Source organism: Nicotiana tomentosiformis, chromosome 2 (genome assembly GCF_000390325.3).
Source record: "Nicotiana tomentosiformis chromosome 2, ASM39032v3, whole genome shotgun sequence".
Classification (NCBI taxonomy): Eukaryota; Viridiplantae; Streptophyta; class Magnoliopsida; order Solanales; family Solanaceae; genus Nicotiana; species Nicotiana tomentosiformis.
The window spans coordinates 88,055,364-88,127,452 of record NC_090813.1 but is presented as its reverse complement, the minus strand read 5'-3'; the positions used below and the strand labels follow the sequence as shown (position 1 = coordinate 88,127,452).

Here is a 72,089-nt window from a genome sequence, read left to right as displayed (position 1 = left end):
GCCGAATCGTACCTAAATTACTCGAAATGATACCAAATTTTGCATGCAAGTCTCAAATCATCATACGGAGCTATTCCCAGGCTCAAAATTCCAAACGGACCTCGATAACACCAAAACCTACTCCAAACCAAATTTTAAAAACTTTTAAACCTTCAATAAGCCAACTTTTAATATTAAGCGTCGAAACGCTCCCGGATCTTCCAAAACCCGATCCGAACATACGCCCAAGTCCAAAATTATCATACGAACCTATTGGAACCGTCAAATCCCGTTTATGAGGTAGTTTACTCAAAATGTTGACCAAAGTCGAACTTAGCCTTTTAAAATCCAAACTAAGGAATCAAATGTTCCGATTTCAACCTGAACCCTTCCAAATCCCGAACTAACCATCCCCGCAAGTCATAAGATAGTGAGAGCACATACGGGGAGTCTTATTTAGGGTAACGAGGATCTAGAAAATAAAATAACTGGTCGGGTCGTTACATTTTTAGCATTCCAAATTGTCTATACAAATCTATAATATGAATATAGATTAAATTTTGTGTAAAATATAGTAGCATTTTCTCTATATGACACTTGACTTGACCCCATGCTTCACTATCACTATTTTAATATAATATATGAATTTATATTAAGTGTGGGTAACTTCAAATTTCAAAATAAAAAAGTTTCAAAATAAATAATTTTCAATATTAAAAATTATTATTTCTGTAAAAAAATAGTTAAACATATTTAAAATTTAATAGTTAAATAAAATATAAATTTATTATTTGCACGATACGTAGTGGGATAAATTTTAGATCAAATTAAAAAGTTTTAGAATTATTATTATTATCATTGTTGTTGTTGTTGTTGTCAATTAATGATGATTAGAGAAAAATAAATGAATATAAAATAAGTGATAAACATCCAAATTTTAATTTGAATAGAGTTGAAAGCTAATCTAATCTAAACACATAGATTCAAATTTTGTACCTTTCATTTAAAAATAATAAAAATTATAATTGTTTCTAATTTAAAATTGTAGTAAGATTTTATTAGGTATGAACCTTTAAATATTCAATATTAATTTTTTATTTGAAAGAAACTACTCCTCAATTAGAATTGACATTTTTTAGTTTTTAGTTGTTTTTTTAATTTTAAAATAATTAAACAACTTTATTTTATTTTATTGTTCCCAATACTTCAATTTTCTAAATTTATCAATAATATCTTTGTGTATTATTTATTTTATTTAATTTATTTTTATAAATTAATTCAAAGTTAAAATATCCTAATATTATCTCTATTTTCATATTTGTAAATTTTTCTACTATAATTGTAACGATTCGACCGGTCGTTTTGAGCTCTAGCGTGTCCTTCAGGGTTTGAGGCCTTGAGTAGATTCACTTCATGTATTACAACTTGTACTGTAACGACCCGACCGGTTGTTTTGCTTTCTAGAACCACGTTCCCCTAAATAAGACTTCTCGTACGTGCTTTTACTATTTTATGACTTGCGGGGATGGTTAGTTCGGGATTTGAAGAGTTTGGGTTGAAATCGAAACACTTGGTTCCTTAAGGTTGGCTAAAAAGGCAGTTTGACTTCGGTCAACGTTTTAAGTAAACGACCTCAGAATCGAGATTTGATGGTTCTAATAGGTTCATATGATGATTCCATACTTGGGCGTATGTTCAGATTGGGTTTTGGATGACCCGGGAGCATTTCGGCGCTTAATAGTGAAAATTTGTTTTTGGAAGGTTTTGAAGTTCTTTAAATGTGGTTTGGAGTAGGTTTTTGTGATATCGAGGTCCAATGGGATTCTGAGATCGGGAATAGTTCTGTAATGTCATTTAAGACTTGCACGCAAAATTTGGTGTCATTCCGAGTAGTCTAAGTATGATTCGGCGCGCTCGGAGCAATTTGGAAACTTAGAATTCATATTTTGATTCAATTCGGCTTTGGGGTGTGATTCTTGGTTTTGTTGTCATTTTACGCGTTTCGAGAGTTCGAGCAAGTCCGTATTATGTTTATAGACTTGTTGATGTAGTTGGACAGGGTCCCGAGGGGCTCGGGTGTGTTTCGGACCCCCCAGAGTTAAGTTGAAAACACCAGATTTTCTGTTCTGGTTTCCTTATTTGCGAACGCGGACAGATCCTCGCGTTCGCGGTGAAGGATTTGGGGATTGGAGGTTTTTTCCCTTCGCGTTCGCATACGCAGGGACGCGTTCGCGGAGGCCTGGGCCTTTTGGCCTTTACGTTCGCATTAAGTAGGCCACATTCGCGTAGAAGCCAGGGCCCTTTGGCCTTTGCGTTTGCATTGAGCAGGCCGCGTTTGCGTAGAAGCCTGGGCCGGGGCAACCTAGTTGCCTTATGCGTTCGCGTGTTGGGCCCCGCATTCGCGAGGAGTAGGCGGCCCAGTACATCGCGTTTGTATAGGTCCTCTCGCGTTCACGTAGAGCCTTTTCCTGGGCTCTTTAGTTTAGCCATCGCGATCGAGAAAGCTTGGCCGCGATCACTTATGAGGACCCCTAGGCAGAATCATCTTTTAAAAACGGGACTTAGGCTATTTTAGCTAATTTTCTTTCATTGTTGGGCGATTCTTGGAGCTCTTAGAGAGGGGATTTCATCTAGCACTTTGAGATGAGTAATTTCCACACAATGTGAGTTTAATACATAGTTCATGGGTAGATTATAACATGTAAATTAGTGGAAATCATGGGTTTAGGTGAAAACCTAGATTTTTGAAAAAAATGAGATTTAACAACGGAATTTGTTATGGAATTTAGTAAAAATCATATATTTGAGTTCATGAGGTTATGGGTAACAAGTTTCTTCGAAAATTTCTGGAATCCGGGCACGTGGGCCCGGGGGTGAATTTTGGGAATTCTTCAATTTGGGTTGGGTAATCGCTTTAATAGTTAGAATACGAACTTTTGAGCCTGTATTGATTAGTTTATATACTATTTGATTAGTTTTGGCTTGATTCAGCACCGAATTGAGAGTGTGAGCACATTCTTGGACCGAGAAGTAGGCCTTGAAATGAGGTAAGTCTCTTTTCTAACCTTGTAAGAGGGAATTAACCCCATATGTGAACTTAATCATTTTGTACTTCTATTTGTGGGGGATACGTACGTACGAATTGACGAGAGTCCGTGCGCATCTACTATTCATGCTTATGTCCGGGTAGATTTAGTATTTTGAAAAAGAATTGAGAAATATTATGATAACTTGAGAAAATCTATATTCAACTGCTTTGCAAGTATATTCCGCGAGCGGGGTAAATTTTCACTACTCTCATGGGTCGTTCGCCTCGACAGGTTAATTGATGTATTTATGGTTCGAGCCGTTCGACCCTCGGCAGTGCACAATATATTTATATGTATATTTGGATTGGGTCATAGGTCCTCGGCATAATTCGTGCGTAAAGATATTGGAACCCCTTTATATTTAATATTGTTCCATGGACTTGAAGGGTGAAAGGATTAGACGAGAGAAATGACTTGGTTCTTACTTGAAGTGGAAGGATTATTTACTTATTTTTCCTGCTCTGAGTTCTATTATCATTTTATATATCATGTTTAATTAGAACTTCATACTATTATATGTTTGACCCATAGTAAGTGTCGAAGCTGACCCATTATCACTACTTCTTCGAGGTTAGACTAGATACTTACTGGGTATATGTTGTTTATGTACTCACACTACACTTCTGCACTTGATGTGCAGGATCTGAGGCAGGTGCATCTAGTTATCATCCCGTAGCGCACGCTTGACTTCTGGTCCGAGACCACACGGTGAGCTGCCCTTTCGAGCCGTTCAGCAGCAGCCGGAGTCTCTCTTTTGATTTATTTTCTGTCTATTATATTTCAGACAGTAGAGTAGAGATCTTTTTTTATATTCTACTAGTAGCCCACACACTTGTGACACCAGATCTTGGCATATACTAGTAGACTTATGATTTTTGTTTTATTCCTATGGCCATAAATACATTCAGTTACTTTAGTTTTATTAATTTAAATTTGTTTCTTACTAAACCTAGTAAACTAAGGAAAGTTATTTACTTGGGAAACACTTATTAAAAAGGGAAAATCACTAGATTGTTCATTGTTGGCTAGCCTAGCAATGGTGTTGGACACCATCACGGCCTAAAATGGAATTGTGTGGTGACAACATGATATCAGAGCACTAGATTCACGTAGGTCTCACAAGTTATGGGCAGGCCTAATAGAGTCTTGTGGATCGGTACGGAGACATCTGTACTTATCTTCGAGAGGCTATAGGGTGTTAGGAAACCACTCTTTATTCATCTCCTATCGTGCAGTTGATGGTATACTAAGTTTCTTCTCTTACTCTCTCACGGATGGTAAGAACGCACGCGGCAGATATTCCGGACCCGGGAGGAGCTGCTCCCCCTGTTGCTAGAGGTCGGGGGAGGGCACTGGCCCGAGGTAGGGGATGAGGACATCCCAGAGTTGCCCCAATTGCACCACCAGTCGATCTAGTTGAGGATCTCATTGATGAGGAGCAGGGTGAGGTGCCCGCAATAGAGCCAGCCCCGGTTGATTTCATGTCAGCACCGGGCTTTTAGGAGGTCATGGGCCATATGTTGCGATTCATGGATTCTATGACCCAGGCTGGTTTATTTCCAACAGACCCAGCCACGTATCAGGTGGGAGGGGGAGCACAGACCCCTACTGCTTAGGCTTTTGGGCATGCAACTGCAGTATATCAGACCCCGGGCACACTACTCATGGGCGAAGCCCAGCCAGTTACAGTAGCTATACCTGAGCCCAGACCAGCTGCGACCAGCGAGCTGCAGAAGCTACTGGATAGATGGACCAGGATTCACCCTCCAGTCTTTTGGGGTGAGCAACATGAGGATTCCCACGACTTCATTGATAGGTGCAGGGACAGACTGCACAACTTGAGCATATTGGAGTCTCACGGAGTGGATTTCACTACCTTTCAATAAGAGGGCAGAGCACGTAGGTGGTGGAACTATTATCTCCTTAGCAGACTAGCAGGTTCTCCTCCCATGACTTGGGACCATTTTACACGCCTATTCTTTGACAGGTATTTTCCACCCTCTCAGAGGGAAGATTTGTGGCTTCAGTTTGAGCAGCTCCTGTAGGGTCAGATGTCAGTGACCGGTTATGAGACGAGATTCTCTAAGTTGCCTCGCCATGCACTCATGATACTTCCCATTGAGGCGGAGCGAGTGCGGAGGTTTGTTGCGGGGTTGCACTCTAGTATTCAGGCTAGTATGGCTCGGGAGGTTGAGATGGGGACTTCTTATCAGTTGGTAGTGGAGATTGCTCGGAGGATTGAGGGTTACCATCAGAGGGATAGAGAGCAGATGCAGTGGAACAAGAGGTCCCATTTTTTTTTAGAGAGTTCAGAGGTGTCCCAGCTGGGGGCAGAGGTCATTTTGGGAGGGGTTAGCCCAGCAGGACCCCATATTCAGCACCACCACCTCCTCGGGGTGTTCCAGCGCGACCCTACTTCAATGCTATGTCGGAGAGTTCTTACCGACCGCCAGTTATTCATGGTTCTTCCAGTGGTTACTTCGGTCATCAGGGTTCTTCTAATGCCTATTTCAGTGCCATGCCAGAGAGTTCATACCGCCCACCCGTTCTTCAGGGTTCTCCCGGTGGTTATTCGGGCCATCAGGGTCAGACTTCAGGGCAGCAGTCCACCGCTCTGAGAGGTTGTTATAAGTGCGAGGATCCTAGTCAGCAGCCTATGATTTCAGTACCAGTGGAAGTCAGGTAGGTGGGGGCCAGCCAAGTGGCGCTCCAGCCAGATTCTATGCTTTTCTGGCCAGACCAGATTCAGTGGCCTCAGATGCCATGATCACAAGTATTATTTCTGTCTTCGGTAGGGGAGCTTCAGTACTATTTGATCCAAGGTCTACCTATTTGTATGTGTCATCTCTATTTGCTCATTTTCTAGATATTCCTCATGAGTTCTTGGGTACTCATGTTTATATGTCCACTCCTGTGGGCGATTCTGTTGTTGTGGATTGGATCTATCGGTCATGTGTGGTCACATTCTGTGGATACGAGACTAGATCAGATCTTCTGTTGCTTGATATGACCGACTTTGAGGTCATCATGGGCATGGACTGGCTATCCCCATATCACGTCATCCTTGATTGCCATGTCAAGATTGTTACTTAGCGATGCCAGAGTTTCCTAGACTGGAGTGGAAGGGTTCGTCTATCAGTACATCTAGTCAGGTTACCTCTTATATGAAGGCTCGACACATGGTCGAGAACGGTTGTTTGGCTTATCTAGCCTATGTTCGGGATACTACTACAGAGTCTCCGGCGATTAATTCAGTACCAGTAGTCCAGGAGTTCTCCGATGTGTTTCCTTCTGATCTTCCAGGCAAGCCACCAGATCGTGATATCGACTTCTGTATTGACTTGGCTCCAGGTACCCAGCCTATATCTATCCCTAGTACCGTATGGCTCCGAAAAGGTTGAAGGAGTTGAAGGAGCAGCTTGAGGAGTTGCCAGCAAAGGGGTTCGTCAGGCCAAGTGTATCACCTTGGGGTACCCCAGTGCGATTTGTGAAGAAGAAAGATGGGACTGTGCGGATGTGCATTGATTACCGCTAGTTGAACAAAGTTACCATCAAGAACAAGTACCCGCTGCCGCGTATTGATGATTTGTTTGACCAGTTGCAGGGTGCTAGGGTGTTCTCTAAGATCAATTTCAGTTTGGGGTACCATCAGTTGAAGATTCGGGACTCGGATGTTCCGAAGACTGCTTTCCGTACTAGATATGGCCATTATGAGTTTATGGTGATGTCCTTCGGCTTGACTAATGCCCCAGTGACGTTTATGGACTTGATGAACAGGGTGTTCAGGCCTTATATTGATTCGTTTGTCATTGTCTTCATTGATGATATTTTGATTTACTCACGTAGCATGGAGGAGCACGAGAAAAACTTGAGAGTGGTGCTTCAGACCTTGCGGGAATAGAAGTTATATGCTAAGTTCTCCAAGTATGAGTTTTGGTTAGATTCTATGAAATTCTTGGGGCATGTTGTATCAGGCGAGGGTATTAAGGTGGATCCCAAGAAGATTGAGGCAGTTCAGAGTAGGCCTCATCCTACTTCGGTGACTGAGATCAGGAGCTTCTTGGGGTTAGCAAGTTATTATCGTCGATTCGTGGAGGGCTTCTCATTTATTGCAGCACCTTTGACAAGATTGACCCATAAGGGTGCTCAGTTTCGTTGGTCTGATGATTGTGAGACGAGCTTCCAGAAGCTCAAGATAGGTTTGACAGCATCATCAGTCCTAGTGTTGCCTTCCGGTTCGGGGATGTATACTGTGTATTGCGACGTTTCACACGTTGGCTTGGGTTGTGTATTGATGCAGGAGGGGCGAGTTATTACATATGCTTCACGTCAGCTGAAGCCCCATGAGAAGAATTATACCGTGCACGATTTGGAGTTGGCCGTGATTGTTCATGCTCTTAAGATCTGGAGGCATTATCTTTATGGGGTGTCCTGTGAGGTTTACACTGATCATCGCAACTTGAAGCATTTGTTCAACCAAAGGGATCTCAATTTGAGGCAGCGTAGGTGGCTTGAGTTACTGATTGACTATGACATTACCATTCTTTATCATTCGAGCAAGGAGAATGTGGTCGTGGATGCCTTGAGCAGGAAGGTAGAGAGTATGGGTAGCCTGGCATTCATTTCAGCGGAGGAGAGACCACTAGCCTTGGACATTCAAACTTTGGCTAACAGACTTGTGAGGTTGGATATTTCAGAGCCCAGTCGAGGTCTTGCATGTGTCGTTGCCCGGTCTTCACTATTGGAGTAGATGTAGACTCGACAGTTTGATGATCCACACTTGATGGTTCTTAGAGAGACGGTACTGCAGGGTAGTTCCAAGGAGGTTTCTATCGGCAAGGATGGTGTTCTGCAACTCCAAGGTCGTCTATGTGTTCCAAATGTTGTTGGCTTGAGGGAGGGGATTCGAGAGAAGGCGCACAGTTCTCGATATTCCATTCATCCAGGTGCTACGAAGATGTACCACGACCTGAGGCAGCATTATTGGTGGTGGCAAATGAAGAAAGACATAGTTGAGTATGTAACCAGATGCCTAAATTGCCAGTAGGATAAGTATGAGCACCAGAGACAAGGAGGCCTACTCCAGCAGATGACTATACCTGAATGGAAGTGGGAGCGCATTACTATGGACTTCGTAGTTAGTTGCTGCGAACCTTGCAGAAGTTTGATGCAGTTTGGGTCATTATAGAACGATTGACCAAGTATGCACATTTTAGTCTTGTGATGACTACGTATACTTCAGAGAGATTGGCCCAGATTTATATCCAGGAGATAGTTCGGTTGCATGGTGTGCCTGTTTCCATCATATCAGATAGAGGTCCTCAATTTACTTCGCATTTATGGAGAGCAGTACAAAGTGAGTTGGGGACCCATGTAGAGCTCGGTACAACTTCATCCACAGACTGATGGGCAGTCAGAGCGGACAGTTCAGATCTTGAAGGACATGCTCAGGGCATGTGTGCTTGACATTGGGGGACAGTGGGATTGGTTCTTTCTTTTGGCCGAGTTTGCTTACAACAATAGTTATCAGTCCAGCATTGAGATGGCTCCATTTGAGGCTTTATATGGTCGGCAATGTCGTTCTCCCATCAGGTGGTTTGAGCCCGGCGAGGCTAAGTTATATGGTACTGATTTGGTGAAGGATGCCTTGGAAAAGGTAAAGTTGATTTAGGAGCGACTTCGCATAGCACAGTCCAGACAGAAGAGTTACGCGGATCAGAAGGCATGTGATTTATCATTTATGATGGGCGAGAAGGTTCTCTTGAAAGTCTCGCCGATGAAGGGGAATATGAGAATCGGGAAGAAGGGCAAGTTGAGCCCAAGGTTTATAGGCCCATTTGAGGTGTTGGGACGAGTTGGGGAGGTTGCTTATGAGCTTGCTTTGCCTCCCAGTCTATCGGGAGTTCATCCGATTTTCCATGTGTCTATGCTACCGAGGTATCATGCCTACTTGTCACATGTGTTAGACTTCAGCACGATTCAATTAGATGAGAGCATGGGTTATGAGGAGGAGCCAGTTGCCATTGTGGATAGGCAGGTTTGCCAATTAAGGTCCAAGAAGATTTCTGTAGTGGAGGGGCCAACCAGTCAAGGAGGCGACTTGGGATTCCGAGGAGGACATGCGGAGCAGATATCCACACTTATTCAGCACTCCAAATATGATTCTGAACCCATTCGAGGATGAACGTTTGTTTTAGAGGTGGAGAATGTAACAAACCGACTGGTCGTTTTGCTTTCTAGAACCCCGTTACCCTAAATAAGATTTTTTTCGTATGTGTTGTTACTGTTTTATGACTTGTGGGGATAGTTAGTTCGGGATTTGGAAGAGTTCGGGTTGAATCGGAACACTTGGTTCCTTCAAGTTGGCTAAAAAGGCTAAGTTTGACTTCGGTCAACGTTTTGAGTAAACAGCCTCAGAATTGAGATTTGATGGTTCCAATAGGTTGGTATGATGATTTTGGACTTGGGCGTATGTTCAGATCGGGTTTTGGATGACCCGGGAGCGTTTCGGCGCTTAATAGTGAAAGTTTGTTTTTGGAAGGTTTTGAAGTTCTTTAAATGTGGTTTGGAGTAGGTTTTCATGATATCGAGGTCTGAATGGGATTCCGAAACTAGGAATAGTTCCGTAATGTCATTTAAGACTTGCACGCAAAATTTAGTGTCATTCCGAGTAGTCTAAGTATGATTCGGTGCACTCGGAGCAATTTGGAAACATGGAATTCATATTTTGATTCAATTCGGTTTTGGGGTGTGATTCTTGGTTTTGTTGTCATTTTACGTGTTTTGAGATTTTAAGCAAGTCTGTATTATGTTTATAGACTTTTTGGTGTAGTTGGACGGTAGGTCCCGATAGGCTCGGGTATGTTTCGAACCGCCCGGAGTTAAGTTGAAAACACTAGATTTTCTGTTCTGGTTTCCTTCTTCGCGAATGCGGACAGGTCCTCGCATTCGCGGTGAAGGATTTGGGGACTGGAGGTTTTTTCCCTTCGCGTTCTCATATGCAGGGACGCGTTTGCGGAGGCCTGGGCCCTATGGCCTTTACGTTTGCATTGAGCAGGCCGCGTTCGCGCAGAAGCCTGGGCCCTTTGGCCTTTGCATTCGCGTAGAAGCCTGGGCGTGGCCTGGGCAACCCAGTTTCCTTAAGCGTTTGCATGTTGGGCCTCGCGTTCACGAGGAGTAGGCAGCCCAGTGCATCGCGTTCACATAGGTCCCCTCGCGTTCGCGTAGAGCCTTTTCCTGGGCTCTTCAGTTTATCCATCGCGATCGCGAGAGCTTGACCGTGATCGCTTATGAGGACCCCTGGGCATAATCATTTCTTAAAAACGGGACTTGGGCTATGTTGGCTCATTTTCTTTCATTGTTGGGCGATTCTTGGAGCTCCTAGAGAGGGGATTTCACCTAGCACTTTGAGATGAGTAATTTCCACACAATGTGAGTTTAATACATAGTTCATGGGTAGATTATAACATGTAAATTAGTGAAAATCATGGGTTTAGGTGAAAATCTAGGTTTTTGACAAATATGAGATTTAACCACGGTATTTGTTATGGAATTTAGTAAAAATCATATATTTGAGTTCATGAGGTTATGGGTAACAATTTTCTTTGAATAATTCCGGATTTCGGGCATGTGGGCCCGGGGGTAAATTTTGGGAATTCTTTAATTGGGGTTGGGTAATCGCTTTAATAGTTAGAATACGAACTTTTGAGCATGTATTGATTAGTTTATATACTATTTGATTAGTTTTGGGTTGATTCGGCACCGAATTGAGGGTGTGAGCACATTCTTGGATCGGAAAGTAGGCCTTGAAACGAGGTAAGTCTCTTTTCTAACCTTGTAAGAGGGAATTCACCCCATAGGTGAACTTAATCATTTTGTACTTCTATTTGTGGGGGATATGTACGTATGAATTGACGAGAATCCTACGCAGCTACTATTCATGCTTATGTCCGGGTAGATTTAGGCTTACACCATGTTTTTGTTGATATCGTTGCTTGTCTGTGCTTACTAATTGTTTGGATTAAAGCGGAGGTGGAGGATTTCAATATTTTAAAGGTTCCTAGCTGGATTTTGTATTTTGAAAAAGAATTGAGAAATATTATGAGAACTTGAGAAAATCTATATTCAACCGCTTCGCAAGTATATTCCGCGAGCAGGGTAAATTTCCACTACTCTCATGGGTCGTTCGCCTCGGCAAGTTAATTGATATATTTATGGTTCGGGTCGTTCGACCCTCGGCAGTGCACAGTATATTTATATGTATATTTGGATCGGGTCGTACGTCCTTGACATAATTCGTGCGTAAAGATATTGAAACCCCTTTATATTTAATATTGTTCCATGGACTTGAAAGGTGAAAGGATAAGACGAGAGAAATGACTTGGTTCTTACTTGAAGTAGAAGGATTGTTTACTTATTTTTCCTGATCTGAGTTCTATTATCATTTTATATATCATGTTTAATTATAACTTCATACTATTATATTTTTGACCCATAGTAAGTGTCGAAGTCGACCCCTCGTCACTACTTCTTCGAGGTTAGACTAGATACTTACTGGGTACATGTTGTTTATGTACTCACGCTATGCTTCTGCACTTGATGTGCAGGATCTGAGGCAGGTGCATCTGGTTATTAGTATGGCACGCACGCTTGACTTCTGGTCCGAGACCACACGGTGAGCTTCCCTTCCGAGTCGTTCAGCATTAGCCGGAGTCTCTCTTTTGATTTATTTTCTATCTATTCTATTTCGGACAGTAGAGTAGAGATCTTTTGTATATTCTGCTAGTAGCCCATACACTTGTGACACCAGATCTTGGCACACACTAGTAGACTTGTGATTTTGGATTTATTCCTATGGACATAAATACATTCAGCTGCTTTCGTTTTATTAATTTAAATCTGTTTCTTACTAAACCTAGTAAATTAAGGAGAGTTATTTACTTGAGAAAAACTTATTAAAATGGGAAAATTACTAGATTGTTCACTGTTGGCTTGCCTAGCAATGGTGTTGGGCGCCATCACGGACTAAAATGGAATTGGGTCATGACTTGTACGTGTTGTCGGAATTGAATTTCGGGAAGTTCAGAGTTGATTCGGATGAAAAATTCTAATTTCAAAAGCTTTAAGTTGGAAGGAATTGTCTAAGGTTTGACTTTTGAGTAAAAGACCTCGGAATTAGGATTTAAAGGTTCCAATAGATTTGGATGATTATTTTAGACTTGGGCATATATTCAGGTTGAGTATCGGGTCGCCCAGCAGTATTTCGGCGCTTATTGTGGAGAGTTGGCATTTTGAAAGTTTAGGAATTTCATAAGTTTTGCTTGAAGTGGATTTTGGTGTTATGGATGTTCGTTTGGGATTTCGAGCTTGGAATAGGATCGTATCGTGATTTATGACTTGTATGCAAAGTTTGGCATCATTCTGGAATATTTGATATGATTCAGACGCGTTCGTCGAAGTTTGGAAGTTTGAAAGTATACAGAAGGATTTTGATCGTTGATTTGTAGTTTTGATATTGTTTGGTGTGATTAGAGGCCTCAAGCAAGTTCGTTTCATATTCTGGGACTAGTTGGTATGATTGGACGGGGCCTCAAGTGTTTTGGGATGGTTTAAGACTAAGTTTGGGTGATTTTAAACTGTTGGTGTTAGTGTCTGGTGATGTTTTTCGCAAACGCGAAGGGTCTCACGCGTTCGCGAAGAAGGATTTTTAGGGGTTGCTGGATTTGTTCATCGTGAACGCGACGCAGTGGACGTGAATGCATTGGGGAAGCTGAGGCAACCTATGCGAACGCGATAGGGTGGTCGCGAACGCGTAGAAGGAAAGGGGAGCTGGCTTGGAGCAGTTAAGCCTTCGCGAACGCGGCTTGTGGCCCGTGAACGTGAAGGGCATGGGGGGTCAGAAGTCTTCGCGGACGCGATGAGAAGGTCGCGAATGCGTAGAGGAAAATTTGGAGGCAATGATTTTTGGCCTTCGCAATCGCGATGGTCTTTCCGCGATAGCGAAGAAGAGCAGGCCTGGGTAAAATGATTTAATGCGGGACTTAGCCCATTTCTCTCCCAATTTTCATTTGGTTGGGCGATTTTTGGAGCTTTTAGAGGGAGGATTTTCATCATCCATGTCGAGGAAAGTAATTCCCGCCTATTGTGAGTTAAATACAAGGTTTATATATGGATTTAAGCATGGAAATTAGTGAAAATTTGGGATTTAGGTAGAAAACCTAAAAAATGATATTTTTGAATTTTGACCACGAAATTGGACATGGAATTTGGAATAAATTATATATTTGAGTTCGTATTGTTATGGGTTATGTTTATCTTCAAAAATATTCGGAATCCGGGCACGTGGGCCCAAGGGTTGACTTTATCTATTTTTTGAGTGGAGTTGGGAATTGTTTAAGTTGATTAATTATGGGTATTAGAGTATATTTTGATTGGTCTTCACATTGTTTGACTAGTTTTGGAATGAAGTCCATCGGTTCGAGGTGTCAGAGAGATGTTGGAGCCAGTTATGGAGCTTCGGAGCAAGGTAAGTCTCATGTCTAACCCTGTGAGGGGGAAACTACCCCTAGGTGATTTATTTGTTATGTTCTACTTGTTGTGGGGGCTACGTACGTATGAGATGATGAGAGTCCGTACGTAGCTAGATTCATGTTATGTTCGGGTATACTTAGGTTCACGCTATGCTATTATTGTACTGTTGGAGTTATCTTTGCTCATTTAATTCATTTATCTTACGTTATGACTTGAGACTAGACTTGCGTAGAGTGTTAGACTTGCTATTGTAGATATTTAACACGCTACTTGATTTAGCCGCGGAATAATTGTGCTCCCCTTACGAATTTCTCCAGCATTGTGCATTTTCATCGAAAAGCTTTCTTAAAGTTCATAACTCACACGTTCATTCGTGAATGGGGTCAAGGACCCGTTAAAGGTTCTTATTCTAATGGGATTGGGCCGTTCGCCTCGGCAAGTATAATAGATGCATCTATGGTTCGTGTCGTTCGACCCTTGGCAATGCACATATTATGATGGGATCAGGTCGTTCGCCTCGGCAGGATTATGTATCACACTGTGATGGGAGCGCCATTCGCCTTGGTAGCATAATAGATGTATCTATGGTTCATGTCATTCGACCCTCGGTAGTGCACATATTCTGATGGGATCGGGCTGTATGCCTCGGCATTTTTATAAAATACTCTTATGAAATCATGCGTAATATTTGACAAGAAGCCAATGTATATGTGAGTTTTCCAAATTTGAACTGTGATGACCTATCTGGTGAGGTCCATTATATACATATACTCTGGTTGAGGAGGTAACTGCTAACTGAGAGCTCGAGTTTATTGTTGAGATGAGGATTGTACGGCGTATTTATACTTGTTTATCTCGTTTACTTACTCTGCCTCACATCTGTTTACTTCCTACTGTATTTGATTTGTTGGACCACTAGTAAGTGTCAATGTCGACCCCTCGTCACTACTTCTCCGGGGTTAGGCTAGATACTTACTGGGTACGCGTTGATTTACCTACTCATGTTGCACTTGTTGCACGTATTGTGCAGGTACATATATGTCTGGTGGTCTTTGGGCTCAAAGGCGCAGCTATTGCGGGGACTTTACCATGAGCTGCATTCCATGTTACGATCCGCAGCATACAGCGTCTCCATCAGAGTTATTTATTTTCTCCTGTCTAACTTGTATTCCAGACATATGTCATATTTTATTATATTTCCTAGTTTATGCTCATGCACTTGCGACACCAGGCTTTGTGGGCTTCTACTGGTTGTTTGGTATGGTAGTTCATGAAATTATTATCATTTTATCCTGTAAATTCTATTTTATACTATTTAATTAATGGAAATTACGATTTCGAAAGTAATAAAAATGAGTAATTAAGTTGATCAATCACCGTTGGCTTGCCTGACGGTGACGTTAGGTGCCCTCATGACCTATAGTGGATTTTGGATCGTGACAGCTTGGTCTTAGAGCGTTAGGTTCACTTAAGTCTCATGAGTCATGAGCAAATCTAGTAGAGTCTTGCGGATCGGTACGGATATATCTGTACTTATCTTCAAAAGTCTATAGGGATATAGGAGCACTTCCCTTCTTGATTCCTCATTGTGCTATTTGATTCCTTTGAGGCTTATGCCTTTATTTCCTTCCTACTCAATCTTATGCGACGTGGAGCGCTTGTTATCAATTGGGCATTGAGGAGTTGTAGTGGTACTGCATATGTGGTACATGATGTATTTCCCTGCGTATTCGAGCGAGTTATTATCGTCGTCTTGTGAAAGGGGGTTTTGTCGTTTCATGCCTTGTATCAGTATTGCCTATGGTTTTGAGGCTACGCACAGATTGTTATGATGTTCATGCAATGTTATCGCACAGTGTTGGTGTAATGGTAAGGTGCTTGTCAATGTGTCGAGGCAGTGAATGACTCGAAAGGAGGATTTCTCAGTGCATGGTTTAGGGGTTTGGCATTTGATTCCAGCTGGGGAAAGACAATCGGTCTATGGATGTTCAGGCTTTGGTTGATGGAGTAGTAAGACTTGATATTTTTTAGTGTGGTGGAATTCTCATTTGCGACGTGGTGTTGTCATTCGTGTTTGAATGCATTAAGATTCATCGGTGTTATGGTCTTCTTCGATTTGCCTTTGGGGCAAGGTGTTGTGAAGTGGTGCCTGAGAAGTGGTTATCAGAGATGGCGGTGTGTAGCAGTTTCATAATCGAATCGGTGTTTCTAATGTTGATGGATCGAAAAAGATGATCTTCGAGGAGGTAGAGTTGGTAGAAATTTATCAGTTTAGGTGCTACAGATATGGATTTGATTTAAGGCAGCAATTGGGCAACGAAGGATGAGGAAAGACATGGTGGGGGGGTGTCTTGCAGTGGTTGAATTGCTAGCAGGTCAAGTATGCAAAGCGGAGGTCGATAAGTTGCTTAATGGAGATGGTTTAACTGAAGTGGGAGTGGCAGAATAGCATATAGATTCCGTAGTAGTATAGCCACATGCCTTGAGAAAAGTTTATAACGATCTGGGAATCATGGTGGGAGGTGACTAGGTCCACGGATTTGTATTTGAGGTAGAGACTACTGCACTGAGGAAGATTGAATATGGAAAAGAGGAGTTGCTTGAAATGAAGAGGGGTTTGAAAACATGATTACCGTTTTTTGATACAACGTGACTTCGAGATGGAATATATTGTCGGACTTTCGGTTGATGTCAATGGGGAATGAACAGACTTGTACAGCTGGTGGACGAGTATGGGATTAGGAAGGTTTACTGATTTAGTGGTAGTTGTATCTAGTGCAGCGTCGTTGGAAGATGTCGATAAGGAATTCCACAGGTGGGTGATCTCCTATGAGCGAGTTAGCGGTTGCGTGATTTTGATGAAGTTTCTACGATGAGTTCTACTTACTACCCGACAGAAGGTCGAATATGCGATTGTGGCTGATAATTCGAAATGTTCATGAAAAGTTTAACAAAAGATTTCGAGAAAAGTGGCAGGTTAAAGGTGCAAGATCATGGTAATTGAGAAGGAGAAATCTTTGTGGGTTCTAGGTTTATGTAATTGTTGCTTAAAGCTAAGTGATGGAGCCCCACCGTCTACGATTTGATCGCGTGGTTGTCTGCTTGTGCGGTTTATGGTTATCGGTGCATTGGTAGGTTATTATGACTAAGAAAATAAAACATCAGGGGTAATTCGAGCAAACAACTTGATGAATGTGTGTTATATTTCACCTTATCGATTCAGGTGCAACTTTTGGGAAGACTCAGAGTTTATGCTACTTGTGGATGTGATGTACAAGGAAGAGAATTCAGCCGGTTGCTTCCTTGAGATGGTGTTCATGTGCTAGCAGAGCGTTGGAGTTTGGCCATGCTCGAGACCAGGACAGAGTGGGTGACTCTCAATAGTGGTTCTAATTGGTTCAAGGATGTAAGCGCGGTATCTAAAGATTTTGGGTCCGTTGTGCGATTAAGGATCGAGTTTTTGCAGTGGGTATTAACACGATGTGGTCTCGTGATTCGGGTCACTCGGGAGGAGTGTTGTTAAGTTTTGTTATGTACTTAAATGGAGCTATTATTACTTCTAAGGCAAGTCAAGAGTAGATTAAAGGAAGTGGGGTCGATTAGTAATGGTTTGAATCAGCATGATTATGGCAATGATCAGTTCCTTCGGCGTGCTAAGTTATATAGGTGGTTGGTAGTTGTACATGCGGGCTTGACAGCCACCATAATTTGATTGATTTAGGAGATATTTGATTCTAATGGCCTTGTTATGTGTAAATGGATTCCGGAAGAGTTATGACGGTTTAGACCATGACTCGAGGTTTGTATTTTCTGTAGTTATGAGAATTCAGTTGCGTGTTGCAATGGTTCTTCTGAAATGAGTTGAGTGAAAGGGATTCTAGCCAATGAAGTGTTTATTCTACTAGTAGTTCAGGGGTTATGATGAATTTTTGTACTCTCGCGTAGCAACACGATAGCTGCAGTGAGTGGCATGGGAATTGGAAGTTTAGGATCAAGGTTGCGGTTCGGTGTTGACAAGAATGTCACGAGATCGATGAGCAGGGAAGAATTCTGATGTTCAGAGTAAGTTTCCATTTTCTTTAGTGTCACCTGAGAACGGTGCCCTGCGTAGGAGGCTTTGTGTATTGAATTACGGACTCTTGGTTGGCTTTACAGAATTAGTACGGTTGGTGGTGTGGAGGTGAAGACTTTGCTACCTGGTGCGGAAGGTCGTGGGAACATATCCCACGGGAAAAATATTATAAGTCTGACATATTTGTCACTTGATTATTAAAGATTGAAACCAGGCATGGAGATTATGCTGCTATCGTTAATGTGAGATTTTATGCCTGGAAGGCGCTCTATTCCATTGGTTGTGAACTCTGGGAGTTTGTTCCGGATTGGGATGGCTACTTGTGTGTGTCATGAATAAGGCCATTATGTATCCTTGAAAGGTTGTTGGCCCAGTATGGGATGATTGGAATTAGCTTGGGGTCCGTTAGTGGGTCTAATGTGAATGTGTGCTTTACAGCAGGTCGGATGTGTTTGTTCGGCATAGCATCGCTTGCGGATTAGTCTTCGGGCTTTAGATGTTATTCCTGTCGTCAGCTATTCCATGTAATACTTTATTTTGCCATTTGGGTTATGAGACAACTTGATTATTTGCACATGTGTTGTGATCCCGTGTAGCTTGTGGTATTATATGAGCAGGATGGCTCTAGAGATGCAGGTCATTTATCGCAACTTAGTTGTGCTTGGGTTTTGTAGCATATGGTGCAATCAGTCTCCCCAGGGTTGTATTTTTGCACTTGGCATGCTTGTGGTCGATATTCGGGTATTTCGTAGGTATGAGTATTATGGCTTGATGGGTATTCCCTTATTTACTGTTATGTGTGGATCAGGTGGCAGGCCGTCACGGGTATGTTTTTTGGATCGGGTTGCACGCAGCAACAGTTAGGGGTATTCAAAACCAAACCGAAACAGAAAACCGAACCGAAACAGAAAACCGAACCGAAACCGAAGCTTAATGGCTTATTAATATCGGTTTAACGGTTTAACGGACGGGGAACGGATTGAAATTTTTTTATTAACGGCTTATCGGTTTGGGGGCGGATTATTCAATTTTCTTAATGGATAATCCGTTAACCCGTTAAGGATATATATATATATATATATATATATATATATATATATTAAAGATCAAAAACCCTTCCACTTCTTCCAGTACTCTATCTCTAAGTTCTAACGCCTAATTCCTAAATAATCAGAATCCTTACGTACTATGCATCAGAAGATCCCAGGCTTGGCTTAGCTTAGCTTATTCTCCCACCCTACAACAAGATTGTTTAAGTTGATGTCTATGGTTCACCTCTGCTTTTGTTTTTTAAAACTAATACATGTTGTCTATGTTTAATAGAAGAACAACAGTGTTGTGCCACATCTTTTTTTACTCTACAACACATGACACTACATCATTCTTATATAGGCGTTAAAAGACATATATGTCTGGACTCAATGTATAATTTCCTATTCTGAATTTGTATGTTAGGCGGTCAGCAAACAATTAATACACGCAATATAGATTGAATTAGGCCGATAAACCGCCCAATAACCGCCCGATAAGAGCTAAACCGATACCAATCCGCCCGATATCTTATCGGGTGGCTAGCGGATTAATACATTTAAAAACCGATAACCGTTAAGCCAAACCGTTAAGAGTAATTAACCGCCCAATCCGCCCGATAAGCAGCCCTAGCAACAGTATCATGTGTGAATCGGGTTGCAAGCTGCAACAGTGGGATGTTGAATGTGGTTTCCTATATCTATTCTTGTATATATCTTTTTCTCATTCTCTGATAAGTGTTCATAGCATCTGTTCGACCATTTTATTCGCTACGTGGGCTGGGTAGTTCTTTCCCAGGGTTCGTTCCTCCTTACATATCATATTCAAGTTGTAACTTGTTGGCGCATTGATGGCGTCATATGAGATCTTGGTCAGTGTTTGAGGTGGCTTATTGCCTGAGCAGCTCGTACTGGGTGAGATGAGGTTATTCGACCTGAAATCGGTGCGGTCAGATTTATGTAAGGTATATTGAAGAGAAAATGTCACTATTTAGTTCAGAATGAGGTAATGGTCCTTGTCAGGCGAAGAAACTCCGCGAGTTTTTGATTTGATGGGTGATTATGAGTTCCTGCACATCTCTTTCATTGTTGTAGTATGGTGAGGGTTGAGACCAGGTTTATATGTGTTATGAGGTATGCTACAGGCATCGGGTTAGTTAATTTGCAGCTGTTGTTCTTGGAGGAGGATTATCACGAGCAAATGAGTTATGCAGTATGTTGTGTGATGTCAGCATGGGTGTATGATCATGTCTTGGTACAGTGTGTAGTGATTGATATGGTGTTCGTATGTTAGAATCAGATCTTGTAGAGAAATTCGGAGGTTGGAATTTGGTTTAAAGGCTTATTGACAAAATAAAAGGGAGAATTTTCAGTCTGGCTCGAACTAATGGGATTAGCAGGGTTGCGGTGGCATGGGTAGGTGCACAAGGTGTTAAACAGTGATTTCGGACAACTCCGGAGCAGTTCTTGGCACGTTCGAGGACGAACGTATATTTAAGTGAGGGAGAATGTAACGACCCGACCGGTTGTTTTGAGCCCTAGCATGCCGTTCAGGGGTTTAAGGCCTTAGGTAGATTCACTTCATGTATTAGGACTTGTACGTGTGGTCGGAATTGAATTTCGAGAAGTTCAAAGTTGATTCGGATGGAAAATTCTAATTTCGGAAGCTTTAAGTTGGAAGGAATTGTCTAAGATTTTACTTTTGAGTAAAAGACCTCGGAATCAAGATTTGAAGGTTCCAATAGGTTCATATGACGATTTCAGACTTGGGCGTATGTTCGGGTTGAGTATCGGGTCGCCCGGCAGTATTTTGGTTCTTATTGTGGAGAGTTGGCATTTTGAAAGTTTAAAATTTTCATATGTTTGGTTTGAAGTGGATTTTGGTGTTATCGATGTCTGTTTGGCATTTCGAGCCTTGGAATAAGTTTGTATCATGATTTATGACTTGTACGCAAAGTTTGGCGTCATTCCGGAATATTTTGATTTGATTCGAACGCGTTCGCCGAAGTATGGAAGTTTGAAAGTTTAAAGAAGGATTTTGATCGCCAATTCGTAGTTTTGATGTTGTTTGGTGTGACTTGAGGCCTCGAACAGGTTCGTTTCATGTTTTGGGACTGGTCGGTGTGATTGGATGGGGTCCTGGGGGGCCTCGGGTGTGTTTCGGGATGGTTTCGGACCAAGTTTGGGTGATTTGAAACAGTTGGTGTTGGTGTCTGGTGTTGTTATTCACAAACACGAAGGGTCTCACGCGTTCGCGAAAAAAGGATTTTTGGGGGTTGCTGGATTTGTTCATCGCAAATGCGACGCAGTGGACGCGAACGCGGAGGGGAAGCTGAGGAAACATACGTGAACGCGGCAGGGTGGTCGCGAACGCGTAGAAGGAAAGGGGAGCTGGCCTTGAGCTGTTAAGCCTTTCTGAACGCGGCTCATGGCCCGCAAACGCGAAGGGCAGGGGGTCAGAAGGCTTTGCGAATGCAATGAGGAGGTCGCGAACGTGTGGAGGAAAATTTGGAGGCAGTGATTTTTGGCCTTCACGATCGCGAAGAAGAGCAGGCCTAGGCAAAATGATTTAATGCGGGACTTTACTTATTTCTCTCCCATATTTCATTTGGTTGGGCAATTTTTGGAGCTCTTGGAGGGAGGATTTTCATCATCCATATCGAGGCAAGTAATTCCCGCCTATTGTGAGTTAAATACAAGGTTTATATATGGATTTAAACATGGAAATTAATAGAAATTTGGGATTTTGTTATAAAACCAGGAAATTGGTATTTTTGGATTTTGACCACGAAATTAGACATGGAATTTGGAATAAATTATATATTTGAGTTTGTAACGAGCCGACCGGTCGTTTTGAGCTCTAGCGCGTCGTTCGGCGGTTTGAGGCCTTGAGTAACTGCACTTCAGGTATCATGACATGTACGTGTGGTCGGAATCAAATTTCGGGAGGTTTGGAGTTGATTTGGGAAGAAAATTCTAAATTCGGAAGCTTTAAGTTGGAAGAATTGGCTAAGGTTGGATTTTCAGTAAACGACCTCAGAATCAGGAACTTAAGGTTCCAATAGGTTCGTATGGTGATTTCGGACTTGGGCGTATATTCGAGTCAGGTATCGGGTGGCCCGGGAGTATTTCTGCACCTATTACGGAAGGTTGGCATTTCGAAGGTTTAATAATTTCTTATGTTTGGGTTGGAGTAGATTTTTATGTTATCAATGTACGTTTGGGAGTCCGAGCCTGGGAATAGTTCCGTATGATAATTTTGTTCTTAGGAACATGTCCGGACGTTGATTTGGAAGTCCGTAGCTCGTTTCGGCATGAATTGGAGAAAGTTGAAAATTTGGATGATTTTTAGGAAGTTTGACCGACATTGAACTTTTTGATATTGGGTTCGGATTCTGATTCCGGAAGTGGGAATAAGTCTGTAATGTCAATTATGACTTGTGTGCAAAATTTGAGGTCAACCGGATTTAATTTGATAGGTTTCGGCGTCGAATGTAGAAGTTTGAAGTTCTAAAGTTCATAAAGCTTGAATTGGGGTGTGATTCATGATTTTGATGTTATTTGACATGATTTGAAGGTTTGACTAAGTTCGTGTGGTATTTTGGGATGTGTTGGTATATTTGGTTAAGGTCTTGAGGGCCTCGGGTGGATTTCGGATGGTCAACGGATTGAATTTGGACTTGGAAGAAAGGCTGAAGTAGCTGTCTTCTGGTGTAACCACACCTGCGAGGTTTTGACCGCTGGTGTGGATGTGCAGAAGCGGCCAAGGGGAACGCATATGCGGATTTCGTTGGGAAGTGTTGAGACCGCAGATACAGCCATCTCGCTGCAGAAGCGGGACCGCACCTGCGGAGTTGGCAGCGTAGAAGCGTGGGCGCAAATGCACATGAGGGCCGCAGAAGCGGCCAACATCCTTGGCTTGGTTTCTCGCAGGTGCGAGACTTGGAGCCGCAGAAGCGACCTTCTCACTGCAGAAGCAAAAATTGCGTTGGGCAGTGAGGGTTCTATAAAACGGGGGTTTGGCCCATTTTCATCTCATTTCGTCCAAGGGAGCCGATTTTGGAGCACTTTTGGAGTGCCATCTTCATCAACTATAATTGGGTAAGTGATTTCTTCACATTGTGAGTTAAATACATGGTTTTTATATGGATTTAAGCATGAAAATTAGTAAAAATTGTGAGATTTTGAAGGAAACCTAGAAATTGGTAATTTTGGATTTTTACCACGAAATTGGACATGGAATTGGGAATAAATCATTTATTTGAGTTTATAATCTTGTGGGTAAAGTTTATCTTCGAAAATATTTGGAATCCGGGCACGTGGGCCCAAGGGTGAATTTTATCGACTTTTCGAGCGGAGTTGGAAATTTGTTTAAATTGATTAATTATGGGTATTATGACACATTTTGATTGGTTTGCACATTGTTTGCATAGTTTTGGATCGACAAGCATCGGTTTGAGGTGTTAGAGTGGCGTTGGAGCCGGCTATGAAACTTCGGAGCGAGGTAAGTCTCTTATCTAACCTTGTAAGAGGGAATTTACCCCATAGGTGAATTAAATTAATATATGCTCTAATTGTGGGGGCTACGTACGCACAAGATGACGAGAGTCCATGCGTAGCTACTAATTATACTTATGTCCGGGTAGTTTAGGACCCAAATCATGAATTACTTGTAATGTTTGCATCCTTTGTTAATTGAAGTACCTAAATCATATTGAAAATTGCTATAGGAAATAGTAAAAGACTAAAATTTCACGTACTTGAATTTTTGTGCGAATTACTCGACCGTTAATAGAAATTGTACATTCTTACGTGTTAGCCTCGTGATATCTTCTCATTCAGGAGGTTCATAAAGTGTCCTCTTTTCTTGTGAAGCGGGCCAAATGCCTCGGCAGTATAGATGCATCTATGAATCGTGTCGCACGTCCCTCGGCAGTGTACACGTTATTTCGGATCGGGCCGAACGACCTCGGCAGAATCGTGCGTTATCGCTAGTAGTTCGAATATTCACAAGATAAACCTTCCACTGAAGCCCGACATTTTTTGGTATTTCTTACTTAATTGGTATTGACACTTGGCATTTTTCTAAGATATTAATGTAGAATACAAGAATCGAGAAACTTATGCTTTAAAAGAAATAATTGGAAGATCTTAAACCTTACAAATTTACCCCACTATTGTTATGCACTTCATATTTGCTTACGCTTTTATTATATTGCTTTATTGGACATTTAGTAAGTGTCGATTTCGACCTCTCGTCACTACTTCTTCGAGATTAGACTTGATACTTACTAGGTACGAGTTGATTTACGTACTCATACTACACTTGCTGCACATTTTGTGCAGGTACATATAAGTCTAGTGGTTTTCTGGGCGTAGAGGCGCGACTATTGCAGGGACTTACGGTGAGCTGCATTCCATATTACGAATCCGCAGCATATAGAGTCTTCATCAAAGTTATTTAAATTCTCCTGTCTAATTTGTATTCCAGACATAGGTTGTAATTTATCATATTTCCTAGTTGATGCTCATGCACTTATGACACCGGATTTTGGGGGTTCCTACTGGATGTTTAGTATGGTAGTTCACGTAATTAACATTGTTTCACCCTATAAATTTTATTTCATACTATTTTATTAATGGAAATTATGATTTCAAAAGTAATAGAAATGAGTAATTAATTTAGTAAATTACTGTTGGCTTGCCTGACGGCGACGTTAGGCGCCCTCACAATCTATAGTGAATTTTGGGTCATGATAACATGGTATCAGAGCGTTAGGTTTACCGAGGTCTCACGAGTCATGAGCAAGTCTAGTAGAGTCTTGCAAATCGGTACGGAGACGCCTGTACTTATCTTCGAGAGGCTACAGGACTGTTAGGAGTGCTTCCCTTCTTGATTCCTTTATCGTGCAGTTTGATTCCATTTAGGCTTGTGCCTTTATTTCCTTCCTACTCATTCTTATATGATGTTGAGCGCTCATGTCAATTGAAAATCGAGGAGTTGTAATGGTACTACAGACGCGGTGCAGGATGTTTTTCCATGCGCATTCAAGCAAGTTATTATCGTCTTCTTGCGGAAGGAGGTTCTGTCATTTCAGTTCAGTATCGGTATGGTTTTGAAGCTATGCACAGTGTTGGTGAAATAGTAGGGTGCCTATCTACGTGTTGAACTAGTGAATGACTCGAAAGGAGGATCTCTCGGTTCATGATTTAGAGGTTCAGTATTTAATCCCAGCAAAGAAAAGACAATTGGACTATAAATGTTCAGGTTTGGGTTGATGGGATAACGAGACTTGGTATTTCCGAGTGTGATAGAATTTTCATTGTAATGCGGTGTCGTCGTCCTTGTTCAAACGCATTATGGTTCATCGGTGTCATGATCTTCTTTGATTTTTGCGTTCGGGGCAGGGTGTTGTGAAATGGTGCCTGAGGGGCGGTGGTCAGAAATAGCAGTGTGCAATGGTTCAGGGTCGAATCGGTATTTCTAATGTGGTGGCTCGAGGAATATGGTCTTCCAAGAGGCTTAAAGCTGGTAGCAATTTATTAGCTCAGGTTTATAGAGATGGATTTTGATTTGATACAACACTAGGTAACGAAGAATGAGGAAGGACATGTGGGAGGTATCTTGCGGTAGTTGAATTATTAGCGAGTCAAGTATGAGAAACGGAAGTCGAGAAGTTGTTTAAAGGAGATGGTTTGACCAAAGTGGGAGAGGCAGAGTAGTATATGGATTCTGTGGTAGAATAACCACGTGCCTTGAGAAAGTGTTGAATGGCTTGGGAATCGTGATGAAAGGTGATTTGGTCTACGTATTTTATTTGGAATAATGTTCATTGTATGAAGAGAGATTTAATATGGCATGAAGAAGTTTGCTTGAAATGAGGAGGGGTATGAAGATTTGATTATCGTTTCAGATGCAATATGACATGAGTTGGATGATATTGTTGAACTCTTAGTTGATGTCAATAGGGAATAAACGGACTTGTATAGCTGGTGGACGAGCATAGGCTCAGGAGGTTTACTGAATGCGTGTTAATTGCACCCAGTGCAGCGTCGTTGGAAGATGTCGGCATGGAAGTTCACATGTGGGTTATCTCCTATGAGCAGGATAACGGTTGTGTGATGATGATGAAGCTTCTACGAAGATTTTTACTTGCTACCCGGTAAGAGGTCGAATATGTGATTGTGGCTGATGGTTCAGAATGTTCGGGGAAAGCTTAACAAAGGGATTTCGAGAATTTGGTGGGTTAAAGGTGCGAAATTATGGTAATTGAGAAGGAGGAATCATGGTGGGCTCTACATTACATGATGGTAGCTTAAAGCTAAGCGGGGGAGCCCCACCGTCTACGATTGGATCGCGTGGTTGTCTGCTTGTGCGGCTTCTAGCTATTGGTGCATTAGTGAACTATTTATGACTAAGAAAAGAAAACATCAGGAGTAATTCGAGCAAGGAACTCGATGAATGGGTGCTATACTTCGCCTTATCGATTGAGGTGCATGATTTGGGAAGACTTAGAGTTTATGCTTCTTGTGGGTGTAATGTGCAAGGAAAAGAATCCAGCCGGTTGCTTTTTGAGAGGATATTCATATGCTAGCAGATCAATGGAGTTTGGTTATATTTGAAACTGGGTCAGAGTGGGTAACTCTTAACAATGGTCCAGTGAGTTCAAGAATTTAAGTCTAGTACCTAAGGATTTCGGGTCCGTTGTATGGTTAAGGATCGAGTTTCTGTAGTGGATTATGAACGGGACTTGGAGTGTTCTATGTTATCGTCGGGTATGCGGTGAGGTATTGGAGGAAAGAAAGAAATAGCTTCGGATTTGAGGGAGTTCATGTAGAATGAGTATACCAATTAAAGATGCTAGTGTGCACGTAATGAGGTATGAGATGATTCATGGGTATTGAGACAATGTAATATCGCGATTTGGGTCACTCGGGATGAGTGCAGATTGAGTTCTTTATATTGTGAATGGAGCTATTATATTTCTAAGATAGTTCAAGAGTACATTGAAAGAAGTTGGGTCGGTTAGTAATGGTTGAATCGGCATGGTTGTGGCAATGATCAGATCCTTCGGTGTGTGAAGTTATACATGTAGTTTGTGATTGTACGTGCGGGCTTGACAGTTGTCATGACCTGATTGATTTGGGAGGTAGTTGATTCAAATGACTTTGTTGTGTAAATGGATTCCGGAAGAGTTATGACGGTGCAGATCACGGCTTGAGGTTGTTATTTTTTTTTCTACGATTTGGGAATTTGGTTGTGTGTTGCATTGGCCCTTCTGAAATAAGCTAAGTGAAAGCTTTCTAGCCACTGAAGTGTTTATTCTACTAGTAGTTCAAGGGTTATGGTGAATACGTGTATTATCACGTAGCGGCATGATAAGTGCGGTGAGCGGTATAGAAATTGGAAGTTGAGGTTAAGGTTGTGATTTGGTTTTGATAATAATGCCACAAGCTCGGAAGAGCGGGGGAAGATTTTTGGATGTTCAGTGTATGGTGGCACTATTGCCGGGCAGTCAGGGGATGGTCTATGTTATGGTAGTAGTGTTGGGGTATTGAAATGTGGATGCTTGGCTAGTACTGTAGAAATAGCATGGTCGATGGCCATTAAAGTTCAGATTTGGTTGGTTGATGCAGATGGTTGTGGGAGTATTTATATGTAGGAATCATCCAGAGGCAATAGGGGGCGAAAGGTGCGAGATTAGAGCCATAAAGAAGGAAAAGGTTGAAAACTGGACATTGTAGCGCCACAAACAGCATGGGGCGCTACCTGTGGCGCAATTTCCAGAAAGTTTATTTTCCCAGTGCCAGGGCTAGCGCCCTACGCTACCTAGGGCACTGGTGACGGGAAGTCTCTCCTATTTCGCCCAGGTCAAGGGTATTTCGGCCCAAAACCCCCCATAATGCGGATAAAAGAAATTCTAAATCTAATTTGAAGGGGAACTAACATTTTTGGAGGCAGAGGAGGCACCACTTAGAAGGAAAAATACACACAAGGAACATCTGGGAGCGAGGATATCTCAGTTTACTTCATCTTTTCTTAGTATTTTCAATTATTCAACACTTGTGAATTTGTTTTGATATTATCATGAGTGGCTAAAACCCATAGTTCTGGGGTTGTGATTTAGCCATGAATATTGTTGTTTAAAGTAGATTTAACCTTGATTAAAATTTACCAATATATGGTTGTTTCTTCAATTCTGTGATTAAGTGCTTAATTCTCTGGCCAACAGTTAGGTTCTATTTAGATTAGAGAAGAATTGAAGAGAGCATGATCTTAACTCTGAGGGGGGACGGGGCAGATTTGTGGTTAGGATAGGAATATACCTAGTCACCGTGCTTAATTAAATATCGTAAGCTTAATGTATTTTTAATAGATTGATTCCATAGGAATATAGGTGTTAATCTATTTTGAATAGGCGAGTAGGAATTCGGGAGAATACTACGAGAGCAATTGTTCGATTAATTAGCAATCATGAGTGAATTGTATGAAAGAGAGAGTTAACTAGAGCACAATAGGATTGGTGAATCGACCACAACCCTGGAATATTTGTCTCTATTGAATACACAACAACCATTTTGCTGCTTGATAATTTAGTTACTTGTTTGAATTATTGTTTAGGATAATTACACTTTTGAACTCTAATTGACTTGACTGAATAACAATCTTGGTGAATTTAAGGGGTAGTTAATACAAGTCTTTGTGGGTTCGACACTCAACTTATCATTTTATTACTTGTACGACCACGTATACTTGCGTGTGCATTGGGGAGCGACGAGTTTTTGGCGACGTTGCCGGGGACTTGAATATTGACTACTTTCTAGTTTTTGCTTTAATTGTTTATTTCGTCAAGTCTAACATTTCTTATTGGTTGCTATGCTCTCAGGAACTTTGATTGAATGCGGAGGGTCAGAAGCCAAGATAGACTTCAAGGCTTTGACCCCGAACCTGAGAGAACATTTCACAGGAGGTTGAGGGAAGCAAGGGACACAGATAATCTTCAAGCACTTGTTCAATTTCCTGTGGATATGGCAGAGGAGCAACATATGGTTGTTCAGGAGGTGGCGATGCCCAGCATCGCTAATGTCACCTCCAGCATTGTGAAGCCCAGAATCGCTGGGCACTTTGAGCTGAAATAGAGCATGATCCAGTTACTACATGCGAATGGGCAGTTTATTGGTCTTCCACACGATGATCCACAACAGCACATTCTGAACTTCTTGGAGATTAGTGATACTTATATCACTAACGGAGTCACTCCAGACTATGTGAGGCTCACATTATTCCCGTACTCTCTATTGGACAAAGCAAAGTGATGGCTGAAGGGGAACCAACCAATTCTATAACATCATGGAATGATCTCGCGAGGAAATCTTTGGCAAGGTTCTTTCCTTCAGGAAAAACTATAAAGATCATAAGTGAGATAGTTACCTTCAAACAGAAATCGGGGTAGTCTTTATACTCAGCTTAGGAAAGGTTCAAGGGGTTGTTCAGAGACTGTCCTCATCACAATCAGACAAATGAAGTGTTAGCTCACACTTTCATAGAAGGGCTTCCTGAGACGAAGATTGTAGTGGATGTTGCAGCGGGAGGCCAAGTATTGGAGAAAATCTCAGATGAAATATATGCATTATTGAACAAATTCTCCAAAAGCAATCCTGATTGGCAAGAAGAGATGGGCAGACACACAGTGCAAAAATCTGCAGGGGTTCTCGAGTTAGATATCGTTTCTGCATTATCAGCACAGATTGCCACATTGGCCAACCAAGTCAACAGATGACCTTGGTTATTAACAAGCAGCAAACCCAGCCAATACAACAGGTTCAAATATTTTTTGTAAGTATGTGGAGATGGTCACACGAGCGACTTATGCCTAGTTAATCCAGAGTATGTATGTTTTATGTGTAATGCAAACAGTGGCCAGATAAACCAGTATGAGAACACTTACAATCCTAACTGGAGGAACCACCCAAACTTCTCTTGGGGTGGAAACCAAGGGGCTTAGAATCAGTATAGACCACAAGCTCCTCAACAGCAACGTAGACCACCACATACTGAGCAAACTACAACCCCGACGAGTCATATTGAGGAGATGCTAAAGAAATTGATGGCTGACCACCAGGCCCAAGCAGCAGCAATGAGAAATTTGGAGCGACAAATGGGGCAACTTGCTAGTGCCCAAAATACTCGACCAGTTGGAGCTCTTCCATGTGACACTGAGGCTAATCCTAAGGCATCTATTAATGTTGTGTCATTGAGGAATGGGAGACAGTTAGAAGAAGTGTCGTCGAAAAAGAGAAAGCAAGTGACCTTTCATGAGAAACCAACCACCGTAGAAGCAGAATCAGAAAAGGCAAAGGAGTCAGAGAAGCCAGTTGAAGAGGCGGTTGCCAAGCAACCCCCATCATTAGTTGTGAGGACACAACCCCCCGTTCCCTCAGAGATTGCAGAAAGTGAAGGATAATGCCGCTTATAAAAAGTTTCTTGATATTTTGAAGCAGGTGCAAATCAATATTCCACTGGTAGACATCCTTCAAAAAGTGCCCAAATATGCCAAATACATCAAGGACATAGTGGCGAATAAGAGAAGGTTGACAGAGTTCGATACTGTGGCACTCACTGAAGGATGTAGCTCTAGAATTCAAAGCAAGCTACCTCAGAAATTGAAGGATCCAGGTAGTTTCACTATCCAAATCTCGATTGGTAAGCATGCAGTCGGGCGAGCTTTTGTGATCTTGGGGTAAGCATAAATTTGATCAAAGACAGCGAGTATAACTTTTATATAGTACGTAAAAATAATGTAAAATAAAAATAAATATAAATCCATTTAGCTTTCCTAACAATTTATCATCTGCAAAAGGAAATCAATGAGTCAGTGCAAGGTAACTTGGACATTGCTGGATACTACACTATGCTCAAAAGGCTTTAGAATGAACTTGACAGTCTTGACACTTGCCAATATTGTACCCATGAGTATTTTTGTGGAGGAAAGTCCAAAACATATAAGTCACAACAAGATGCAAGGCTCATTCATTTTCTTATAGGACTGAATAAAGCCTATTCTGGACCTAGGAGTAGCTTGCTTATGCTCTCACCTTTGCCTTCTATCAATCATGCCTACTCTCTCCTTATCAGGGATGAGAAGCAAAGAGAGGTTCACCTCACTCAGCCAACTGGAGAGATGGCTTTCATGTCTACAAAATAACACAATGGAGGGAGTAAGTTTAATACAAAGAATAGGTAGTGTTCAGACAATTTGGGTTGGGTGAGAAGCGCCCAACCACTGTAATTTTACAGTTGGCTGATCGCTCCCTTGCTCATCTTGAAGGAGTGATTGTGTTAGTTCAAGTGGGTTCTTTCATATTCCCTGCAGATTTTATTATCTTGGACTATGAGCCTGATCAGGAAGTCCCATTTATTTTGGGGTGTCCATTCCTAGCCACGGGTCGAGCTATTATTGATGTATGTGAAGGAAATATGACGATGAGAGTGGGCAACCAAGTGGAGGTATTCAATGTGTATAAAGCACTCAGATTTCCAGCCCACTATGAAGAGTTATCCATTATTTCTGTGGTGGAAAGTGATATGACGCCATTGGTGTCTTATATGAGATCCATAGATCCTCTTGAACGAGCCTTGATTGGGATGAAGAAGACAGTGAAGATGAGATGATGGAATAAATTGAGCAAGGATTTAACATGTCTTGCAGTTATGTCCATGGGTTTGGGATATTTGAGGAGTTGGACAGGCCTGTCACTTTGACCCCTCCTAAGCCATATATTGAAGAAGCTCCAAAGCTAGATCTTAAGACCCTTCCATGCATCTGCGCGATGCTTATTTGGGGAACTCTGAGACATTGTCAGTGATTATCTCATCGAGCTTGACCGATGTGCAAGAAGAAAAATTGCTCAGAGTACTTCGCGAGCATAAAAAGGCTATTGGGTGGACACTTACTAACATCAAGTGAATCAGTCCATCATTTTGGAAGATGGACACCGCCCCAGTGTTGAGAAACAAAGGAGATTAAATCCCATTATGAAAGAGGTCGTGAAGAAAAAAGTAATTAAGTGGCTCGATACAGGTATAATCTTTCCTATCTCTAACAGCAACTGGGTAAGACTAGTGCAATGTGTGCCCAAAAATGGGGGATTACTATGGTAGAGAATGAGAAAAATGACCTAATTCCTACTCGCACCGTGACGGGGTGGAGAGTTTGTATTGACTATAGAAGGCTCAACAAAGCAACCCGCAAGGACCACTTTCCACTTCTATTCATTGACCAAATGTTGGACAGATTGGCGGGGGCATGAATATTATTGCTTCCTTGATGGTTATTCGGGGTATAACCAGATCGTCATATGCCCAGAGGACCGGGAGAAGACCACTTTAACTTGTTCTTATGGTACTTTTGTTTTCAAGCGAATTCTGTTTGGTCTTTGTAATGCACCGGCCACTTTTCAGAGGTGCATGATGGCTATTTTCACTGATATGGTGGAAAACATTATGAAAATCTTCATGGATGATTCTTCAGTCTTTGGGTCTTCTTATGATGAATGTTTGAAGAATTTGAGCAAGGTTTTGGCCCATTGTGAAGAAACAAATTTGGTGTTAGATTGAAAAAAGTGTCATTTTATGGTACAAGAAGGCATCGTGTTGGGCCATAGAGTATCAAGGAGTGGCATTGAAGTATATAAGGCGAAGGTGGAGGCGGTTGAAAAATTACTTCCACCCATTTCTATGAAGGGTGTCCAGAGTTTCTTGGGACACGGGGGATTCTATAGACGTTTTATTAAGGACTTTTTTTAAAGATCTGAAAACAGATTTTAAAGTGAGCAAAAAAACTGTCATGCAACGGTTAAACATATTAACCTATCCCAATTGCACCCAGATAAAAAAAATACAGTTCTAGCTTTAAACATAAATTTAGCAACGATTATATATATATATATATATATATATATATATATATATATATATATATATATATATATATGTTTCTGGACCAGAAAACTAGCATATGGCTCTGATACCAATGAAGGAATACGATAAATCAAATACATTAGATAGCGCGTAAATTGTAACACGAGAACTTACTTGTTCGCGTAGCGGAAGCGGAAGGAACGGAGGAACCGCGGCTGGAATTACAGGTCGGTGGTGGTTGTCATGTTGTGACGGAGCAACCTCATATACCACAGCCTAAACCCAAGGTTGGATTAAGAGAGAGAGAGAGAGAGAGAGAGAGAGAGAGAGAGAGAGAGAGAGAGTGGAAAAATATTATAGAGAGTAAATTTTATTGTATATTGTAAGTGTACTTATATAGGGAATACTAGGGTTAACTAATAACCCTATTGTGTGCGCCAAAAATTTCCTACATTTCTAAACAAAGTATGAGTAAGAGCATCAAAGGATATAACATTCAAACCTGAAGGTTGTCCTGATGCAATTTGATCAAGAGTTTCAACTAGCAAATTCCCAATCGACTTTGGAAAAATATTAGATTCTAAATGATATAGTTGATTACAAAGCGGATGATATTAGTTTCAACTAGCAAATTCCCAATCGACTTTGGAAAAGCATTAGATTCTAAATGTTATAGTTGATTACAAACGGATGACATTAGCAAGCTTATCCAATAAAATGTTGAAACCTCTAACTCTTGTTTTTCTTTGTGTTTCTAAATTTATCTTGGCTCATTAAAGTAATCCATCTCCGATCTGAATTTCTTCGGCAAAATAAAATACTAAACAACGACATAAAATACTAAAATAATTTCTTTAAAATTGTCTCAAAGGAAAAGCTTTAAATAGGAGATTGTACACCATATGTCCGATGGCTAGAAGTGATAGAGATAACAGGAAGTAAAGTCTTAGTTCAAGAACACCAACATAGAACATAGTACCAAACAACAGGAAATAAAGTCTAGATGCAATCTATTACAACATCAAAACTAAACATAGTCTTTCAAATCAACAAAATTAATAAAGGAGAATTCTTGGTCTGATGGACAATCTACCTGCCATCCAAAACAAGTCAGATAGTGATATGATGCTTAAGGAACTTTAACGAGAAAAAGGGAAATGAGAGGTGTTCTTACCACTTACTCTAAACTCATCGTGTACGCCCGAAATTGCTTTCCCCATTACCTCTGCCATAGATAACACAGTGAACTGGGGAAAATGCTTATCTGCAATGGGAATAGTATCAGTGACGATGACTTTTTTAAAAACTTCACTTGATAGTGTTTGAATCGCCGGATAGCTGCAACGAGGAAATATTTTAGTCAAAACCAGCAAAATCCCAAATTCCAAACACATGTAAAGCAAACGTATCTAAAAACAGCATGTGGACTACATGCATAGACTTCCTGAGCCCCCTCTCGGCGTAAGAAAGCAACTCCTCTAGCAATAGTCTCTAAACAAAAAGATGTCATTCTTAATCATATTGATAATCAAGACTTGGTGGAAGATGCTAATACAGAAATTGGAGCCAAATAGATGGTGCAGAATACTCGTTCAGTATTTGGCATAAAGGCAGCTCAATAAAATTTGTGATCAAAAGACAAATTTTAATAAAAGTACTTATACTTTTTATGTTAGAATTCATATATGTATGCACACATATATATGCAAAAAAGCTATTGTTATAGTATAATATTCTTAAATGATATAAAGGCTTTAACTTTACATAGAGATAATATTATTTATATTAGTAAACGATAATTTGAATAAATAAAATATTAGGCATGTATTTACAATATATTTCTTTTGATATTGTTGTAAAGATTTATATTTACCAATATGAAAATATAAGTAGTTTAATTTAAAGTTCTAAAGTATTTTACTGTTAAAGAATAAACAATCTCTTTTTCTTTAATTTTTACAAAAAATTTACTCTTTTATTTTTTCTGAGTACCATAATCAATTAACTGTGACTGTTGAAGCAGCTAATAGTGTGAATAAAGACCATCATGCCTTTGAACATGAAGCCTCAGCTCAACTGAATGGTTCACAGCAGAGTAAGGAGGTGACAAAAGGCAACAAACGAGAGTACTCAAATGTCCCAATTTAACTGAATTTGATTCTGAAGATGAAGTGGTTGATAGTTTGGTTCAAGCATTTGGACCAAGTATCAGTGATGATGATGACTTAATGGAGGAGGACCCCTTGGAGTTTGATGATGATCATGTGGTGCCTAAAGAGAAATTTGAGAAGTTGGAAGGAGTAGTTCGGAAAATGAACAGCCAGCTTGGTATTATTAAGGAGGATGGTCTATGGATGCCTGTTGATCCTGAGACTCAGAAAACCCTTGGGTACTGCTTCATCGAGTATAATACTTCTCAGGTATTCCATTTTTTTCTACTGAGCTGAGTAAGGAGAAGACATATGGATACAAGTTAGATAGGTCCCATATATTTGCTGTCAACATGTTTGATGACATTGAGAAATTCCTGAAAGTTCCCGATGAGTGGGCTCCACAAAAATACACTGCATGCCATCTTAAACAGCTATTTCAACTGCACATGAACTGTTTATGCAGCAAGCATGCGAATGTCCACTGACTCAAGAAAATGTTTATAATAGTTTAGGAAATTAAGTTGTGGTTACCACCAAAGCTTACATTGCAGTGGTACCCGTGGGCATTTTTCACAGAATAGAGGTTGGGTTTGATTCTCATGGTCTTTTTTCCTCTGCTCCCCTTCCCTTTTCCCTGGTAAATAGAATTTCCTTTTTCAAAGAAGTTGGCCTAGTTATTATTACTGTATTATTTTTTAGTTACTGGTAGTTATTGTTTGCATAATTGAACCAGATAGTGTCATAATAGGGTGGTCGTCGGGGAGAAAATAGCTGAAGTTTTTTTTTTTCCCTTCCAAAATAGATCCTTTCTGTCGAGGAATGTTGTGATAAAGCTATGGCGGTGTTTTTGGTTTCTGCTTCCAGTGATTTTACTTCAGAAGCTAAATTTCGATTGCACTTCAGCGGTAATAAACCAATTTGTGAAGCATACCTTACAGTCAAGAGTTCTATAACAACCATTTTATAATAACATTCCGCTATTAACAGCTAAGTGTTTTTTTGTTATAATAACCTTTTTATCTGTAACAAATCATTTTAAGAATACACTCTTTATAAAATTATCCCTCCATAACAACTTTGCTCAAATATTAATTGAATTTATTATTTCACTTATGTTAATTGTCATTTATTTTCATAATAAAGAAAGCAATACTTATGCTTTGTTGTCATAAACATATATTTTGAATCTTCAATACAGTACACAAATTTTGAGAAAGAAAATTACATCAATATATACTTGTTAATAATATATTAGCTTTCTTAAGTTTTTATTTAGTAAAATATGCTTATCTTTTGAGGTTTTAAATCTAAGTAATTTTTTTATATATTTTACTATAAGTTTTTAAAAAAATAAAAACTAATTCTTTGGATAATTATTGTTTTTAATAACTAAATAATATTTAAATTTCAAATTCTGTTATAAAGAGATCTGATTATATCAACGGGGCCTCTCTTGCTTCCATTTTTCTACCTAAGTGCAAAATGCTAAGTGTGAAACGTGTGAGCTTCATTCTTACCTTGACCTTTCTAAACATGTTGGACGACACCCCTATAAATCAATTCGAGAATTCTCATTACATCTAATAATACCATTTTTACCTCATTGGCTAAATGCAATAAAGAGATTGATTTTATGGTTAGTCCTTTATTTATTTTGTGAACAAAAATGCTCGTTGGATTATGACAACATAATGCAGCGAAATTGAAGGTGCAAATTAAAATTGGCTATATTGACCAATGTCTGCCATTTGGGTTACTGACGAGAGGTGCCCCCGTGTAAAAACCCTCTAGCAATTTACCAGCATTGAAATGGCAATCTGATACATCATATACAGACATTCGTGAAATGAAGTTTAACCTTGAACAATTTCATTTCACCCAGGAAATTTTACTATTATTTACACAAGAGTGAATGGCTGGGTCTTGGTCTCGCATAGCATTAATATTTACATTTGCATTAGAATACAAAAATGCAAACCCTAAGAGGACTGGATTTTGCAATAATTTACAATATAGCAAAACTGGGGGGGTTTTGGGTGGTGGTGGTTGGTGGTTGGGAGGGGGGGGGGGGGGATCTTCACCGTCATCTCAGGTTGGAGCATCTCTTCAATTCCGGCTTATGAGCAATATCCTTCTTGGAGACGGTCAAAATGCCACCTTGCTCTTCCACCTTTTCTATGAGAAGTTTTAGCAGAGGCACGTTTGATAGTGTAATGCATGAACCTACCATTATCAACTTCTTCTGTTCAATCAAAAGAGAAGTACATTATTCCATATAATCTGAGGAACTTCACAAAGTTTCAAATAGAGCAAAATTTTCAGTCAAAATGTCTCGAGGAACAGTATCTAAACCTTAGCACGTGTAAGAGCCACGTTAATCCTGTGCCAGTCTCCAAGCAATGAAGAAACATAGTTTCTTGGATTTTCACTTGACCTTACAAAGGATAGCAGAATGCAATCTTTATCCCTTCCCTGCAAAGAGTAGATTACATTAGAACAATTAGGGAAAGTACCGATCTCTTAGTCCTTTCTACCTAAGAAATCAAGTTATTTGATGTAACTGCAAGACCACCATGAGCCACAGAAAATGATTCTAAAAGCAAGAAATCGTGTAGATTGGATCATTCATGAATTGCCAAACAACCTTCTTGGGGCTAATAGCTGGCACAAATAATCTTAAACGGTTGAGGATAGATGACGAACAACTGGACAAGGACTTGGGGATTTTTTCTAGGCAAAGTCAGGTGAACATAAGTGTCTCTGAAGTAGCAATGTGAGATGCGAGGGATTACTCTTCTTGTTCTGGGCTAGGGTATTGAGAAGTTTTAGGCTTCTTGAACTTCTGTTTCAGAAACGGAAAGCCAACCATTTTTCTGCTCTCTACTTCCAGCTGGCATTCAGGACCCTATAGTTCAAAACCGTACTAGGTCGCCTATGTGTAGTTGACAATTACAAATGTGTCATGAATAACCATAGACAGATATGTTTCTAGTAAGGATTGTCTAGTGATTTCCTTTACCCTTCTGCTACCCTGCCATAAAGCATCTGTCTTTTTTAATGAGTAAGAAAAGTTGCAAATTTAAGATGTTTTTCAAGAATGTAATTACATCAACATATATATTACCTGGTATTTATCAATGGTATGTATCTCCACTGATGTGGAAACAGATTGCCGGATAAGATCTACCTGAGAGTTGTAGGGTGTAATGATGCCAATATCTTCCTCCAATATACCTCTGCTCAACAACCTACGCACGATCTGTAGGCCAAAAGCATTATACAGAAATTGCAGCTTAATATATTTCTTGTGATCCGATGCTAATGGTCATTAATATTCATGGAAGAAGCAAGAGGCATTCATACCTCAGCAATGATATTTGCTTCCATTGGGTTATTTACGGCTTTACGGTCATTTGTTTCAAATGCAAGCAACAAATCTAGTTTGGAAAAATAGATAAGGCAACAGCTTAGGACAAGAACGTTTAAACTGCATTTACAAGCCTGCATAATTTGATTTGAGATAGGAATTTGCCTGACCTGTGTTTATAAAGACGACAGGTCTGTCTGGATTCATAGCCTGTCAAGACAGATCATACGTTATTTCACAGAATAAGACGACAAGCAGTAGGGGTATTAACCCTCACAATTCATACAACATATTTTTCTGGAAGGAATATAATTGCTTAAGATGAGATCATCCTTGTCAGATAATGATCACACCATGTCACTGCACTAAATCTCTCCCTTGTAAAATTTCTCCTACTGTTTTCCTACCTTTCCATCACGACCTTTGTATACAAAGTTGAACTCCTCCTTGTCAGTTATGTACAACTTTGTATGAATCATCATTATGGTAAGAATCATCCTTTCTAAGGACCTTTAAGATTGTGCGATGAGAAACTTTGGACAGCGGGTAGCCAAATTTCACTTTTTAAAACACAAGAGATCAACCAACAATTCGGTCTCATTAATACAAGGGTAGTGAAGAACATGTGTTTAGGCTATTCTGTTTTCTCCTCAGTAGTCTAAACCTATTAGATCAACCAATAAAAAATCTCAGAATTAACAAGTAGTAGAGCTTCAGTTAGAAACTGGATCTTTCTATTTTCTCGAGGGTCCAGACAGAAAAGAATGGACAGGCAAAAAATGACTCATATTGTGTCTAGTTACCAGACGGAAACACTAAAAACTAAAAAGTGCACTAGGTTTTACATGACACCTCTTTAATTTGAGTGCATATACCTAAATAAGTACATCGAAAAAGTATATATAAATGAAAGCGTAAATCACTCTAAGATGAGAGAGCATCACTGTGGTTATGACATGAAAATATTAGCAGACTTGCTCCTTGAGAAGCAAGTAGAAAGTGCAGATTTGAGTGGAATTGTTTTGCTGGAATTAACTTTGCAGAAATGAACCAGCAGCTCAAATGCTTAACTTATATACAGGAAAGAACTTATGAGTGCTCAAAGAATGAACAAGTTTCACCAGGTGTATTTTCCATCCAGGCATCAATCTCTTTATAGAAGGTGCAGGCCTCTATAGTTTGGAATATATAGAATAAAGTAATATCATACTAGGAAGCGGCATCTATTTTCCATCCTAAGATCATTCTTTCTAGCTGAGGCGGGCCTCTTATGTTTGTAATCACTGACTATTACCTCCTTCATCCACGCAGGTCCAGATGGCAATGTTGTGTACTTGATTTTGGCATTTTCTACTTGAGAAGAACCACATCGCAATCTGTTACCATATATCAAGGCATTTGATAATGCCATTATGGCTGCACACATGCGGTACTGCAAGTTGTAGCATAGTAGTGGCAACTATATTAACCCAAACGAACTTCAGAGGTGGAAAGAAACATCTTATTGAAATTTGAAGATACCTGGCTTTGCAAAGCACAAATTGCTTGGGGATGAGCTTCTGAGAGTCTGCAGAACAGGCTTACTGCCATTCCATTTTCTCTAGCCTCTGCACTCTAATATGGAAACAGTTCGAAGTTTTGGTATCACAAGTAACAATCATTGGAGCTCAACGCAGAGAGAATCAAGATTACCTGGACGAGTGGTGGTAATTGATAATGATCCCCAACTAGAACAAATTTTGATGCAAATGTCAATGGTCCCAATGATACCTGGATTGTAGATCTAATATTGTCATTTGTTTTTCAAGGACTTGTCATCTGGTGACAAATGTAGTTCATAAAAATAACTAGCTCTAAGAACATAGAAACGGAAAAGCAAAAGAGATTGTTTTGGGGGTAAGGAATTTAAGGCTGCACGACAAAAGCCTATTATTTAAGTGGCTTTGGAGATATAATGATGAAAGCAATAGGTTATGGAAACAACTCATAGATGTCAAATATGGCAGGAAGGATTTTTGGACTCCTCGTGCAGTCCAATCCTTTTCCAAAGGGGGACTTTGGAGCACTATCAGTAGTCTATGGAATGAGTGTAGTCAGTTTGTAAAGTTGAAGCTGGGGAATGGTAAAAATATCCAATTCTGGAATGATGTATGGATGGGGAATGAAAGTCTCAAATCAAATTTCCAGTTTTATATCGCTGCTCCTCTGACAAGAATGGGAAGGTAGCAGGCGTTTATTCAAGTAATGGCTGGCAGTTGATCTTCAGGAGGGGCCTTAATGACTGGGTAGTAGATTAATTCGCTTAGTTAATGCAATTTCTAGACAGTGTCAGTTTGGAGGGCAATAGGAGAGATTCAATGATTTGGGCAGCAAGTAATGATGGGAAATTCATAGTTAGCAGAGGTTATACTCTTTTACAGAAGCAACAAGGGAGGTATGAATCTGATTGGCCATGGAAAGCAATATGGAAATCAAAAGCTCCTGCTAAAGGAGCATGTTTTGGGTGGGTGGCAACAAAGGAAGCTTGTTTAAGTCAGGATAAAATACAGAAGAGAGAAACTATTTTAATTAATAGATGCTATATGTGTGAAGAAGAATTAGAAACAGTAAATCATCTCCTCATTCATTGCAAAGTGGCAAGACAGTGTTGGGAGCTATTCCTTGGTTTGTATGGTATCAAATGGGTTATGCCACAAAATGTAAAAAGTCTGCTGGAGACATGGCAACATCAACAAGTGGCAAGAAGTCAGCAGGCAGTGTGGAGAACAATCCCCCTATGTGTCTTATGGACAACATGGGTGGAGAGAAACAGAGTTTGCTTTGAAGGGATAAGACAGCATGTATCCAGGATTAAAAATAGACGTCTTTTGAATTTGATTTTTAGGTGTAAACGGAGTGTTATTGAAAATCTAGAACAATACATAGATTTCTTAGAGGAGATAGTTGATTTGTAGGAGTAGTTGATAAGTATTATGGCAGTTTTTGGTCTGGTGTAATTGTACCATCTTGGTACCTTCATTAATAAAAATTTACCTTATCAAAAAAATAAAAAGATTGTTAATTGAGATATATAGGACAGTTGCAATCAGCAATAGCAACTTTGACAAGTTTAACCTCATTCACGAGATCTATTGACCAAAATGTTCAAATGCACTACAACACAAATTATAGAAACGTACCGGCAACGTAGTTTGTCCGGCTTCATCCATGATACACACATCAAATCTCTTGTTTGAAAGCAATGGGCTAGTTATCCCCAAACACGTAACAGCAACAACTTTGCTTTGATCTATCCTTTGCTTTATCTCTTCAAGACCATGAGCGTCCATCACTGTAGGAGAAAGTCCAGCAGTAAATTAGTATTCTGTGGGCCAATCAGGAAGCAAACTCTTTGACAAAGTTACCAGAAACCAACTTGATAAGCAATTCTCTCGAACTTCCTCGTGTACAACCTCATATCTTCCAATGCGAATAAAATCTATACCCTGCAACAGTATATATGTTAGTCCCAATGTCCACTGAAGTGGTAATGCAGTAGGATATGCATGTAAATGTAAAAGCACTACATTACTTGTGCCTTGTGGTTCGCAGTCAGCAGAAGCATACCAGAGAATGAAAGCACTAGGAAAAATAAATGATACTCCGTAATATGTAGGTGAAGCATGTCGAGAAATCATTCTCAGCAGGACATTTCAAAAAACCATGCCCTTAGAGGAAGAGGAAAAGAGAGATTTTCCTCGATAACGCTTACATGCATGTCAGTCAATCAGCTTCATTTTACTTGCAGAGCCACTGCGTATAGTTGAATATCTAAATGGATAAAAAGAAGGATCTTTAACTTGATACATTTATACACGAAGAGGTAATTGAGTTATTTTTTAACCTTAGAAATCAGCAGGCTCTTGATTTGATCTAAATGTATGTGAGGATAAGTGTTATAAGGGCAGAATTTTGGTTTACAGCCATGAAGCTAATAGATTATATTTGTTTGCCCCTTCGCCTAAGCCCCACTAACATATATCCGAATATTTTGTCTACTAATTCATCAACAGCTTAACAGCGCTATCTAAAACTTTTCATGGTGAGACCAAGTTATACATGATCTACAATATGGGGGAATCAACTTCAAAGTAAATGACTTGTTTATCAATTTGGACTCAAGATATCCTGTGTTTAGAATTACTGATAGGCATTTGTTAGTTTTCCCTGAAAATGCTTCAAGTTACAAAACAGTTTAAACTTTAAAGGTTGTTATTAATTATATATTTTAAAAATATAGGTTTAGGGTTTAGGGTTTATATTTAACAGTTGAATGCCTAAGTTTGAGTTGTACTTACTACAGGATTGCACTGAGTTAAGCTGAACAGCTATAATCTATTCCCTTATCCATTAAATAGCAAGAAATTCGCATTTTAAATGTCTTCTTTTATTAAATTAAAAGTCAATGAATCATACGTCACACCTTACAAGTAGTGAAGTAGAGCACCTTGGTTCGTAATTGACCAACGGAATGTGAGGAAAAAAACGAGGAATTTCGCATCTAAAAGGGTCTTCCAGCCCTTTCTAAAGGGATGTCCAATTCCTTGATGGCTCCTTCAACCCGTTACTCCATGCGAGAACACATACTTCCAGCAGAGCTTCAAATGAGAGGTGGAGATCCTCCTTAACGCCCATTCACTGACCACATTGCATATGCATCAAATTCTCACAAGTGGAGGAAGGGATTTCAATGGATGCGACAATTTGGTGATTCAAAAAGGATTTTATTCGATGGAGTCACCACCAAGCAGCTTTATGCTAGAATTTATTTCAGGAGATTGGAGGTAGTAAAATGTGAGGTGTATATTTCTAAATGATCGAACGATAAAGAGGAAATAATGATGTAATACTAATACCAGTAGAAGCAGCTAGGGAGTGTAGTTGCCATAGTAGGCCCTTCTTAAATCAACCAGTTTCATCTAATGCTACACATCAACTCCTATGCCTACCTTGCACCAAATATAGATTTCTTCAGTTTGCTAAATCTAGCTTTCCCAAGACTATTTAACAAGAATTTTATACTATGTTGACACCAGTTCTACAGCTTATACCTTCTAAATTTTTGAGATACAGCAACAACAAAAACAACGACCCAGTAAAATCCCACTAGTGAGGTCTGGGGAGGGTAGTGTGTACGCAGACGTTACCCCTACCCGAGGGGGTAGAGAGGCTGTTTCCGAAAGACCCTCGGCTCAAGAAGACGAAAAGAGACAAAGCATCAAGGATGGAGATGACCTGAGCCTTCAGTTTGAGAAGCAGATTATCAACAGCTGAGTTTGTATAGGAGGTAAGCAAAATGGATGAACCTCTCATCAACAGCGCCTTCACAGCATAGACCATAGTGGATGTTTTACCTGTCCCTGGCATTCCTAGTATCAGCGCATAATCCTTTGCCGTAAGTATCTGCATTATTGACAATTATATATGATGCTGTTCTGATAATTCACAATACAATTCTGACAGTTTGATATGGTTGAGGGTTCTGACAACTCGAATGATGTAAGTTTTGCTTTGTATCTGGTTTATCCAATTAAGATTCTGATAATTCACAATACTTTTGATTTGCAAGTGCAGATATAAATCCAATTACAGAGAGTTTCTATAACTCTTCACCTTAAGTATGGCTCGGCGCTGATCGTCATTCAAGTTTTTCTCTGACCAAATGTATGAGATGGCAGGGTCTTGACTAAATTGGCATCCACTATCAAACCTAGGCACCTGCAGAAATTCACAGGTAAGATTTTCTTCTCATTCATTAAAGAGGGCTGTGGCTGAGGAGCTGCAAATCAAATGAGCATTCACCTCCAGATCAACTATCATCTTCCTCAGATGAGAACTCTGATCATTTTGCAGAAATAGTTGTATGAGGTTGAATCTTCAAAATCAAAGCAGGAGTAAATTACGCTTGGACAAATACATGTACTTCAGATGGAGATAATAACACATGAAAAAATTTGAATACCTCATAATTGCAAATGAACCCATAAATTCATCTTTATGAATTCGCCACAACTGCTGATGAAGATCTTGTGCCTGTGAAGTCCGGCTGCTACCTGGAAGCCTTAAGCGTTTGGAAAGAGATACCTGAATTATGAAAGCAAATATTACAAGTTGAAATCTGCGCATGCCTTTTCCTTTTACACATTATTGGACCCAAAATCAAAAGGAGTACCCAGGGAATTTTATATTCCAAACTTGTTAATTAGTGCCAGAATTATCATAAAGGATTATGACAAATCCACAAATATTTTATTTTTTAAATCAAAGACATACAAGGGAATGTAGCCTGGCTCACTTCAGAATGAGTGACAATGGACCTCTACTACTTGAAAACAATACTATGATAAGATAGACAGGTTAGGCCGTAAGGAAATCTTGTATAGATATAGATATATTAACAAAAGAATGCTTTAGCCCTAACGAAATACAGTAAGCTAAACACTAGTATGCTTTAGTTGTAATTATTTCTTAAGACGAACACTGGTTTAGAAGACTTCTGTGTTTGGACTTCTTTAACTTTTCATTTTGGAAAATGCTTTCCAGGTCCTGAAGTAGTTTTTCTTTTGAAAGTGGGATAAAAAGGAAGAGCCGTGTGAAGCTTTAGTTTTGTTAATGGTCAGGGCTCTAACTTTTTTGTTCTGTTTTGTCTCAACAATCAAACTATTTCATTCTTAATCATCTCCCTGTATAGTCTGGAGCTACCTTATTTATTAAAGAAACTTTTCAGTTGTTGAAAGGGACCAAAGTGAGATCTAACAGCATTAACGAAGATGATTGGCAGATGAGAAATATATAAGTTTCCTATTTTTCATTGGAACAAATGAGATTATTTGAAAAGTTCAGGCTGCTCCACCTAAGGAGAATGAAAAGAAGGAACTGAAAATAAGTTATATCTGTGCATTCTAGGCTATTTGCAGCAATGACAAACATTATAAAGTAATAACTCCTTGCATTGAAGAATTAATACCAAATAAAGATCAAATACTCACCGAGATGCGAGAGCAACTCATATCTACAACAACTCCAGTAGCTATTAGTATACCACCAGGTTCAGTGCTCAATACCTGAATAGTTTAAAATTTATATTGTCATACCGTCAATTGATCATGACCATGAATAGAACCAAACATATAACGCTTATAAGACAGCACTTTCAATTCAAACGATCACCACTCATACACTACTGTGAGCTGAAAGTGCAGGAACGAAACAAAAAATTCAGCTAATTAGAGGCTCAACAAAACTAGAAATTACTCTATTTGCAGGCAACTTATACAAACATAAGCCATGGCCCCAACTAAATAAAAAATTACCCCATTTTTTTCAGAAAATAATTGACTATTATTCTGTTTTTTTGTTATTGAATAGTGAGAACTCCCTTTCCTCTATGAGCTTGATGAAGTCCGCCGAGGGTTTGACGCTAGTAGAGAATTACTAAAATTGTGGGATGATCCCAGAGCCACCAAGGCATTTGCTCCCGGATAGAGAGGAACGAATAAGAGGATTCCTGTAGCTGACCACAACTAATTCAGGATCAAGGCATAGTTGATTCATTGAATTCTAAGAAGCTTCATTACTTCACCAAAATAACTAATTGAACCATTAGTTCAAGCCATCCGATTAATATATTTCACAGGGACAGGAACCTGCAGTTTGCTATAGATGCATATAACTGCTCTGTCTCGCTACTTTTCCCTTGGGAGGCAAACAGATGATGTTACAACTATGGACAAGTAATTCTTTGCTTCAGCTGCTTGCTGTGAAAATAGAACATTCAGGAGTGCAAAAAGAATATGGGAAAGAAGAATACCACATAATCCCCATTCCCAAGTGAGGATTCAAACTTTTTCATGGGAAAATTATAACTATTAAGAGCATCTCCATCCTGTTGATGAGTGCCCAAGGAAGTCCAATCTCGATGTACAAAGTGATAAGTAAATTGATTTCCTTTGCAAAAGTTTGTTGGTGTGGTTCGTTCTGATGTATCAAGGACAAGAGAAGATAAGTAAGAAGCGTAAAAGTCATTCTTTGAACTTTGTGAACACCAAATTTCTTTCTTTACAACCTGAAAAAACAAATTAACAAGTAAAGAGATATTCAATTGCCATGAAGTGATTTCTACATTTACAGTCGACAATGTATTGTACCTCAACTTCTTTAGCCTCCAAGTCAATCAACTGATCCCATTTTTGAAGAAAATTAGTATGTGCAATTGTTAGATGGCTAACAAGTGAATCAAACACACCGCCCAAACCGCTACCTTCTGTGGTGCCACCATATGCCTATGAAAATTTTCAGGATCCAGTAGTATAAGTTTTTACTTTCAACAAAGTCCCAATAATATTGAATATTGATGTTACCCATAATATGATGTATAAGCACAACTAAGATGAGAATAAGTATTCGGGCATACACCAAGAAAAGATGACTGATTTTCATGTCAACATTGATTAGGCTAATATGGAAAACATGCATGTTGATTTATCATCGCCATTATTCTACCCATTTTGTTGATTAGCATGATTCAAGGAGACTTGATTTAGGAGTGTTGATTAGCATGATTTCAGGAGATTTGATTATATTTAGGAGAACTGATTTTATTTGATTTTATTTGATAGCTGGATTGATTGTATAGATTTATTTTATTTCCTTAATTAGCATTAGGAGCTTTGTATAATTCCCTTACTCATGGGATGTAAACACACACAGAAATACAAGAAGCCTTTTCTTCTTCTCAAAATCTACAGTAACAAAAAAGGAAGCAATTGCTGCTCGATTTCAAGTATGTTCCTTTAGTCCTTTCCATATTGCACACTGCAAAATGCTGACTCCTCATCATTAAGCAAATTGATTAGTATTCAGAAAAGCCGTTAGATTGCCTTGATTACATGTCTAGCTTCTTAGGCGCGCACCAAGTTTTGGCACCTTTGTCAAGAAAAATAAGACCCGACATAATTAGAATTCTAACACATTATAAATGCAATCTTTTGCCTCAATTCAGGTTCCAAATAAGTACTAGTTGTAGCATAAATGTCAAAGTTTACAGTCATTTGATATTTTTCAGGAATCAGGCTTAGTACTAATATTCCAAACATGGCATTTGAGGCAATAACTTTCTCTTGATTGTTAATTACCCCTTCTTCTATCAGCAAGCACCTATGTTACTGTAACCACATGGCAGGTTTTACTAGGAGAAGAGAACTACAGTGCGTGTAAGCATATTACCTCTGTATATTTATTTTGATGAAGATACCTCTGTATATTTATCACATGCACATTCGCCAACCAAAGGATTTAGTTACCGACTTCAACAACTAAGCTCCCTTCCTTTCTTCTATAGATGGTTTATCATCTGAGTTTCTCAGAATCTCGATCATTTTGAAAGGAGAACATTTTCTTAGCATGGAGCATAGCTAAAGATGCGAAAATGTTTTAGGATTGAAAACTGAGTAAACATGGAAGCCCCTTTAACCAATTATTTTGAAAATCTATATACGTAAAAGAGCACAATGGATGCTTGTCACTATGAAGACCCTGAGAACTTCTCAAATTACCTTATGATAAACAGTACAGACATTGAGGTGTCGACAGCCTCTGCACATATTTGGACTCTGCATCAAAAGAAAGAAGTCACCAGAATAATAAGTTAATAATATCTAGAAGATTTTGTTAAATGAGTTCCTCTTGGTCAGGTAATAAGCTAATTCAGTCTTCTGATCCCTTTTATGGTTTTACTTATAATTAAGGCGATAAATGATTGTGGCCTGGGATAGTGGTGGAAGATGACAACCATGCTTAGGTCTCTACAGGAAGAATTAGTATTCAATACTAATTGAAGGTGTATTCGGAATGAACTACACTTAGCAGGCAAAACATTCACCTCTATGAAGACAACTAAACCAAGGGGATGGGGAGGATATATTTCAGTAGAGATTTTTATGTGGTACCAGAGAGAACAGGTTACAGAATACAATTAAGAGCCTTTTAACCTTAACAATTTCTATAAACTTACAGGACTGTGCACAAAGAGAATATGATAAAAGGCACAAGAAAATGCGGGCCCTGAATGCTTAGCGGACAACACGCCATTATGTGGAAACTGATCAGCCACATATTCAATGACTAGACAGTACTAATGCAAAATATTCAGTTCTCACAAACACTATCTGTATTTAATCCAAGTATAACAGGATGAGACGGAGATACCTTACCTGTAACATTGGTGGCAGTTGTTGAGTTATAGTGGTCTTGAGAAGATCATTTGCAAGTTCATTACGGCGCATTATTAGGCCAACCAAGTCAGATCTTCGAACAGTAATTCCCTTGAAAAATGAAGTGTAATTTAGAAGGTTGCAAAGAAAAGCAATCTTTATAATTCTTACAGATGCTAGTTTTCACCTACTTATCAAAATCAAATGCTTGATTTTACCTGCGTATGATCTGTGTGCAGATAATACAGGAGACCATGTCCAATATGCTGCGAGTATCTAATTAAGAGAAAAATAGATGGCAATGAGATGAATCTATGAAGAACTAAAGGAAAATCTACATGGCAGTACAGCACATGCCCACAGTAGGTGAATAATTATGCAAATAGGCAGGGTTCAGTGCACCTTTCTGACATTAGAAGGGTATACAGCATCACTTGAGCATTATGTTCCATAGCTGTCTGCAGAATGTAAAGCCAATGATAGCCTAGAGGTTAGGTGCCTAGCAAGAACGTGTAAAGTGGAAAATTATCATCACTTCACAACTAAGTGGTACTATTTGGCAAATGCTCAAAAAAACTTGCCAGTCCATTTGTTGCCTTCCCAGTTTTAAATTCGAGAGGCATAATCATCTCATTATGTTTACTGGTGTTGAATTTTACATTTACTCGCAAGGATGCATCAATCATGCCTTTCAACCCATATTTTGGGGCCCATGCCATTTCTTCAATATCAAGTACCTATATTTAAGGACATCCAAAATGAAAAGAATATAAACTCAGGGAGGATAGACAGACTGGACAGGGTGAACCATGTTATATGCATTTTCAAAACAATTACAGGTGAATATATGTTCTTGACATGTAAGTAATGTTTGTCCTTTGTTTTCCAGAAAAGAAGGGTTTGTCATGTAGATAATGCTACAAAGCACCAGTAGTTTTGCATCATGTTGCAGTTTATTCTCCTTTAAGACAAATAATGTCCTTCAGAAAAAACTGCTCAATATCCAGTCAAAACTAATAAATCAGGCATAATCTTGGTTAAAGAAAGCAAACCCAAGTGCATATAGCTAACTGAACTGAAGCACAAATCCTGTAAACCACCTGGGGAATGTAATATTAGTTAAATGTTAGATTAACATGTTCCATTGGTTGCTCATTACTAGACATACTCTAACAATCTCGCTACCATAAACTTTACAAACACAATTTATATCTGATGTCCCATAACTCATCAATTAATAATGAACCTTTTCTTTTTAAAAAATCTTAACGTTATACTTTAGGAGGACTGTGTGGAAAGCTTGTCGATTATTTCTTAGTTCGTCACAAATCATAAATACAAAAAGACACTAATGTTAGAGATAAATGTGTTACATTGGAATGAACCATTCCTAATGATCATCCTGATGTGGTTAATGCTTTGTATATCAGAAATATTTGCAACATATGCTTCTGAGAACTAATAAAATTCGTATTACCAAGAAAGATAGGAGGTTCCTTACTTCACATACTTTAATCTTCTTAACTCCGTCTTCACTTCCAAAATCAATACTTGGGCCTTCTGAAACCTAGCATAATTTAAGCTCATAAATATGTTAGTTAAACAAGGAGAGAAATTATATCAATGTGGGAACAAATGTGAGAATGGGCACAAATTATAATCAAGATGTACTGAGAATCAAACACAAAGAACTAGCCACCAACGAAGTAGAAAATAGTGATGGACATGGCAAAAGGACAAGTGTTGCCTATGTTACATGGATCCTTCCAAAAAAAAACACCAAAGTCGATCCAAATTGATAAGGGCATGGGTGTGAGATATCACCGCACTTGGTTAATTCACCTAGACTGCATTGGCTACAACTATGGCCGAGAAGCATAGGTTGGCTATGTTTTTGGTTTCAAATTTTGGGTTTTACATAAGTATTCAGATAAAGTATTCTGAAAAATTGTAATTGTATGTGATATACGCATGGAATAAAAGCTTAGATATTTAAAGCAATTTATTTGTATGTGTTTTTGTCGGATGATCTTTCAAATGAATTAGTCATATAAATATATATGTTATACTATACATTTATTAGTGGTATCTCAGCACTTGTACCTGACCACCTTTCCTAATTCCCCAATCCTAAGATTTAGGTGATGACATATCATCCTTCTAGATCCGCACCCATGCAACCACACCTGTATCCATCTATCACACATTTTGGTTGACGTGACTAAGAGGACTAGCCTATGTACAAAGAATTTGGAACATAGTACTTTGGAGATGGCTCTAACTATGCTTTCTTTAGGTACCGTATCCTTTTTATTTTTCAATTGTCTCATTTGGGTTTTACAAGTGTTAGCACAAAAATTGTAAACAATCCATAAACCATCACCTTTCTGGAAAAAAATATGGCATGTTCTTGATAGGGCTGCATGCTTTGTTGAACAAAGTAGCCTAATTTAATCTAAGTCTAACAAGGAGTTGACACCATTCTAAAGTTTCAAAATCACAACCCCACCTTTCCAGCTTAGTTACTAATAGCCTCAAGATAGTGTTTAACAACAAATGTAGCCATTTACCTCTGAATATTGGAAGGAACGTATCCAATTCAGCAGTTTTGGAATTGCCTCAATCAATGTCTTGTGAGTATCATTTTCATCAACTGCAATTACCACAAGTTTGAGAAGTTTCAGCATTGAAAGGAATGGACAGTTTAAGTGCTTTACTGTAGACTTGTCGTTGAGAATCATCTTTCCAGGACTTCTAAGAAAGCATGTTTCCAGATGCCAACGTAATAATTACGACTTCACAAAGTAGCACTTGGGAGAAACTTATGTTCCTCACCTCCACATGCATATAGGCTCTCAAGACTTTTCTGGAGCACTATCCTTGCATAATCCTCCAAGAATTCTTGTGTAGGGGACTCTCTGATCAGCCCAGCCTGGCAAAAACGTCAGTCACTTTCAATGGCATAGTTTATAGTACATGCATAGCAGTGAAAATTTAAACTATGATAGGAAATGTGCCTATGGCCATAGAAAGCAAGAAATTTTCATTCATAAAACCTGAAACATCTGATGCAATAATGTACCAATCAATGCTGCAGCTGAATACTCGCCAGATTTTAACCTCTCATCCAGCACAGCTCGCCTTGAGCAACTGAAACTGGAAGCAACCTAACAGAGTACTCAACGTTCAAGAACAATGGAGAAAGAAGAATCATCAACTGATGGAAGCAAGACTTTGCAGAAGCTGGAACAGTGAAAGACAACATGTTGAGTAATCGAAACAAGCAACTGAAAAATAATTGCACAAACATACCCTTGTTCCAGAGACTAAAACATCTGGATGAACAATGAGAAAATTCTTCTCGCGGTTTATTTCACATTTTCCTTCGCTGTCAAACTCACCAATGACATGAATAGTATCTCCTGGTGCAACAACACTATAGCACCTGGAAAGCAAGTAAGTTCCTCATCATAATTGTCTGTCAACAATTAGAATTACAAAGCTTAAGAAGAGACGATCTCTGGTCTCTTCCACAGAAGGTTCATACAGATGATGGACTATAGTTTCCCACAAGTGGAAGGTATTTTGATAAAATGAAGCAATGCAGAAAAGCGGCTGGGACTAAAACATTGTCTGCTTTAGAATTTAGGATAAAGATGCCTTTGTAAACTCAAATGCAAAGACAAGAAAGACATAAAAGCTACCTCAACATCAAAAGACATATGATGCAAGAAGAAGGGGGACAAAACTAGTGTTTGAAAGGTCATCCGAGTAGCAGTGTCACTGTAATCTCTGTTTGTTTAGTTCACATGATAATCTCTTTGGGTCCATGACAGATCTAAAGAAGCAAATATTAGATATAAGTTACACAATGCACATTGAGATTGCTGTTCTGCATGACTAAATATCATCACAACTGAACTGTCGGTTGGGAAGATGATGTAAGAGTAGAAAAAGTATTTGTGTTCGAGTAACAAGTCATTGTAAACAGGAAAGTCCATCGCCCATGTTGTCTACATTCTACTATAACAGAAATAGAGGAAATTATTCAAGAGTATTGGTCCTCTTGAATGAAATAGCTTGATTGTGAATCTGTGTTTTTAAGTATATTCAGCAGATTGATAATAGATGAAATAACAGAGATTCAACTCATTACCACTCATCCCTCAAATGCAAAACCCGCTCTTCTCCACTTTGTTCATTCAGTATACGCAAAACCTGAAAGTCATCGTCAGGTGTCCGTACATCACTTGGGTTAGTGAGAAGTGAGAACTCAGAAAGGTTTTAACAAGGGGCTTTGGCACAAACCTTGAAGGAATACTGCTGTCCAGATGTTTCAACTTGTCCATGCTTCTCAGAAACCTGTAGTAACATATGTTTTGAAGTACATCGATCCATAATTCACATAACGGATATAATTAAATAAGAGAAGTTCCAATGTACCTCCAATACAAGAAAATAGATAGTTGACTCTTTCCTTTGGTCACGTGCACAAAAACTTTCTGCCGATTTCTGCAAAATGGCAGCTGGCTTAGCTGGTTCATCATGACTACGGGATGCAACTTTCTCCTCACATTTTGGTTCAACATTAATGACATCTTCTAGCACAATGGCAGCTGGCTCTTCATGACTATGGGATGCAACTTTCTCCTCATATTTTGGTACAACAGAAATTACATCTTCTAGTACAATGGAAGCTGGCTTAGCTGGTTCATCATGACTATGGGCAACTTTCTCTTTAGATTTTGGTTCAACCGAAATTACATCTTCTACTTGGTCTAAAAGCTCAATCAATGCCTGAAACAGGATATAAAACCTATAAAGCACGGGGACTGTCGAAGTACGACTAATTACATTTTCTGCACAAATGGGGTCAGAAATGACTAACAGCAAATAATTACATTAGCTGAAAATGCCAGAGCAGTCAAAGACCTTTTTGTGTTGCCTTGAACCAAGCTGATCAGAGAATTCATTATTATTGACCACATTGGCAGGCTGCATTAATTGCCAGAAATCATCAGAAACATTTCTACACGAAACGTGACAGATGTTTACTAGGATGACGATGCAGATACTACCTTATCGCTGCCGTATGTCAAAGATGGTGGAGTCTGAAAAGGACTCTGACTGTTAGTTACTTCAGCTTTGCTCTGGCAGCTTAAGTTTCCATTGGTTTCCCACAGATCCATTACATGATCGGTGTTTCTGTTTCTCAAGCTAGCCCTATTTGAGCTTACTAATGATTTATCAAGCGCCTTCAGTGGAGGTGAACAAAGCCGCTTCTCAAACTTTCTTTCTGTCCCGGGAGACGTCTGTAGTAATCATTAGTCTTATAGTATTACAATGATCTATAACAAAACATGGCACAGCATAATTGTACATTATGTTTATGTACCTTTTTCAGCGAACATTCTTGAATACTTAAGGAGTTGAAGCGTGATGAATCCGCCAACACTTTTACCATCTCTGGTAGTTGTTTGGACACGGCATGAAGTCGTTCATTCACTGGAGATATTCTCCATGATACTTCATCACCTCCATCATCCTGGCTTTGCTTGATCAGCTAACAAACAACAGCACATATAATAGATCATATGCAACTGGCAAGCAAACTTCTACAACTTTTGAATCCGTTAGATTTAATTCTTTTTCATGCTTTCTTAACCATGAATGCAACAGTCTAAGCATTTAAAAGTATAGACTAAAAGGTGTGTCAAGTTTATTAAACGACTGATGGATTCAAAATCCTCCTTACAAGATAGAAGAGTTTGCTGGGGTCAAAGAAGACCACCAACATGTCTTCAAAATTCTAAAAGCGGGACAGCCATGCAATGTCTATACAAAGTTTAGACAGGTCTCTGAGGTTAGGACCCCAAACTCCCAGCTCTCCAGTAAGAGATTGGCAACCTCGACCAAAAACAACTCTTATAAGCAAAAGTGTCCCAACAACAGCCTAAGTCCTGTAGCACTGAGCAGGGAGAGAATACTTCTCTTAGTTTATCTTCTACTCTCTAATTGTCAGGATTAGTACCAAGTCTTTAACTTTCCTGGTTCTTAAGTGTCCTAATTTTACGTGAATGGTGTACCATCTACTAGAAATTCTTCCTGCTACTTTCTCCCCATAATGGACTCAGATTAGACTTGCTACTGTTTTGGCTTGACTAAGCTTCCTAGTCTAGGAATAACCTAGCGGACATAATGTCCGCCTTACCAGCTTCAACATAAGTAGCACAAGAATTTGCCTTCTATGAATATCGCATACTATTGACAAATGCTACTTTAACTTCAGTGACACAGAGAACTGCGTTGCTTAAAAGTCTTTTGTGTGATGTTACATCAATGAGTTTACTCAGTAATTTCCCCCTACCCTTGCCCCGATCCGTCATAGCACGATTTCTTGTAGAATGAGCCTAAAAAGTTGCAATTTTGTAATTAATACGTAAGCAAGAAGACCCTTCATTCATATACACGCGTTGAAAATTAGCTCCATCCAAGTAAATTTCACCGAGCAACTAACAATTGATGCGCCTCAATCCCAAACAAGTTGGTGTTGGCTATATGAATCTATCACTGATGATGTTACTCGCCAATAAAAAGGTAAATAAATAAACAACAACAATAACTAGAAACAAACCATCAGAAAATAAAGATAATTACCATTCCTGGAGAAAACTTTAAGCGCTTCACAGACACGGACTTGCATAACTCAGGCGTTATTTCTGCTTGATTTTTCTCCTTCCCTGAACCTGCAGTTACCACATTCTCCGTAGGTGTACTCTGAGACGGACCACCCGAGTCATTCATTTTCAAAGTAACTCTTTTTTCCTTGTTTTTACCATCCCCAACTCCCCTATCCTTAAATCTCTCTGTTACATCAATATGATCCGATTTATTTACATTTTTATAACCTTTATCTCGAGACACCGCACTATCCTTGTCACACTTTTTCAAATTCAATCCATCATTTCTAGAAGTTTCTGGTACTGAGACACTGGAATTTTCTTGAGGGATTTGAAATGAGTTGGAATTGGAGTTGTGGGGAACGAGGAGGGGTTTGGATTTCTGAGAGAGGACATTTTGGGTGTGGCGTTCAAAGAAATGCTGGATCCCGAATTTGGACGGCTGAGATTGCTGCTGATGCTGAAGGTTCTGGCTTTGATTGCTTGATTTCTTCGTTGATCCTGAACTTGTTCTTTTCTTTGGAGCCATTTTATGTTTCGATTGAGCTTAGTTGTGCTATTACAGAATACAGATGACACTAACTAGGGTTTTAGGTCATTGGAGAAGATTGAAGAAAGAGGGCAAAAATGTTGGGAACTGAGAGAGGGATTTTCCCGCCAAAAGAGAAGGGGCACGGTTTGGAGGGAGTGAATTTGGACCCTAGGATCTGATTACAAGTTGGACTGAGAGGGAATTTTTTAAAGGATAGAATGGGGTAAAATCAGAAATAACCAGATTTAGAATTGGTACTTAAAAATAGGCACAGTTTCAAAAGTAATTAAAATTTAACTACTTTTCATGTAAAAATAAAATCTATATCTATATTATATTAAAAGCACGAATGCCCTTAACAAAATATCGTTCGTCTTTTTTACCGTTTACAAATAGAGTTTACATCATATAAAATAGTAATTTAGTTTGTTTTCCTAATATGTATGAATACTCATTTAATTATTTTTTTAATATGTAGGAATACTCATTTAATTATTTTTCTAATATTTAGGACTACAAAATCAACTAAATTTTATATATTACATTCTTCCTTCTTTGGATTACGTAGAAAAAATTAATATTTAAAACTTCAAAAATATTAACATTTTATTTTATATAAATTTTTACACTTAAATTATATATAAATGAAAAGAAAAGGAAATAATTAAAAATACTAACCAAATAGGACGTAACCACTTGGTATTTAAAAGTTTATCCCTTTGGACAAATACCGAGAATTCAATCCAAAAAAAAAAAGGACGCACGACGTTCTTGGAAGATGACGGAGTAACTTTTTTTATGTTTTGATTTAGGTGAAACCATTTTATACACTAAAATACTTTAAAATATACAAAACTATTTCCCACTTACAATTTGACAAAGGAATTTTTATTCGATAAAATATAATTATAATCGAATATTTAAAATTTGGTATGATCTAATATTAAGAATTTAAATCAATAAAATATAATTTATATTTTTTATTGCTGAAAATAAATAATTAAGTATTTGGAATAGCTAATTAGCAAAAAAAAATAATTTCATTATTTTTCAAATTCATCATACAAGTAAACCTATCTTCAGGTTAACAAAAATCTTGGCTTAAATAGATATATTTCAATAAAAAAAGACCACTGATGATGAAAAAAATTAGAAAATAAAATCGAATCAATTATAATATAGTATTAAAAATTAACTTGGTTAAAATTCAAAATAGAAGAAATAAGAATGAAATAATACGTATTCAAAATAAGTTGACATTTATTATTATTTTTATTTTTCATCTATTCCAATAAATGGCCCTCTATAGTTTTTTGTATACGTAATAAGTTATTGGTTGTAAAATACACATTTAGTATTAGTCAATTTTAGACTTTACACTGTTACTTAATTATTCATTTTTTCCCTATAAACTATATGACCTAGCCGTTCATTCCAATGGCTCTAAAAGAAAGATACAATTTTTTTAATTAATGTTAATTTGATGACTGTTTGAAGAATTATAATAAAAATATATAACGATTTCGATCATGTTAGATTTAATATTATGTCACAAAAATGACTACAATTTTTGTAAGCTTACCCCAAAGGATATGCCCTTCAAATTAATATAAAATATATGTGCTCAAATGGTTTACGTGTGAACCAGTTTCTTCTAAAAACTATATGACGACCCTCTTTATTCCAAATCTATGAGAAAAATAATATTATTTTTATTGATGGCCTTTTGAAGAATCATAATAAAAATGTATAATAAATATCAAAAATTAATTACCAAAAAACAGATATATCAATCATTTTTTATTTAATATCATGTTACATGAATTACTACAATTTTCGTAAGATTTTTTCCAAAGATATGCCTTTCAAATTAAGAAGAAATTCATATTCTCCAATCGAAATGTGTATCGATAATTTACCTTTTAATTTTTTAAAAAAAAATTGTTATAAAACTAATTATTTTCAAATATAACGACAAATGGAGTTAAACAATATTAGAATTATTTAAATACTAATTCCACTTGAATAATAATATATTGAAACTAAATATACTCTTTCAAATATAATTTTGAGTCATTCTCCGATGTATTTTACTAGCTTACTTTAGTATTCGTTTTGAATATCTTTTCTCATTTTCAAGGCTCTTTGATTTTGTGTTCATCTGAAATTCATGAATTATTAGTTGTTTGCTATATGTGTGAAGTTCTATCCATTATTTATGTTTTCAATGACTATATGTACTACTGAAACCGAAAAGGAAGCATGCTAACTTTATTTATTAAAAAAGTGGCATAAATTTTAAGTTGAATTATTAGGTGATGATTGAGGATTTCTATGAGACACTTTTTTCTTGGTTATACGTACAATGTCAATATTAATGAGTATTGTCAGGAACTTATGATTTTATTTCATAACTCAAACACTCATTGAGATAGGATACACGCGCGATGTGCGTACCATGAACAATTTTTTTATTATATTGAACGTAAAATTCTTATTGGATAAAAATTATAATTACAATTAAATATTTAAAACTTGGGATGAGCTATTATTAAGATTTGAATCAACAACAAAATAAATCTCTTTAACGTTAAGAACAATCCTAATTAACCAAAAAGTCTTTGATTTAACTAATTTGCAAAAAATCCAAGTCATTCTTTTCAAAATTTATAATAAAATAGATTATAATATAGTAGTAAGAGTCAAACTGTTAAAAATACAAACGTTAAAAACAATAAGAATAAAATATTAGAAGACAAAATATATTATAAGTTAGTTATTGTTAATTAATTTTCTTTCCGGTATTCGTTCAAATAAATGACAACTCACTATACCTTTCTCTGTACAAAATTGCTTATTTTAAAATATTAACTAAATGTAGACATTTTTAAAACTTAGCATTTGATAACTTGATTTACATGTTTTTGTATACATATATTTTACTGATTGACGTTAAACACACGTGCAGCGCACATACACTAAAGCTAGTCTAAACAAAAATACCATTAAAATCCAAAAAAAAAAAATCAAGCATAATATGCTCGAGTTCGAATTTTTCACATATTAGAACCATCAAAACGTGCTAGAGTTCTAATATAATATGCTGGAAGTTTATATGTAGGAACTCCATAATCTAGCATATTATGCTAAAACTTTCTGTGTGCTGGAGTTTCAACATAATATGTTAGAAGTTTATATGCATGAACTCCATAATCCAGCATATTATGCTAAAACTTTTCGTGTTTTAGCAAAATAGTGGTTATTTTTTAATGGCTTTTACAAAAGCTAGCTATTTTTCAAGAAAATTGTACCTCCTATAACAAAGCTTTACACTCTATTTATTATAAATAAAAACTCTTTTAAAATATTATTTTCTATAACTACCTTTTTAGTTTTTATAGCAAAATATGTATTTATGGTCACTTCCTACAGTTAAGCCATTAAATACGCTGTCTAATATTTTTCTCTCTCATTCTTTCAGTTTATTCTCTCTGTTGTCTTCCCCATTGTTGAACTACGATTCTCTCCTTTATTTACAGATTCTCTCTCTAGATTGTTCTCAAACCCCAGAGTAGATTTTGCGGATGGGTGATGGCGAAAATTTGTTGACAAATCCCTTATAAACATGCACTGTAACAGCAGCAGCATATCAAAACTCCACCTTGATTTCTCCTTTAAACGTTGTTTCTCATCCGATGTTACTGTCTGGGTCCTTTCCACCATCACCCATAAAGTCAAAGAACTCAACTTGATTTTATCCAGTATATTGATAGAGAAGATTTTTCAGTGTACAGTGATTTTGCTGAATTAATTTTGAATGTTGACATGGGAGAGGAAAGGACAGAGGAGACGGTGGCAGCGGCCAATGAGATTAGGATTAGGTTTGGGATTTTTAGTTTGTACGGTGATTTTCTCTTCTTGTATTTATATGTATTCGATAAAACATATATTTATACATTAATTTTCTCTTCTTATATTTAGATGTATTTATATGCATTCGATAAGGCATACACTAATTTTTATTTTGTACAATGATTTTTGATTGTTGTATTTAGATGTATTTATATGTATTTGAGTTCATACAACAACATTTTTAAATACATTATTAGTTTTATTATTTTGATGTTATTCATCAATTAGTTATGCATTCAATCTAATTGTATTCATATGTATTTTCAACCTAACTGTATCCATCTGTATTTAAAACAACAATATAATGAAATACAGTAAAATACTCTCAATACAAATAGAAATCAATGAATACAACAAATGAAATATACCCAATAAAGCAGCAATACCAAGCATTAGGAATAAATAAAATATTGTGAATAGAAAATTAAAATTTTCTGCTTTTTAGCCAATTTTTGCTACTGTATTCATGAATACAGTAGCTCGAATACGTCGAATACATTACCATAGCAACTGAAAGGTAGCTACGGAAAGTAATTATGTATACGGTAACTATAGAAAATTAATAAGCACTAAACAATAGTCATTTCTGAAAATTCCTCATTTTTCAATTACCCGTCCGAAAATTAGTTAGCCTAATGGGTTAGAAGTCTTTTCTTCCCAAACAGTAAGTACTCTAATTCACAATTTTTAATTTGTTCCCAAACAGTAAGTACTCTAATACTTTGAAGTTTGATTCCCCCATATTGTAGATCGTGTGTAACTTGGTCTCACCATGAAAAGTTTTAGATAGAGCTATTAAGCTGCTGATGAATTGGTACTTGGTAGACAAGCTATTCGGATATATGTTAGTGGGGCTTAGGCGAAGGGGCAAACAAATATAATCTATTAGCTTCATGGCAGAAAACCAAAACTCTATCCTTATAACACATCCTCACATACATTTAGATCAAATCCAGAGTGTAACAAACTAAGAGTGGACGACTCTCTTTCAATAGAACTGATCGATTATATTGAACATTAAATGGGAATTACAAAGCAAACACTAACTAAAGTTGGGAAGATTTCAACAGAATTAAGAAGAAACGGGATGAGAAAGACTGATACAGAATTGAGGATGAGAAAATATCAGAAATGTCTTTGCACGTAATTCACGATAGCCTCTAAATATGATACCATGTGTTATTTAACGACAATACCAAGTGCCCTCAGCCTGGATCCCAAATTAACCTTTGTGAAGGCCTAGTCCAATTGTTTCTTCTCAGCTCAACATCTATTACTGTGACATACTTGGTGGTATTCAGCTTATTGGGTTGGTATTGTTTCATAACAATACTCCCTCCCTAAAAAAGAACTTATCCTCAAGGTTCAAGGACAATGATATCATAGTGGCGATGTTCACTGATGGAGCTTGAAGTAACGTTGTGGAACAGTCTACATAGGAAAATGTAATAATCACATCTCCAAAAGTCTCGACAAAGTTACTTGTCCCCAACCATGTTCGTGAGTATTCATATGTAAAGCCTCCACCGCTACTAAGGTATTTGGTCTGCTCACTAGTACTACAAGATGTAGCCTTGGAGATTGCCAATGAAGCCTTTTTTAAATATCTAACTCCACATTTTGTAGCAAGTGAACAAAACCGGCCATAATCACGCACTGAATTTGGTCCTCATGGCTTGCTGGGATGTTTTAAATTGTTCAATTATTGTGGTATCCAAATGATGCCAACTGAAAATTGGTAATTCTATTATAAAATAGTCCGACCAACTTAGTTATACAACAGCTACTGGCTCAAAAAGCAACTCTCCTGGTGTATTCCACAACTTTGGATACATTGGTTTCCTTGACAGTAGAGGAAAGCTCATATTGTTTACTACAGTTTGACTGGGCAACTCAACAAAAATAGACGAATCAGTAATATGGGAATGTCTAATTTTACTTTTCTTGTCATCTCAACTCTATCTACCCCAATAATAACTTGCTCGTCATCTCTCCTAAACTCAAAAGGCTCATCTCCATTCTCATCGTTATGGCCCTCCTCGATGAGGTTTGTGCCATCTTGCAACATGCTGGTCAGTTTGACATCTGAGATAGTCTTCCATGAGATCAAGCCAAAGTTTATTTCTGTTGACATGGCAGTAGGCGAGATTGCTCCTCTATAGCTCAAGGTTGGTTTTCTTTTCGTCCCAACGCTATCTTGTGGCATCACGGTCAGCTGACCCTTTTCACCTCTCGCTATATTTTTCACAACCGTACTACAAACAGAGCAGAAATGACTAAACAGAACAGGCAACTCCACTTCATCTAATTTATCCACAACCACGTTAACCTCGAGAGCTTCATTTGACTAGAACATCGTCAAGAACATTACTAAAATTGTGTTCCCAAACTGGTATGTGTTTGAAACCTGCCACCAAAATGTCATGTTTTACATCAAAATACTCATCTAAGATTGGACTATATTCTTCCCCTACAATTAAAGGACCTCTGAATGCAATGTAGTTATATACAACAGAGAACTCATTGGACAAGTAGGAATTCACACACCATGGTTGTCCAGGATCCCACACTCTACTCATAGAGTTAGAATATGCAATTAAGGAAGACTTGCCAGTACATTTCAGCAAAAGTAGTTCCTCTATGTTCTCAATATACCTTGGCTTGAGTAAAACTTCGCCACCTGCTTCTGTTATAAATTTGAGTACGTAGTTCGCTGTGTTGAGGTTTTGTTTTTAAGATGAAATATTCTTAAAATGAGGGTGAATGGGAAATGGAGGGAAAATGAAATTTTGAGTAAAATTTTAAGTTTTCCCTCTTGACAATGAGACATTGTCCCATATTGGAAGAGGAAGACATTTTTGGTGGGTATATATATAATTGCTCTTCTTGTAGCTCTTAAAGAGTTAAGAAGAAAGCAAGCCTCACGCCGTCGTCGTCGTCGCTTGCTCGGCTCGGCTTCGGCTACGGCTTCGGCTTCGGCTTCCGCTTTGGCTTTGGATTTGGATTTGGATTTGGTCAAATGATCGATTGATTGATTAATTTTTTGGACCAAATTTATTTGTTAATAGTAAATATTAATGTAAGATGATCCGTATTTGTAACGGATATTTTTCAATCCGTGTATTGACCATTTGGCAGCCGCCTAATGCTCTTCCCACCATGAAGTGCTTGCTCCACAAACATGAAGTGCTTGCTCCACAAACAAGCTAATGCTTGCTCCACCATAGAGGGTGGACGTTTGGTCTTCTTCAACACTGGCTGCTATATATATGTGCAGCAGATGTTGAAGAAAGACACTCAACACTCAACACACAACGCACAATTCGCTCAACAAATTGGCTATACATTGCACTCCTTCCTCTCAGCATTTCCATACGATTTTCTGAGTTTATACTCCTTCGTTCTGCATTGTTTTTAACTTCAAACAAAGCAACTGTAAGTGTGATTTGCTACCGAACTTTGTGTTCGCTGAAACACTGGGGTTTGAAGTACCGCTACACCAGTGTGTTATTCGTTCTATCCTGGGAGGAAATAATCCATTACCTTGGGTACTAGGAGGGGATTAAATTCCTTAAGGAAACACTGTGAATTCAGTGGGCTCGAATTTATTATTGTTTCATTACGTTAACTTATATTTTGCAGAATTATTATTTACAAATACAGCAATATTGGCGGGAATAACAATCTTAAGGAATTTAATATTTATTTCTGTATTTGTGTTATTCTTATTATTCTGCAAACTAAAACCTTTGTGGTTTGAGTACTCCCGTTTTGGAGAGTTAAGCCTTCGTGGCGTTTTGTTGGATATTAAAATCTACGTGATTTTTACTCCAGTTTAAAAACGTGTATTAAACGTTTGTTTGTGTCATTCTTTTACAGAAAAAATGATGACTGAAAGCGAAAACCAAGCTGTTCCGATGGTAACTGCCAACACATCGACAAGCCGAACACCGGCGTTGGCACCGGCAGAAAAACCCAGAAAATTTTTCGGGATTGATTTCAAGCGCTGGCAGCAGAAGATGTTCTTCTATTTAACTACGTTATGTCTACAGAAGTTCATCAAGGAAGATGTTCCTGATCTGCCAGATAAAACTCCAGAGAATGAACGCTTTCTCGTGATTGAAGCGTGGAATCATTCTGATTTTTTATGCAAGAATTATATTCTTAGCGGACTGGATGATAATCTGTGTAATGTATACAGTAGCGTGGAGACCTCAAAAGAATTGTGGAATGCGCTTGAAAAGAAATATAAAACTGAAGATGCCGGGATGAAGAAATTCGTTGCCGCAAAATTTTTGGACCACAAAATGGTAGATAGCAAATCTGTTATTACCCAAGTCCAGGAATTACAAGTGATTATTCATGATCTACTTGCTGAAGGTCTTGTCATCAACGAAGCATTCCAAGTAGCAGCAATGATTGAGAAGTTGCCTCCGTTGTGGAAGGACTTCAAAAATTATTTGAAACACAAACGAAAGGAAATGTCCCTTGAAGATCTCATTGTTCGGTTGAGAATCGAAGAGGACAATAAAGCTGCTGAAAGGAGAGGCCGTGGAAATTCAACAATAATGGGAGCAAATATTGTTGAAGCTAACAAAAAGAGGAAGAAGGCTTCTGGTCCGAAATACAACCCAAGCAAGAAGCGGTTCAGTGGAAACTGCTACAACTGTGGGAAAACCGGACACAAATCTACGGAGTGTCATGCTCCGAAGAAAGACAAGAAAAGGGGTCAAGCAAACATGGTAGTAAACCATGATGATGTTGATAACTTGTGTGCCATGCTTTCTGAATGTAACTTGGTGGGAAATCCTAAACTGTGGTGGTTTGATTCAGGAGCCACTCACCATGTTTGTGCAGTTAGAGAAGCTTTTGCTACTTATACTCTTGCTGAACCAGGAGAGACAGTTTATATGGGAAATGCTTCAACAGCGAAAGTTGAAGGATATGGAAAGATATTTCTGAAAATGACTTCTGGCAAGATCATGACTTTGAACAATGTCCTTCATGTTCCCGAAATGAGAAAGAATTTAGTCTCTACTGGACTTCTTGTTAAGCACGATTTTAAGTGCGTTTTTGTGTCAAACAAGGTTGTAATTAGTAAGAATGAAATATTTGTAGGAAAAGGTTACCTCACCGAGGGCCTTTTCAACCTAAATGTAATGGTTGTGGAAAATAATAATAATATTTCAGCTTCTTCTTACTTACTTGAGTCAAATGATTTATGGCATGTACGTTTGGGTCATGTCAATTATAAAACCTTGCGGAAAATAATTAACTTGGAAGTACTGCCCAAGTTTGAATGCGAAAAATCAAAATGTCAAACATGTGTGGAATCTAAGTATGTTAAACATCCTTATAAGTCAGTTGAAAGGAATTCAAATCCTTTAGACTTAATTCACACAGATATTTGTGACATGAAGTCAATACCATCTCGTGGTGGAAAGAAGTATTTCATAACTTTTATTGACGATGGTACTCGATATTGCTATGTTTACTTACTGAATAGTAAAGATGAAACAATAGACGCATTCAGGCAATACAAAAATGAAGTTGAAACGCAACTTAACAAGAAAGTAAAAATGATAAGAAGTGATAGGGGTGGTGAATATGAATCTCCTTTTGAAGAAATATGTTTAGAATATGGAATTATTCATCAAACAACAGCCCTTTACACGCCCCAATCTAATGGGATTGCGGAAAGAAAGAATCGCACATTAAAGGAGATGATGAATGCGTTGTTAATAAGTTCTGGTTTGCCACAGAACTTGTGGGGGAAGCCATTCTTACGGCTAATCGAATATTAAATCGAGTGCCCCATAGCAAAACACAATCCATTCCATATAAAAAATGGAAAGGAAGGAAGCCCAACTTGAATTACTTTAAAGTGTGGGGGTGTTTGGCAAAAGTGCAAGTTCCTAAACCCAAAAGGGTAAAGATAGGACCGAAAACCGTTGATTATGTTTTCATAGGATATGCGACAAATAGTAAAGCATATCGATTTCTGGTTCATAAATCAGAAAATCCCGACATTCATAATAATACGGTTATAGAATCAGATAATGCTGAGTTCTTTGAAAATATATATCCATATAAAAAGGAATGTGAGTCGTTTGGTGAAGGATCTAAATGACCTCGAGAAGAAACAAAAGAAAGTACATGTAACCAGGAGGATCCAAGACGTAGTAAACGTCAAAGAACGTCTACTTCATTTGGACCGGATTTTGTGACTTTCTTATTGGAGAATGAGCCTCAAACATTTAAAGAAGCTATGACTTCTTCGGAATCATTGTTTTGGAAAGAGGCAGTCAATAGTGAAATAGAATCCATATTGAACAACCATACATGGGAATTGGTTGATCTTCCTCCTGGAAATAAACCTTTGGGTTCTAAATGGATTTTTAAGAGAAAAATCAAAGATGATGGCACTATTGATAAATTCAAGGCAAGGCTCGTAGTCAAAGGGTATAGACAACGAGAAGGTCTAGACTACTTTGATACATACTCTCCAGTTACAAGAATTACGTCCATACGGATGTTAGTAGCATTAGCTGCAGTGTATGGTCTTGAAATTCATCAAATGGATGTTAAGACTGCCTTCTTAAATGGAGAGTTGGAGGAAGAAATTTACATGGAACAACCTGAAGGGTTTGTGGTTCCAGGTAAAGAAAAGAAGGTATGTAGACTTGTTAAGTCTCTTTACGGACTAAAACAAGCACCCAAACAATGGCATGCGAAATTTGACCAAACAATGTTGTCAAATGGTTTTAAGATAAATGAATGTGATAAATGTGTGTACATTAAAAATGTTCCAAATCACATAGTCATTGTTTGCCTATATGTGGATGATATGCTGATAATGAGTAATGACATTGCCAACATAAATGCTACTAAGCGTATGCTCAATAGCAAGTTTGATATGAAAGACTTGGGAGTTGCTGATTTAATTCTGGGAATTAAGATCCATAAGACTCCTCAAGGTCTGGCATTGTCACAATCTCATTATATTAAGACAGTACTTGAAAAATTCAAGCACTTGGGCTTTAAAGTTGCAAAGACTCCAATTGACGTGAATCTTGCATTAGCAAAGAACAAAGGCCAAAGCATATCACAATTGGATTATGCTCGTGTGTTGGGATGCTTAATGTATATCATGAATTGTACACGACCAGATATAGCTTGTGCTATAAGTAAACTGAGTCGATATACGAGCAATCCAGGCCAATCTCATTGGATGGCAATGAAACGAGTTTTGGGATATTTAGAACATACCCAGAACTTTGAATTGCACTACAGTAATTTCCCTGCGGTGATTGAGGGATACTGTGATACAAATTGGATCATCGGTTCAACTGATTCTAAGTCCACGAGTGGATATGTATTCACTATTGGTGGAGGAGCGGTATCTTGGAAGTCGTCCAAACAAACATGTATTGCCCGCTCTACAATGGAGGCTGAATTCATAGCCTTAGATAAAGCCGGTGAAGAAGCTGAATGGCTCCGGAATTTCTTGGAAGACATTCCATTTTGGCCCAAACCGTTGGCACCAATATGCATACATTGTGATAGTCAAGCGGCAATTGGAAGGGCTGGGAGCGTTATGTATAACGGTAAATCTCGTCATATACGACGAAGACATAAAACCGTTAGGCAATTACTCTCTAGAGGAATTATCATGATTGACTATGTAAAGTCAAGTGATAATGTGTCGGATCCACTTACAAAAGGCCTAACTAGAGAGGTAGTTGAGAAATCATCAAGGGGAATGGGGCTATGGCCGAGAACAAGTCATTGTGGCGGTAACTCTACCTAGAAGACTGGAGATCCCAAGATCTAGGTTCAAGGAGATCAAACAAAGTCATTAATGACGGTTCAACATTGTCAAATAAAATTTTAGTCTGTTCTCGTGATGAGACAATGTTCAGTACCAAGGATAAAGCATTAAGGTTTTTTAATGATTTCTAAATTTGATACGGGGTATATCAAATAGTGTATCTACAGGATGACACGTTTAGGAATCACCTATGTAAGTGTGAAGTGTTAGCCGCTTCAAGGAGAACTTTGTAAGGCCAGTTCTCTACGCACTTATGAAACCAGGCGGTGTTCATGGCTGAAACGAACACAACAATGAGAACCAAAGACGGTTAAGGGTTGATTGTGTGACTTATGGTTGTCTAGGTATACACCAAAGATCGACGGTTCAAAGATATCAAATCTACCGATTGACCGAGTATATCCGACATAAGTTTACTACGGAAAGTTCAAAGGGAAACCTACTTATCCAGATGCGATTAATCCTTACTTGTAAATCACACAGTTTTTTCATGCATACTTTCGTGATATAGCCATTCCCCATTCATGTGGGGGGTTGTTGAAGTTTTGTTTTTAAGATGAAATATTCTTAAAATGAGGGTGAATGGGAAATGGAGGGAAAATGAAATTTTGAGTAAAATTTTAAGTTTTCCCCTCTTGACAATGAGACATTGTCCCATATTGGAAGAGGAAGACATTTTTGGTGGGTATATATATAATTGCTCTTCTTGTAGCTCTTAAAGAGTTAAGAAGAAAGCAAGCCTCGCGCCGTCGTCGTCGTCGCTCGCTCGGCTCGGCTTCGGCTACGGCTACGGCTTCGGCTTCCGCTTTGGCTTTGGATTTGGATTTGGATTTGGTCAAATGATCGATTGATTGATTAATTTTTTGGACCAAATTTATTTGTTAATAGTAAATATTAATGTAAGATGATCCGTATTTGTAACGGATATTTTCCAATCCGTGTATTGACCATTTGGCAGCCGCCTAATGCTCTTCCCACCATGAAGTGCTTGCTCCACAAACATGAAGTGCTTGCTCCACAAACAAGCTAATGCTTGCTCCACCATAGAGGGTGGACGTTTGGTCTTCTTCAACACTGGCTGCTATATATATGTGCAGCAGATGTTGAAGAAAGACACTCAACACTCAACACACAACGCACAATTCGCTCAACAAATTGGCTATACATTGCACTCCTTCCTCTCAGCATTTCCATACGATTTTCTGAGTTTATACTCCTTCGTTCTGCATTGTTTTTAACTTCAAACAAAGCAACTGTAAGTGTGATTTGCTACCGAACTTTGTGTTCGCTGAAACACTGGGGTTTGAAGTACCGCTACACCAGTGTGTTATTCGTTCTATCCTGGGAGGAAATAATCCATTACCTTGGGTACTAGGAGGGGATTAAATTCCTTAAGGAAACACTGTGAATTCAGTGGGCTCGAATTTATTATTGTTTCATTACGTTAACTTATATTTTGCAGAATTATTATTTACAAATACAGCAATATTGACGGGAATAACACGCTGAAGTATCCTTATCCAAGTATTGTACCGTAGTTTCATCATGCAAGGCAAACAATAAAACAAGAAGGTTCAATCTCAAAGTTAATACCATTTCTCTTGGTTCCAACTCTGTCAAGTTGGATGAAGGTTTTTTTTTTAGCATTATAACAGTGATGAAAAGTTGGAGATGTAGTTGCAGCCAATATCGAACTAAATTGTAAAATGTAGGCATTTGAACACCATTCTTGTCCGGGATCCCACACTATAGTCATAGAGTTAGAATGGGCAGTTGAGCAAAACTTGCTAATAGATCCCAAAAAAATTAGTCCTTCTATGTTCTGTGAGGAACCTGTTAGAGCCATGAATATAGAACTTATTCCTGGCTCCCAAACACAAAGATCAGTCGCAGCAGGATTAAATGGAAACTGATTCTAAATACGTTGATCAGTGAAAATATTATCAATATGACAAGCTGATTTCCTATGGATTCCCTTGAAATCATCCATCACTATGTTTGAACAATCCTTGCACGGACTGTATACTTTCATCGGAAAAGCAAATTATGGTACACTCACCATGTTGTCCGCCCAGATTGGAAGAAAACCTTCATTATGTTCTACTCCTCCATTGAATTTTCCATGCACATCTTCAGGCATTATTTTATCATAAGGCATTGCACTTGTTGGAATGCCATCCTCATTCTCCATAAAGAATTTATCAAGATATAGATTCACAATAGTCTCAGACTCCATGAAAAATTCAGCAAGATACAGGTCATCCCAGGTCTCAATTTCAATGTGTTGTTCACCAATGCCACGAGCAAGAGAAGTTGCAGTAACATACTCTCTGACATATAACCATGAGCACTTTTATCAAACAGTTGGACTTTGCTGCTTGCAGGACCTGTAGCTTCTAATTTCTAAATCAGGCATGCCGATTGGAGCATCTGGTTGTGCGTCGACAAATATATTAGGGCAACAACTATGTAACATTGCATGGAACACCTTAGGTGACTGAATAACATCCAAATCAGCTACAAAGTGAGAGACATAAGCGTTTGCATCTGTGCTCTGACACGCTGTTGTAACAGAAGAATATTCTTCTGTTGCTCTGGCGAAAATTTCAGGAGACATTTTATCGAACACATGCTTGGCCTCTGAGTTACCAACTTTGAATGCAGATTCTAACTCATATAAGTTGAAATTATGGCACAAATCAGCTAAATGAGATACGTGAGCCTCAGACGAATTCAAAGTAGAGTGAATAATGTGGTTATGATACGCCAGGGATGAATCGGCCAGCCTCTTCTTCGAATCTATGACAGGTTGTTTCTGAAATCGCAAAAATATTTTCTCCTTGAAATGGTTCCAATTATAGAATTGTTTGTTGCGAAAGAGCCAATCGAACCAAGCAAGGACATCACCTTCAAGGTAAAAATATGGAAGTGGTAACCAGTCTTCCTCAGAGAAATCAAGGAATTTGAAGTAACGCTCCGCCCGATAAACCTAGCCCTCTAGGTTGCCATTGTTGAATTTATCTAGTATCACCGCTTCCATTGGAGTCCGAATCGATGAAAGCACCAATATAACAAACTAAGAGTAGACGACTCTCTTTCGATAGAACTGATCGATTATATTGAACATTAAACGGGAATTACAAAGCAAACACTAACTAGAGTAGGGAAGATTGCAACATAACTAAGAAGAAAGGGGATGAGAAAGACTGATACAGAATTGGGGATGTGAAGAAACCATAAATGCCTTTGCACATAATTCACGATAGCCTCTAAATATGATACCATGTGTTATTTAACGACAATACCAAGTGACCTCAGCCTGGATCCCAAATTAACCTTTGTGAAGGATTGGCCCAATTGCTTCTTCTCAACTCAAGATCTATTACTGTGACATACTTTGTGATATTCTTATTGGGCCGGGATTGATTCATAATAAGAGCCTGCTGATTTCTAAGGTAAAAAGTAACGCAATTACCTCTTCGTGTATAAATGTATCAAGTTAAATATCCTTCTTTTTATCCATTTAGATATTCAACTATACGCAGCCGCTCTGCAAGTAAAATGAAGCTGATTGACTGACATGCATGTAAGCGTTATCGAGGAAAATCTCTCCTTTCCTCTTCCTCTAAGGACATGGTTTTTCGAAATGTCCTGCTAGGAATGATTTCTCGACATGCTTCACCTACATATTACGGAGTATCATTTATTTTTCCTAGTGCTTTCATTCTCTGGTATGCTTCTGCTGACTGCGAACCACAAGGCACAAATAATGTAGTGCTTTTACATTTACATACAAATCCTACTGCATTACTACTTCAGTGGACATTAGGACTAACATATATACTGTTGCGGGGTATAGATTTTATTCGTATTGTAAGATATGAGGTTGTACACGAGGAAGTTCGAGAGAATTGCTTATCAAGTTGGTTTCTGGTAACTTTGTCAAAGAGTTTGCTTCCTGATTGGCCCACAGAATACTAATTTACTGCTGGACTTTCTCCTACAGTGATGGACGCTCATGGTCTTGAAGAGATAAAGCAAAGGATAGAGCAAAGTAAAGTTGTTGTTGTTACGTGTTTGGGGATAACTAGCCCATTGCTTTCAAACAAGAGATTTGATGTGTGTATCATGGATGAAGCCGGACAAACTACGTTGCCGGTACGTTTTTATAGTTTGTGTTGTAGTGCATTTGAACATTTTGGTCAATAGACGTCGTGAATGAGGTTAAACTTGTCAAAGTTGCTATTGTTGATTGCAACTGCTGTATATATCTCAATTAACAATCTTTTTATTTTTTTATAAGGTAAAGTTTTATTAATGAAGGTACCAAGATGGTACAATTACACCAAAACTGCCATAATACTTATCCACTACTCCTACAAATCAACTATTTCCTCTAAGAAATCTATGCATTGTTCTAGATTTTCAATAACACTCCTTTTACATCGAAAAACAAATTCAAAAGACATCTATTTTTAATCCTAGATACATGCTGTCTTATCCCTTCAAAGCAAACTCTCTTTCTCTCCACCCATATTGTCCATAAGACACATAGGGGGGTTGTTCTCCACACTGCCTGCTGACTTCTTGCCACTTGTTAATGTTGTCATGTCTCCAGCAGACTTTTTACATTTTGTGGCATAACCCATTTGATACCATACAAACCAAGGAATAGCTCTCAACACTGTCTTGCCACTTTGCAATGAATGGGGAGATGATTGACTGTTTCTAATTCTTCTTCACAC

The 72,089-nt window shown here is 38.5% G+C and overlaps 4 protein-coding genes and 1 long non-coding RNA gene across 13 annotated transcripts in view; 4 read left to right on the top strand and 1 right to left on the bottom strand.

The window, feature by feature from the left end:
• The first annotated feature begins 5,493 nt into the window (after positions 1-5,493).
• Positions 5,494-6,161, top strand: LOC138905223 (uncharacterized). The gene is made up of 2 exons (XM_070193729.1): positions 5,494-5,750; positions 5,864-6,161. The coding sequence occupies exons 1-2, from the start codon at positions 5,494-5,496 to the stop codon at positions 6,159-6,161; spliced, it is 555 nt and encodes a 184-aa protein (XP_070049830.1).
• A 23,645-nt stretch (positions 6,162-29,806) lies between these two features.
• On the top strand, positions 29,807-31,371 carry LOC138905222 (uncharacterized). Its single transcript, XM_070193728.1, has 3 exons — positions 29,807-30,112; positions 30,201-30,375; positions 31,073-31,371. Exons 1-3 carry the CDS (start codon positions 29,807-29,809, stop codon positions 31,369-31,371), a joined length of 780 nt encoding a protein of 259 aa, XP_070049829.1.
• Positions 31,372-36,619: 5,248 nt separating this feature from the next.
• Positions 36,620-55,761, bottom strand: LOC104096918 (DNA replication ATP-dependent helicase/nuclease JHS1). Of its 9 annotated transcripts, none has more exons than XM_070195700.1 (34): positions 55,047-55,760; positions 53,785-53,952; positions 53,468-53,701; positions 53,322-53,384; positions 52,833-53,186; positions 52,698-52,751; positions 52,546-52,607; positions 51,702-51,834; positions 51,446-51,556; positions 51,225-51,321; positions 50,960-51,042; positions 49,891-49,956; positions 48,967-49,126; positions 48,792-48,843; positions 48,608-48,665; positions 48,390-48,500; positions 47,733-47,789; positions 46,326-46,460; positions 45,989-46,243; positions 45,168-45,242; positions 44,141-44,262; positions 43,981-44,053; positions 43,792-43,896; positions 43,414-43,581; positions 41,555-41,624; positions 41,319-41,470; positions 39,832-39,910; positions 39,661-39,746; positions 39,434-39,571; positions 38,310-38,349; positions 38,136-38,209; positions 37,897-38,031; positions 37,125-37,244; positions 36,620-37,014 (listed from the first exon to the last, which is right to left on the bottom strand). In XM_070195700.1, the coding sequence occupies exons 1-34, from the start codon at positions 55,596-55,598 to the stop codon at positions 36,856-36,858; spliced, it is 4,401 nt and encodes a 1,466-aa protein (XP_070051801.1). In that variant the 5' UTR covers positions 55,599-55,760; the 3' UTR covers positions 36,620-36,855. The 9 variants fall into 9 exon arrangements, 6 of the variants coding, with proteins under 6 accessions (XP_070051801.1, XP_070051800.1, XP_070051802.1 ...); XM_070195699.1 differs by having other exon boundaries at positions 39,661-39,753; positions 39,832-39,909; XM_070195701.1 differs by having other exon boundaries at positions 39,661-39,753; positions 39,832-39,909; positions 49,900-49,956.
• Positions 39,450-40,602, top strand: LOC138906588 (uncharacterized). Its single transcript, XR_011414055.1, has 2 exons — positions 39,450-39,568; positions 39,657-40,602. It is a non-coding gene; the product is annotated as an uncharacterized lncRNA (long non-coding RNA).
• Positions 55,762-70,785: 15,024 nt separating the features above from the next.
• The window catches only part of LOC104101056 (DNA replication ATP-dependent helicase/nuclease JHS1-like), a 5,760-nt gene continuing 4,456 nt past the window's right edge, over positions 70,786-72,089 (top strand). Inside the window, exons 1-2 of the mRNA XM_009608456.4 lie at positions 70,786-71,266; positions 71,351-71,502. Coding sequence (XP_009606751.1) covers positions 70,978-71,266; positions 71,351-71,502 — 441 coding nt within the window. The 5' untranslated portion in view covers positions 70,786-70,977. The remainder of the gene's footprint in view (positions 71,267-71,350; positions 71,503-72,089) is intronic.

Bases quoted from the DNA above. Each gene is read 5' to 3' on its own strand.
- LOC104096918 (XM_070195699.1), bottom strand. From the start codon at position 55,598: ATGGCTCCAAAGAAAAGAACAAGTTCAGGATCAACGAAGAAATCAAGC. The intron at 47,790-48,389 runs GTAAGGTATCTC...CTTTTGATGCAG, and splicing joins AACTGCCACCAATGTTACAG to AGTCCAAATATGTGCAGAGG. The intron at 37,245-37,896 runs GTAATATATATG...TACTCTTTGCAG, and splicing joins ATACCATTGATAAATACCAG to GGAAGGGATAAAGATTGCAT.
- LOC138905223 (XM_070193729.1), top strand. From the start codon at position 5,494: ATGTCGGAGAGTTCTTACCGACCGCCAGTTATTCATGGTTCTTCCAGT. The intron at 5,751-5,863 runs GTAGGTGGGGGC...TGTCTTCGGTAG, and splicing joins TCAGTACCAGTGGAAGTCAG to GGGAGCTTCAGTACTATTTG.
- LOC138905222 (XM_070193728.1), top strand. From the start codon at position 29,807: ATGGCTGACCACCAGGCCCAAGCAGCAGCAATGAGAAATTTGGAGCGA. The intron at 30,113-30,200 runs GTGAGGACACAA...ATTTTGAAGCAG, and splicing joins AGCAACCCCCATCATTAGTT to GTGCAAATCAATATTCCACT. The intron at 30,376-31,072 runs GTAGTTTCACTA...TATTCCCTGCAG, and splicing joins TCAGAAATTGAAGGATCCAG to ATTTTATTATCTTGGACTAT.